At 35.8% G+C, this 72,089-nt stretch overlaps 6 protein-coding genes across 10 annotated transcripts; 3 read left to right on the forward strand and 3 right to left on the reverse strand.

The window, feature by feature from the left end:
• Positions 1-28,413: 28,413 nt before the first annotated feature.
• On the reverse strand, positions 28,414-29,913 carry LOC116187025 (ethylene-responsive transcription factor TINY-like). The gene has a single exon (XM_031515600.1). The coding sequence runs from the start codon at positions 29,572-29,574 to the stop codon at positions 28,858-28,860; it is 717 nt and encodes a 238-aa protein (XP_031371460.1). The 5' UTR covers positions 29,575-29,913; the 3' UTR covers positions 28,414-28,857.
• A 4,787-nt stretch (positions 29,914-34,700) lies between these two features.
• LOC116188477 lies at positions 34,701-37,990 on the reverse strand. The gene is made up of 4 exons (XM_031517861.1): positions 37,615-37,990; positions 35,857-35,973; positions 35,658-35,728; positions 34,701-35,183 (listed from the first exon to the last, which is right to left on the reverse strand). Exons 1-4 carry the CDS (start codon positions 37,756-37,758, stop codon positions 34,934-34,936), a joined length of 582 nt encoding a protein of 193 aa, XP_031373721.1. The 5' UTR covers positions 37,759-37,990; the 3' UTR covers positions 34,701-34,933.
• Positions 37,991-38,441: 451 nt separating this feature from the next.
• Positions 38,442-42,132, reverse strand: LOC116188180 (probable glycosyltransferase At5g03795). Of its 3 annotated transcripts, none has more exons than XM_031517369.1 (5): positions 41,622-42,132; positions 40,338-41,311; positions 40,107-40,237; positions 39,559-39,877; positions 38,442-39,390 (listed from the first exon to the last, which is right to left on the reverse strand). In XM_031517369.1, the coding sequence occupies exons 2-5, from the start codon at positions 41,235-41,237 to the stop codon at positions 38,722-38,724; spliced, it is 2,019 nt and encodes a 672-aa protein (XP_031373229.1). In that variant the 5' UTR covers positions 41,238-41,311; positions 41,622-42,132; the 3' UTR covers positions 38,442-38,721. The 3 variants fall into 3 exon arrangements, with proteins under 3 accessions (XP_031373229.1, XP_031373227.1, XP_031373228.1); XM_031517367.1 differs by having other exon boundaries at positions 39,559-39,907; positions 41,622-42,129; XM_031517368.1 differs by having other exon boundaries at positions 39,559-39,907; positions 40,338-42,130.
• A 2,994-nt stretch (positions 42,133-45,126) lies between these two features.
• LOC116215849 (exosome complex exonuclease RRP46 homolog) lies at positions 45,127-48,026 on the forward strand. 2 transcript variants are annotated; one of them, XM_031551635.1, is made up of 8 exons: positions 45,127-45,360; positions 45,749-45,862; positions 46,058-46,158; positions 46,262-46,282; positions 46,702-46,774; positions 46,876-46,943; positions 47,126-47,258; positions 47,491-48,026. In XM_031551635.1, the coding sequence occupies exons 1-8, from the start codon at positions 45,246-45,248 to the stop codon at positions 47,604-47,606; spliced, it is 741 nt and encodes a 246-aa protein (XP_031407495.1). In that variant the 5' UTR covers positions 45,127-45,245; the 3' UTR covers positions 47,607-48,026. The 2 variants fall into 2 exon arrangements, with proteins under 2 accessions (XP_031407495.1, XP_031407497.1); XM_031551637.1 differs by having other exon boundaries at positions 45,130-45,351.
• Positions 48,027-56,453: 8,427 nt separating this feature from the next.
• On the forward strand, positions 56,454-61,880 carry LOC116187357 (carotenoid 9,10(9',10')-cleavage dioxygenase 1-like). 2 transcript variants are annotated; one of them, XM_031516015.1, is made up of 13 exons: positions 56,454-56,762; positions 56,883-57,002; positions 57,179-57,287; positions 58,340-58,623; positions 58,924-59,103; positions 59,240-59,318; positions 59,555-59,636; positions 59,780-59,842; positions 59,990-60,128; positions 60,336-60,681; positions 60,892-60,971; positions 61,282-61,443; positions 61,569-61,880. In XM_031516015.1, the coding sequence occupies exons 1-13, from the start codon at positions 56,613-56,615 to the stop codon at positions 61,674-61,676; spliced, it is 1,902 nt and encodes a 633-aa protein (XP_031371875.1). In that variant the 5' UTR covers positions 56,454-56,612; the 3' UTR covers positions 61,677-61,880. The 2 variants fall into 2 exon arrangements, with proteins under 2 accessions (XP_031371875.1, XP_031371874.1); XM_031516014.1 differs by having other exon boundaries at positions 56,486-56,762; positions 56,862-57,002.
• A 6,539-nt stretch (positions 61,881-68,419) lies between these two features.
• Positions 68,420-70,010, forward strand: LOC116188955 (E3 ubiquitin-protein ligase ATL42-like). Its single transcript, XM_031518410.1, has one exon. It carries the CDS (start codon positions 68,533-68,535, stop codon positions 69,826-69,828), a length of 1,296 nt encoding a protein of 431 aa, XP_031374270.1. The 5' UTR covers positions 68,420-68,532; the 3' UTR covers positions 69,829-70,010.
• Positions 70,011-72,089: the final 2,079 nt, after the last annotated feature.

Consider the following 72,089-nt stretch of genomic DNA (forward strand, 5'->3'; position numbering starts at 1 on the left):
TCCTCCAGGAAGTATATACGCAGCAAAATTGTACATTTGATTGCTTGATGAGACATCAGTAATTAGAAGAAACCCATCTCGTATATCCCATGCTCCCACCACAGTCTAATTAATCTAATTGATGCTGCTAAAAGATGATTCCTTAGCATGATTAACCTCCCTTTTCGATAATAATTAATAAACAATAGCCGTCCAATGTACAGTGATCGATCGACATATATACAAGCACGTCTTAGGCTATTATCGGTTGAGAATTAAGGATTAAGATATCTCACATATTACAAAATTAACAAAAATGCAATAATTTTAAAAGAATTGTTGGGTTTATTATCCTCTCAACTCAAAGTTTGGAATGGAAATGCGTTCAACCGCTTATAGATAAACTATAAATTTTACAAATATTTATTTATTTTTTGGGCAAATTACTATCTATTATTAAAGCTTAAAATAGTAGAACCATCGACTCTTCTTTTTAATCGGGAAAAAAAATAGTAGAAGCACACCTCCTTGGATAGCTTAATTTGTTAAAACTTAATAGCTTAGATATATCAATGGCCAAAAAAAAGTTGGATATGTCAAGAGATCAAACGCGATAAAGGAAAGGGTGTAAAGATTTCTCATAGCACCATTTTAACTCGAAAATCATTTAATAATGAACTTTAAACAAACTGTAATAATAAAAGGGATATAGCGTAATGACGCATGTTCTCACATAATAATTAAGAAATTTTAAATTTAATACCTAATGGAACTACCCGTGTCCCACTGGGCTCTCTTATAATCGAAAAAAAAAGAAACTATAATAAATTAATACTTAATGTGAACTTTGATTTAATAATACTAATTAAATTCTACTAAGAAATCTCTACATTCCCGTCTCCCTTTTTCTCTATGTTCGGCTTCATATATCAAGTTTATAGTGACTCACTTTTAAATAATTTATATTAATATTAATAACAAGAAACTCCAAAGTAGTTAATGTGGCAAAATATTGATGCCGTTAGGGATGCTAATCTTAAGTGCCGTCACATTCCTGATATATATATATATATATATATATATATATATGGTATATACCATATGATATTGAAATTTCAATAGACCCGACTATACTAATTAGGGATAAAGAATTATTTGACCCACTAAGATAATAAAATAATTGCGTGGCCCCAAAGTCTACACTCTCTACTCCGTCAAAATGCTAATCCTTAATAGTTAATACGCTCTTTACGGACCTCGAACATTTTTTTTTCTTTTTTGATTACAATCGAAATACATGAATCAAATAGAAAATGATTAGAGGAAAGAAAAAAATTATCATAATAATTTCAAATATGAGAATTCTACACGAAAAACCTTAGTTCCGATTGTTGCACTGCCACACTTTTTCGCATCTGACATATTCTTTACCAAGCTAGTTTCAATCGCGTTAGAGAAAACATTCAATGAAAATGCAAGTTGGTCTTTATTTTAATATCATAACCATTGTGATAGCAGAAACCACTAACAAAATGTTAATAAACCACTCGAAAATTCCGATGTCTTATTATAATCATAAATAACCATCACGTAATATTATTTTGCACCAATTTTGGCCAATGAAAAACAAAATCATTCACATCCGAAAGATAATAATTACGTCGGATGTATAGTTGCGCCGCACATTCGTACAGTTACATTGCCAAAAATAAATTGTAAAGATTCTCTGTGGTAGTTTCATAATACATAAATACAACATGTTAAATAATTTTTATCTTGAAAAAGTTATATATATATATATATATATATAATAAATTTTAGCAATGGCAATTATATTTTGCTAAAATTTGTCCGCATTCAAGCACTCCTCAACGTTCAATTTTTATAATGTTTTATCAATGTGTAAGTGCAATTGATGCGTTCTCATCGTTAATAAGTTTAACAAGAGAAGAGGTCGATTCGATTTTTATTCTGCAGGCAACGTATTTAATTATAAACATGTACTTACCAACCGGAATCTGAGCTTTTGCAGCTCAAAAAACGTCGGCAAAACTCCATTTTTCTGGGCGAAATGCATCTAATTAATCAGTTTAAATAATGAAGAATATACAGATTATAATAGTTTCTGTAGTATACAGATTATAAAAGGGATTCCTCTCTAATGTAGTCATTCGCGCAAACTTATAATAATACAAATATGTCCAAATACTAGGATTTTATTTATAAAATGCATTTTCTCTTGTCTAAAAACGGATCCTTTCATTTTCTAATATTAACCGGACTATAAGGGCGACGTGTCAAATTCTGGACCTTTCGTTGCTTCTATAACAAAAAATAAATTGATATAAAAATCTTTTACAGAAAATTATTATTAGAAGTCTGACGTATTACCCAAAGTCTGCCCTAATCTTGTGAGAAATTAATAAAATTAGTCCACAGGCCTGCGCTATGAACAGACTCTTGTAGAAATATGTTTTTGTAAATAAAAGACGATTTAATAATCTTTGATTTTTTCGATTTTTTTCATCTTTGTTAATCAACTTTTATTCATTGAGAGAGCGGTAGAGGAAGAAAAGTTGACATGAAAGAAGAAAATAATTGGATACTTTTCACATATTATTTTTTTCAAATTTCCTTTGAAGTCACTTGTCAAAAAGATTTTCTTTATAATTTTAACACAAAATTATAGAATATAATCCGGAAGATCATATCGAATATATTGCTTGGATCGTACACCTTCGTTCATCATATAGATACTTTAATATATTAATGAGTTGTGATGTGTTATTACAATATTATACAAAGTGTTCTTCATCGATTGATTAGTATATGAATAGTCACTCAATGTAATGCCTCATTTGTCTTACGCGACACGATTTGGTGTTCCGCCTCAGATTTAAATATTTATATAGATATAGATATAGATTGTTCTTCATCCATATGGAGATTCGGATACTGAACTTTTGTAAGGTATAGTAGAAGTTCCAATAATCAACTCTAAACTTGCATGTATTATGCCCTTCATACAAGGGATCACGTTCATAATCTTGATTTGTCGATGCGGCGCAAGAAATGCCCCTGGCTAGGCCAACATGGTCCTCAAAGAGTCAAAATTGTGGTTTCTCGTGCCTTACTGGTTGCGAGGTTGGATGCATGTCATTGATTAGGCTACCACACTAGTGCTGAAATCAAATCAAGGTAATTCTCATAAGGATGAAGCCTGAGTTTACTATCAATTTAACTCCAGAAAATTTCATTCCCGATAATTTGCTCTCTAAAAGAATTTTATCAACAATTTGATCCCTAAATCATATTCCAACTACTAATTTGGTCCAACCGTTAAATGACGCGATGAAAATTTGATATGGACTAACATCTAAAAAGGATTTTAATTTTTTTAATCTGCAATTAATATTTGATAAGTGAACAGAGATAACATTTGATAAGAAAGACATTTTTACATTTACTATTTATTTACATATGATATCATCTTTACGTACCATTTGCACGTCAATTATGTTCTTTCTATTATTTAAGATCAATTTGTGAAGTTTAATCGACGTGGGTTGATTCAAATGGTTCGGCACTTATTTCGTTTAAGTAAGGATTTAGTTTCGAGTCCTTATGAATGTCGGAATCCACGCTGCGAGAGTTTTATTGCTTAGTGGGTAACCCAATTCGACTAAATTAGTTGAGATCCAATTGTACTTTCGAATATTATAGTTTTTATAAAAAAAAAAAGACAATATGAGTCTATAGGGAAGGAAAACAAAAGGAAAGAACTGGAAAAAATAAGAAAATGCAAAAAAGGGCAAAAAAAAAAAAGATAAGAAAAAAGAGTACGTGGCTGAGTCCACGGAAAGAGAAGGGAAACAGGGGAGAGAGAAGAAAGAAATGTGGGAGACAGAGAAAATGGTCGGATAGTTCCTTGTTATGATACTGTCAAATTATTATATTGTCCTTTAATTTAAAGATTAATAATTTTTTAATAAATATCAGGAAGGGCAAATAAAAAGGTGAATGGTAAACAAAGACTTTGTATCTCCCACTTGAAGTAGTATAGATAATAATAATGTCGTTTTAGGCTATTTTAATATTAAAACGTAAAGAAAAAAAAGAGAATTTATTTAAGAAAAGGAATTAAGCTTGAATCGGTTTTGTTTTGTAGGGTGGTGGGGGGGGTACAGCCCCCACCGGTGACTATGACGGTGAGGGACATCACCGCTGGGGAGCCCCTACGCAAACCCCTAAAGTATTGGTAATTAAAATTTAGTCCTTCAAAGAGAGAAGGAAACATAGGGTTCTTCAGCAAACTTACCGGTGGGGGATACCGCTGGTGGGGAAGCCCCCGCCTGAGCTCCCCCACCCGATTCCTGCATTTTTTTTATTTTCTTTTTTATTTTTTAATATAGAAATCGCCTAAAACAATGTCATTTTGATTATTTTATATCATTAGTAATGCATGGTATTAGTTCACATGTGCGTCCATGTCAGATTTTCACCATGCCATTTAACAGTTGGACCAAATTAATTGGTAGACGATATCATGATTTAGGGATTAAATTGATGATAACGTTTATTCAGGGATCAAATTATTGGCTCACCAATCTTTTAAGGAAGAAATTAAGGGTAAACTCCCTTATTTTTCGTGCCGAAAAGGATGGAGGCCTTCAAATCCATATGTGACACTCAATTACATGCATTATAAAGGGTTCGCTTGGAAGTACGGTGGCGGTTGAATAAGTGCTTGTTTTATTGAGTTTTAAACAAAAATAGTATTTGGTGAATTCTTTTAAAATCATGGTTTGATTAATTTTTACAATTGAAAATGTGTTTTATCCGGCAGGTTGATATGTACTTATAAAAACTATTTTTGCTTATTCACTGTTTTAAGCATTAATTTTAATTTCAGCAGTTTTAAATTATTACCTCTCAAACGCTTTTGTTTATTTTAAAATTAGCACTTAGTTTTCAATAATTATACTTCAATGCATTTATTTCAGCAACAACACTCTCAAATTAAGCCTAATGTGCATAGAATTCTCAGTAAGGAATGTCTTGTGCCTTTGTATTTCTCCTATCCGTACTAGAGCCTCCTCTATAATATATATATATATATATACACATAAATACATATATACATACTAGGTAGTTCCCATGCAAGCGCGGGTTACTTTATTAGTTATGTGCATGTCGCCACCTGGTATATTTACATATCGATTTATTTATATTATAATTTTTGGTATATTTAACTTGAAATCTTCAATATTAACAAAAATAAAATACAAAGTCGAATTGAGAATAGCAACAATAAAATTAAGATGGAAGTAAAAAGGAATTTCTCTTAATATGGAAAAAAAAACAATAGACGTAAAAAGTAGTGATTACAATCTCAATTAGTTGAAGAAGATGAGACGAAAATATATTCACAGGAACACAAAACTGGGAAAAAGATGTAGCAGATGAGGCAAAGAAAAATACATATTTCTTGGTTTTTGCTTTTCTATATTTTGGTGAGAAAAGTAATGAAAGGAATCGAGCACAAAAAAGAAGGTAATGAGATCGATTGTTTCATTTTTTTCTGAATTAAATAAAATATTTATATATAATTTTATATCGTCGAATAAAAAAAATACTTAAATGGATGGATTTATTATTGTATTGGTTAGAAGTTAAATAAAATATATAATATAATAAGAAAAAATTATTAAAATAATTTAAAACGAACAACAATGGTGTGAATATGTAATTCATTACCACTCTCCATGAAATCACAAAAAACTACAAGGGCTTATTACATAATTCACGGCGCACTCTCCATGAAATCACAAGAAACTGCAAGGGCTTATTAGTATTTATAGATAGATATGATCGGCGTTATATCAATTATAAATTTTTTTAAATAGTTTTAAATGGTTTGAGACCTTTTCACGTTAAATAAAATTTTGAATTTGAGTCTTGTGATTGAAGAAGATTAATGATTATGCGAGTTTATCTTTCATTGGATCAACTCAGCTCGGATTATGATTAGTCGAGATCCATTTAGTTTCTTAAATATGTGTGTTCGTGGATTTCTATAAATGGGTAACCTTCCACAAATCCTAATGGAGTGTTAAAGGATTTTGTCCGTTACGTTATAGGAATATTTTAGGGATTTTAACCAAAACTCTGTAAAGTGTGGGAACGGTATGGTTAGCCATAAAACCCATCCAAAACACGTTAAGATATGAAATTTCTAAAACACCACTAGTCATTTATTAGATTTACAAAATATCACATTCCAATTCAATTAAGGTTAAGGCTAGCCTCTTATCTTCTTCTGTAGAGACTTAACATTTCTACTAGTACATTCTTTGATTACGTATTAACTGTTTTTATAGATGTTAGTAATAGTGGAATGCATCGGAAGAAGATAACAATGAAGACGTGGAGTTTGTGGATGATTAAGAAGTTTTGGTGTTTGAATCAGTTTAGTTTGCTTGTTTCTAGTGAATTTTCTAACATATTAAGAGTTGTGTTCGATATTATCTTCAGGTTCTTCTTTTTCGAAAACTAAGGAGCATCAAATTCATTTTTTCATAATTGGTGAAACTCGATACGATGAAACTCTTTAGGTAGTTGTGTTAATTTAGTTAGATGGCGTTTGATTTAGTTAAGAAAAGAAGTGTATAAGATGCTGAGATGATTGATAAGGATGAGGAAATGTATTTTGAAGAGTTAAAGATATCAATAAGTGAAAAATGATTTATTCCGTTAATTTTAATTTTTTTAACTTAACTCATTAAGTAGTTTTTGACTTGTGCAAAATAGAAATTGGGAAAAGAAATCGTGTCTTCCAGGAGACACACAACCCTCTTTATATATTATACGGTTAATTACACAAAGCGTATAAACTCAAGACTATTTACATTTAAATCCCTAAACTATTTACATCTATATATTTAACACACCCCCTCAAGTTGGAGCATATATATTGTGTATGCCCAGTTTGTTACAAATATAAGATACTCGAGGACCCCTAAGAGCTTTAGTGAAAATATCTGCCAATTGATCATTTGAGCTAACAAAGGCAGTCACAATATCCTGAGACTGCAACTTTCTCTAACAAAATGACAATCGACCTCGATATGTTTCGTTCTCTCATGAAAAACAGGGTTCGACGCAATGTGTAGTGCAGCCTGATTATCACAAAACAACTTCATAGGACAAGGTTGTTCTACTCCCAACTCTCCAAGCAATTGCTTCACCCACAACAACTCACAAGTGGTTAGAGCCATCGCCCTATATTCAGCTTCGGCACTCGATCGAGCAACAACATTTTGCTTCTTACTTTTCCAGGAAATTACGTTTCCTCCAAACAACACACAGTAACCTGTTGTGGATCTTCTATCTGATTTTGAGTCGGCCCAATCTGCATCAGTATATCCAACTACTTCATTATGACCTCAATCCTGATATAGCAATCCTCTACCAGGAGCACCCTTAAGGTACTTCATAATCTGAATTACAGCGTTCCAGTGAGTTTCAGTTGGTGAATCTAGGAATTGACTGACAACACTCACTGGGAAAGAAATGTCTGGTCTAGTAACTGTGAGGTAGTTCAGCTTACCGACCAGTCTGCGATATCGCCCAACATCGAGAAAGGGTTCTCCGTCTCCTGGTGCCAACTTGACATTAGGATCCATCGGTGTATCAACTGGCTTACACTCGAGTAACTCTGTTTCCTCTAAGATGTCTAACACATACTTCCTTTGCGATATGTAAATACCACGCTCAGACTGAGCAACCTCAATCCCAAGAAAATACTTCAAGGCTCCCAAGTCTTTGGTCTGAAACTGTGAGTGCAAATAAGCCTTCAGTTGAAAGATGCCAACTACATCATCCCCTGTAATTACGATATCATCAACATATACAACCAGGAAAATATGTCTTCCTTCATAGTGTCTGAAGAACACCGAATGATCGAATTGACTTCTCACAAGACCAAACTTCAGAACAGCCGAACTGAAGCGACCAAACCATGCCCGAGGAGACTGTTTCAGTCCATACAAAGACGTGCGGAGTTTACATACCTTGCCAAAGTACTCCCCCTGAGCAACAAACCCAGGTGGTTGCTCCATATAAACTTCATCCTCTAAGTCTCCATGTAGAAAAGCATTCTTGATGTCCAACTGATGTAGCGACCAATGATTAATGGCCACCAATGACAACAGTAGACGCACAGAAGCCACCTTCGCTACAGGAGAAAAGGTGTCACCATAGTCTAGTCCAGGAATTTGTGTATAGCCCTTGGCAACTAGACGAGCCTTTAATCGATCAATACGACCATCTAGGGACATCTTCACTGTATACACCCATCGGCACCCCACAACAGTTTTTCCAGGTGGCAAAGATACAAGGTCCCAAGTGCCATTGGCATGCAAAGCAGACATCTCATCTTCCATTGCTTCCCGCCAACCAGGATGTGACAATGCCTCTCTCATAGATTTAGGAATAGAAACAGAATCCAAAAAAGAAAGAAATGCAGTATAGGAAGGAGACAGACGACTATAACTGAGAAAGTTATATAGAGGATAAGGATTGACAGTGGAACGGGTACCTTTTCTTTGGGCAATAGGCAAATCTGGTTCTGAGGAAGACATCAATGGTGGATCGGAGGTTGGAGGTGTGACAGGAACGGGGGTAGAGTCCTCTAGTCTCTCATGAGAGGTCACCTGTACCCTTTCTACCGGCTGTGATTCAATATGAGGTACCTTTTTCCTGCGCTGATAAGTGATCAACTCACGTGATTCGGTTGGTCGGGAAGTAGAGGGCAGCTCAGGTGTCTCAGACGGAGGAGTGTATGGAATACTAGATGGAGCAATTACATACGGAGAGGGGAAAGGCAATGATTCAGAGAGTAATTCAGACTGATTGGGAGACACTGAGAAAAAAGGAGTGCACTCAAAGAAGGTGACATCGGCAATCACAAAGTATCGACGGTGTTCTGGAGAATAACATCTATATCCTTTATTCTCACGAGGATATCCCAAGAAAACACACTTCAAAGAGTGAGGAGACAGTTTTGATGAACCTGGGAGCAATTGGTGGACAAAACAGAGACATCCAAAAATACGTGGGGGCAATGAATAAATTGCATCACGAGGAAACAAGACTGAGAAAGGGATTTGACCATGGAGAACACTAGATGGCATTCTATTGACCAGATAACATGCAGTGAGAAGTGCATCACCCCAGAACTTGACAGGTACGTTCATATGTATTAAGAGAGTGCGTAGAGTCTTAACAAGATGTCTATTCTTTCGCTCAGCAACTCCATTTTGTTGTGGAGTATAGGCACAAGAGGACTGATGTACCATGCCTCTAGAAGACATATATGATTGAAAGGATGATGAGAAATATTCTCGAGCATTATCACTGCGAAGAGTACGAATTGAAATACCAAATTGTGTTTGGATTTCAGCACAAAAGGACACAAATGTGGAATATAGTTCGGAGCGATTTTTCAATAAGTATACCCATGTCATCCTGGAATAATCGTCAATGAAAGTTACAAAATAACGATAACCTTGATTTGAAGGAACTGGACAAGGACCCCAAATGTCTGAATGGACTAAAACAAAAGGAGCACTAACACGTTTGTTGGCTCTATCTGGAAATTGGGCCCTAGTGTGCTTTCTAAGATGACATGATTGACATTCTAATTGACTGACTTTGGACAAACTCGGAACCATTTGCTTCAGATTAGCTAGAGAAGGATGACCAAGACGACTATGAATCTGCTCTGGAGATGCAGCAGCAGTGCAGGCAATAGGTACCTCAGATGTTGCTGGAGCAGTTAGTCGGTAGAGACCTTGAAACTCACGCCCCATTCCAATCGTTCCTCCTGTCCTCGAATCCTGAATTACCACAGATTCCGAGGTAAATGTTACAATGCAATTGAGGTCTTTGGTTAGTTTGCTAATAGATATTAAATTATAGGGAAACTTAGGAAGATATAGAACGGAAGACAAGGAAATGGAAGCAGTAGGTTGAGCCGTGTCAAAGCCACTCACCGAGGCGACAGAGCCATTAGCTAAAGTGACAGAAGGTAAAGAACTAGAATTATGGAAATGGGATAACAAACTAGAGTTACCAGACATATGATCAGAGGCACCTGAGTCGAGAACCCAGGGGCCTAGAAGAGAGGATTTGGTGAGACATGCCACTGGCTGACCGGATTGTGCGAAAGAGACAATAGGTTGAGATACTTGCTGAACTGCCTGATGCTGGAGGAAACGAGCAAACTGAGCATATTCCTCAGCCGAAATAACAACAGAAGAAGACTGTCCAGTTGTTGTCCCCTTGTATGGTGCAGGGTTACCATCAGTATCAATCGATGCTTGCGTCTGTGCAGCATTAGCAAACTTAGGAGGAAACCCGTGGAGAGAATAGCACTTATCGCGACTGTGACCACGTCGTCCACATTAAGTGCAATTTGGAGGATTCCCTCGGCCCTTTCCACCTTTAGGTACACGATTTCCCTTTTGGGTGTGAGCAACACCGACTGAACTACAGGCTGCAGTAGATGACTTGGACTCGGTGACAAGTGCCGCCTTCTCCTCAGGTGCACTTGAAGTTTGGGAGACATCAGTCACCCGAATTAGACGAGCAATCACATCAGCAAGTGGAGGGATAAACTCTCCACTAAGAATTTGATGTCGAACAGACTCATACTCCGTCCCAAGACTTTGCAAGCAGTTAATTGCTTTCATCTTGTCGCGTTGTTCCTGTTGCTCCTTTAAATCAGCAGTGTAGGGCATGATCTCATCAAACTCGGTAAATAATCATTGAAGTTTGGCCAAGTGTGTGTGCATATCCGTATCTAAAAGCTTCGGCTAAAATAGATTAGAAAGTACATCATACACCCGGGTGATATCGCGGGTATACACCTCCTTCACACGTGTCCACACTGATTTACATGTCCTATAAGGTCGGAACATGGACATTAAAGATGGATCAATGGACTGCCATAGGAGAGTACACAAATATGCATCAGACGCTTTCCAATCAGCAAAATTTTTCCCATTCAACTTGACAGTGGAAATTACAGGGCTCCCATAGATTGGGGAAACACCCATATTACCATGAGAGGTTGACATAACTTTCCATAGCTAACTCAGGAAATAGAGCAACAGAGCAGCAGAAATGCAGATACTCAGCTGTACAGCTGAGCACAGTCACAGATGCAGTAGCAAAACAGCAGAGATGCAGCAGCACAGCGGAGACACAGCAGCACAGCACAACAGAGATGCAAAGCAACACAGCAGAGACTCAGCAGCACAGCACAACACAGTACAACACAGCATAGACACAGTAGCAGAGGAGCATAGATAAACCCGAAGACCAAATTTGACCAAGAAGCAGCAGAGGAGCCCCAAGGCAACAGACTGGATAGAGTGGGCAGCAGCAGCAGCAGCAGGGGAGCAGCGGAATTGGAAGAAGAGCAGCAGCTAGTACCAGACGGAGACGACTGGGCGACGACCACCTGAGACGAATGGGACCTCACGAACTGGCGACCAAAACCAGACGGAGACGACTAAGCAGAACCAGACAAAGACGACTGGGCGACGACCACCTGAGACAAAACGAAACCTCCAGCTCTCTAATCAGAAACAGACGAGACCTCCAGCTCTCCAATCGGAAGATTCAGCTGGGACGATCAATTTTCCCAAGCCCTAGCTCTGATACCATGTGCAAAATAGAAATTGGGAAAAGAAATCGTGTCTTCCAGGAGACACACAACCCTCTTTATATATTATACGGTTAATTACACAAAGCGTATAAACTCAAGACTATTTACATTTAAATCCCTAAACTATTTACATCTATATATTTAACATGACTTAATGATAGTAGTTTACACACTCATCTCTCATCTTTCCCTCCTTCTCCCGTTGATTTTCCCTTTAAAACTAATTTATAATTAACTTTTAAGTACTCATTTGATTAAGTTGAAACAAATACACCATTTATTCTTTGAAAACTTGTGTGATTAAATATTCATTTTGTTGTTGCTGCTATTTTATGGTTATTGGTTAAGAGTCCATTAATATGTAAAAGACGGCTCCCAGTAAAAATCCGTTAATTTAATATGAAGGATTTGAGAATTTTTCTTCTAATATTTTTAGTGTGTAATTTGATATTTGAAAGTCTATTGACCTCGATTAATTCAATTCGAATCAGGTCGGCCAACTAAGGGATAAAGTATGAATTTTCTTCATCTATAAAACTCAAAAACGAGACATTACTTAAAGGGAAAACTCCATTTTTCTCATCCCAATTTCTATCTTAACTATTTCTATTTCTAAATATCAAGTGGTGTATGTCGCTAATATTTCTGAAATAGTTTTAAAATTTTATGGGGTAATTACACTGGTGGTCCAAAAAATTTCACTAATGTATCAAGTTGGTCCAAGAATTTTTTTTTGCTATTTGATGGTACAAAATATTTCAAAAGTGTAACATGATAGTACAAACCGTTATCTCACCATTGACACTGTTAAGCGAAGCTAACGTAGCCGACACGTGGCTCTGATATGTTTTTTGGAGTTGGTGGAACGTTACATGATGGTTCAAACTCTTTTGAAGTTGTCACTTAATGGTCCAAAATGTTTTACAGATGTAACATAATGGTACAAAATCTTTCTTTAATTAACTTAAAGATCCACTCATGTCAATGGCGAGATGACGACGTCAATGACGAGATAACGGTTTGTACTATCATGTTACAACTTTGAAATATTTTGTACCATTAAGTAGTAAAAAAAATTTTTTGAACCAATTTGATACATTAGTGAAATTTTTAGGACTACCAGTGTAATTATCCAAAATTTTATCTATTTTCTGTAGAAAACTCCGATTTTTCAGTTTGCTCGCAAGGCAGTGGTTTCTGCGTTGGCAAGTGGCATGATCTTAGGCTGCCGACAGTCGCTATCAATTGGGAGATTTTGACTAGATGTTCCCCATTAAAAAATTCTGCTGTGACTGTCTTTTTTTTTCTTTTTAATTTTAACTTCTCCCTTTGTGGACAACAGAGACAAAGATAGTGACCCGAGCTCGTTTTCTTAGCCGATTGTGTTGCCAGGGATTGAAATTTGGAAGCAATATATGTCCCCACATATTAATTTGAGAGGTTGTACAGATCAATGGGACAAGTGGCACTGCCAGTTAATCGTAATTTTGCTTTTGAGTTTAATGACTAAACTGTCGTAATCCAAATTACAGTTATCAAATGTAATTCAATTCACTCATTGATTGGTATTGACAACGCGTGCTGACTTTAACGCATGGCCCCATAGCCACACAACTCAGAAGATATATACCCTTCTCCTTACTATTGCCGTTGGGCAAGTCAGGTGCTCCTAATAATTGTCGCGAACAATCCCCTCGAATTATTCAGAGTTTGACGTATGCTATGTCATTTACGGTGGAGAGAAAATGCGTAGAGGTAGAACAAGCATAGCTGTTAACCTCGGATACGAGAGATCAATTTGCTTGGTAAATGCAAATACATATCCAAAGTTAAATGGTTCCGAATGGATCTTCTAGCTACTAGTTATGCAGTTTGAAAGTGGAGTAGCAGACTTTTCAGACGTGAATTATATTTGATTGATTATATTCATTAAAAAAAAAATCATCCAACTAGGTTGATACTATAGCATTACTCAAAAAAGCTAAACTAAAACTAGAGTTGTCTACCTTATTAATTTCTTATTTGGATGTCGATCAAGTATTAAAACTAGGGTAGTGTTTGATAAACCAAAATAAGTATTTAAAATTATTTTTCATCATTTACTTATATTAAACTTATTTTAAAATACAAAATTTTGACTTAATTTATTAGATTAAGTAAAAAAATCTTAAATTAAATAACTCAAAACCTACTTATTTTTTTACTTAATCACTTAGTAAGTTAGTAGTACTCTATTTTTTAAAATTTTCAAGAGTGTCCCTAAAGTATTGGTAATTGTAATTTAGTCCCATTTTGACATTTAAAGTGAAAGGAAAAGAAAGAGAGAGCAGGGAGAAGGGTAGCTAAGGAGGGTGCAGTGGTGGCTCCAGTCTCGACCACCCCCGCCCAAGGCAAGGTCACGGCCTCTTCAGAATCCTTGAACATGTCGCTGACAACCTCCTATATTGCAATGGGATCCCACCTCTCCGATCGCCCCCTCCTCTCTCTCTTTCTTTCTCTTTGATTTAGAAGAGAGAATATGGAAGATTACGAATGGTGGCGGCTCATTGCCGGCTACCACCGCCCCTAACAAGATCGCATGTGGGCTTTGTGCTTACCGGCAGCATCATTTGTGGTGGTCCACCTCCTTCTCCAATTGATGCAACTTCTATTTCATTATTTTTTACCTTTTTATTTGTAAAAATTATAAAAAAATAATACAATATGAAAATGCTGAGTCAAAATAAATAAATAAATGAAAATATAAGTTGTCAAGTAAATAAAACTCCTAAAATTTCACTTTTTTTTCAGCATTTACTCCACCAAATACATTTTAATTAATTTATCAAGCATTTATTATATACACGCTTAATGTTTTTAGCAGTTTAGTATTTAAAATTAAGTCCAAATAAACACATGTTTGGAATTGGTTGTTGGCTTTTATGGAATTGGAGGAATAAGGAAATTTTCCAAGACGATTTTCGACGACCTTCGAATCCAGCGTCATGGTCTCTAGAGGCGAGCCAAAACTTAACTTTGCCTCGGAGAAATTCAGCTGCTTTGGGTGTGGGACGTTCTTGGCAGCTAATTCAATGGCATAGACCACCATATGGCTTTATCAAGTTAAATACCGATGGAGCTTCTCGTGGCAATTTGGGTTTGGCAGGCCGGGAGGTATTCTTCGTGATACAAACGGGAATTGGATCAGCAGGTTCATGCAGAATATTGGTATCGCATCTTCTATGGCGGCAGAACTATGAGGCATCGCTACTGGTCTACATCATGCTTGGAATTCGGGTTGTCGAAAGTTGGTTCTTGAATTGGATTCATTGGTGGCTCAAGATCTAATCCAAGGTCGGACACATTGCAATCCTCTGCTCAAACCACTGGTGAAGGAAATTAGCAGGCTACTGGCTGAAGAATGGGATGTTCAAATTAATCACGTATTCCGCTAAGGGAATTATTGTGCAGACTCGGCGAGCGATCTCGCTCCCACTTGGTGTTCATGTTTTAAATTCAGTTCCTAATGGCTTAGAGTTTTTGTTGTTAGGCGCTATTTCTAGGCTTTCTACGTTCGACCTTTTCTTTAACTTTCTTTGGTCTTTGACCCCATTAACTTACCGAAAAAAAAAGCATGTTAAATAAAATTTTAAACTTTTTTCTTGAGAAATGGTACGAGATGTTGTCTCTTCTTTAGGGATCCGGAAGTGCATATAAGTCAATCAATGGTCATAACAAAATCTATGAATAACTTAGGGTGTGTTTATTTCAACTTAATTTAATAAGTGTTTAAAAGATAATTATAAATTAGTTATAAGGAAAAGTGAATGGGAAAAATAGAGAAAGATGAGATATGACGGTCTAAACTATTTAATCATTAAGTACAAAATCACTTAACGAAATAAGTATAAAATTAATTTTGACTTAACGAAATAAGTCATTTTTCACTTGTTTGTGCTATTCATTTTTCACAAAATTTTTCTCATCCTTATTATTCATTCCCGCCTCCTATACATTTCATCTCTTAACCAATTAAGTGCTCAATTTTAAGCACTTAAATATCAAACACTACCTTAGAAAAAGCTATAAGATGATAACATAATTATCAGTGAAGACGTGGGAAACAACTATAAAGTGCGTTGTGAAGCTGAGATCCATTGCTCAATCATTCTCATATAAGAATCTTTACAATGACAAAAGAGGATATCGACAAATTGCACTGCACACATGATATTTATAATATTAGATTGTTTCTCTTTTGATGGATATTATGGTCCAATCATTTCGTTCAGAAAATGGGCCTTGCATGGGAAAAACTGACCGAGGAATGTGATACAGAAATTCAATAATACCGGTGGAATTTAGAGTCCCATGATATACAGAGACGATTTCATTAGAGGGTTTAACCGTACCGAGCCCAATTTCGCTTTTACGTTTAATTGTTGATGCTGCGTCTCGATTATTATCCTACTCAGGAGTTCTTCAGCTTATCATGTTCTATTCAATGCACGCATATCAACAATTAATCAATGATTGTCCGTCTTGAGAATGAGATGTAAAACATGATCATCAGTTTGACGTGCAAAGGTAGGCCTTGGTTTTGTTCCTCCTGTTCTTTCCTATATGGATTGAAGTTCCGTACGGAAGCTAACTATTGAAATGATAAGGTGTTATGAAATTTCTAATTAATGATCCGGACATGTGTGTATACGGGCTGTGGTCTCAATACAGGTTCATGTATGGACGTACGTTACCAACTCTCGAAGATATATATATATCATAACTGACATCTAGATCACCAAGATACCCTACGGAACAATCCCAAACTCGTGAAACGAACTCCAACGACCTCCAATACGTGTTGGCACCTTGGTAGTTTTCTAGTCTCCGTCGATTTATTAGCTGATTCTAACCAGTTTGCGGGATAGAGAGCAGTCGATCAACAAGTTCCAAACGAGTAAGCCCTCTCATAAGTCATTATCGGTGATGCATAATTCACTGGATGTTTCCTATTCAACAGATGGCGGGGAAGATTGAATTTAAGTGTTTCCTATGCTCGTCCGTACAGCTGTTTTTTGGCATATCGACAAGTGGTCCTCTCTGCACATAATTACATCATAAAGCCTCTTAACTGCATTTACAAATCATCGGGCCCTTTCTTGTGTTCTTGAGGGGCACTAGCCATATAAAGCCTTTAGACGTTATTGCAGGGGACCTACGAATTGATTATATCGTTGGATGCGAGTTTTTGACTCGCAATATATAGTTTCCTTTAGATTGTGTGGTACTCTTGTTTATCTTAATAGTTATTGGAATATTTTTCTTATATATTGCAGTAGTTCCTCATGGATTATATGTTGTCCACGAATATTACTTCCGCGCAAGCATAAAGCACATAGCAGCAATTCATTTTGAGCATAGACTTAAGTAATCTAATCTTATCCTAGTGTAAAAAACATGAATTTTGGGGCCAATTTACGTGGAATGTGTGTGCATATATATAAATATATACACACACACATACAAGGAACTTCATCAATTCAGAGTGCAAAATTATCGAAAGAATGACCATGTAGATGTAACTTACCGGTAAATTAAACTTTCAGTGGACGGATTTTACCTGTAATAAATGAGTTTGAAACTTGCTGAAAGTGTCTTGTGACTAGGTTGAAACCGATATCAAATAAGAATTAGTCTTAATTAACAGGTCAATAATACCTCATGATATTTGTAAAAGAAAAAAGAAAAAAGAAAAAAAAGGGATGATAGTTTCAGTCATCAAATATGAGAAGACCAAAGGCAACTGTGTTAACTACACGAGATACAAAAGAACAACCAAAACACGGAAGGGCAAACTAGAAGGAAATATAATTATTAATTAATTAGTTAATTAATTAATATATGAAAGGTACAGATTATGCACGACAACGAGTATAGCAAGGCACCATATATATGATGCCATGAGACTCAAGCCCGGCTACGAATAATGATATGCGTCAAGTGGGAGCACGTGTTAAACTCTTAATAATGCCGTTATATCGACAGGTTAATGAAATTGACGAAGACAAACATGATATAACAGTGTAGTATTTGCGAACCATGGTCCATGTTTATCTTGATAACTGGGATATGCATCGATCATAATCTTTGGGATTTCCAAGTGTGCTGATTGCTTTCTCTAACTGTTCGCCAACACGACATCTTCGACATGTCGACGACATCGATACTTCGGATGCTTCTTGGTTGGTCCCCTTTGGAGATAATTCAGGGGTCCCTGGATCGCAACCTTCTTACCCACTAAGTCACACGTCTAAAGATGAGCCATATCTCATTAACGTATAAATCTAAAAGTCTCCGTCACTGAGAGTATGTTCGTCTAAATCAGTTTCTTAAATTCGCAATCAGAAAAAAGACCAAATGATCGAGGGGGGGGGGGGGGGGGGGGGGGGGGGTGTTGGGGGGAGATTTTTGGGGCAATATCAATAATAAGTTAAATTGGTGAATTTACATTAAAGAAATTAAAATAAAATCAATAATTAGAGGGTTTTATCTCTTAATAGATGTATCTAACTCAAACTGAACTTAATCTGAATCCGTTTAATTTTCAGACATCAGGATGCGCACGAAGTAATTCAGAAGATAATGATTTTAACTTAAAATGGAAGCCCATTTTAGCTTGGCTTTTCTTTCTTTTTGGATTTACGAATTATTGAATTAATCTTATTTATGTATATAGATATGTAATATATATATATAAATCTTCATTCCTCTCTTGAACCGACTGACTATATATAAATAATTAAAATTTTGAATTTTTTAATGTATCTTTTATTTTTATTTTACATAATTGTGAAATACATTATATGCCACTTGACCCCTTGATTGATTATATGGTCAATTGTGAATGCAGCTTCTTCTTGCCTTAAAGGTATCCCTCTAGAAAAGGCAATATGCCGACTTCTTAATTAATTGGAAATTATGAAGCACCGATTTTTTAAAATTATTTTTCCAATCCTAGTCTCCCAATGCAATCAATCATTAAAACTAAACAAACCCTACCAATGACTATACTTTATACAACTGTTTGCAAATTGCAAAAGTTGACATGCAGAGTTCGTATGAGTGACTGGTTTAGATATAATAATTTGCAAATTGCCAAGTCGGATGGGAATATCCTAAAGGTAGCCAATTAGAGCACATTTCCATGCATTAAGATAATGCATGTGTTAATATCAGCATTTCTCAATTAAATCCTACATGGCAACTTTAATCCTTATCAATTAAATTTAGTATGTCACTAAAAAAACGCTTTCTTCAAGCAGAGGATATTGTACTTTAGTGATAAATCTCTATCATGATAATTTTGTTCTAGGGTTGTGCTACAAACTGCGATTCGGTAGAGCGACTCTCTCGTAGAAGCACTTTCTGTAACAATAACAAAAAGGAGGGGCGTAATTTTACAGCAAAACTGGTTAGGGCTGATTTAACATTGATCTCCTAATTATCTTACGTTATTTGCATACATACTTAAAAATCTGACATGATTAAATATGTTTTGTACCCATTGTTGCATTTTCCCAGTGACAAACCTGCTTCTAATCAGTCGAGCTACATACATATTAAGTATATTTTCCCTAAAATTAATTATAGATATTTTTAAACTATTTGGTGTAAGAAATTGAACCATATATAGAATTTTCTGTCTCTTGTATGCAGTAGAGACAATTAATTAATAATTGCAGCTGCGAATCTGTAGATTCGGCAACCAGCCTAAGATGATATAATTGTCGGGAAGAACGATTAGTTGGTGATTTGACTTCTAAACAGGACAAATAGAGGGTATTTTCCCCCATTTTTTTTTGTTAAGAATAATTGAGAAGGTTACTCATGATTAGTCTAACGCAACCTGTCATTTTACATATTCACCATGCAAATAATTGACGTAACTCCAAATATGATCTTAGTTTTAGTTAAGCACGTGACTAACGACTTTTCTCCTAAATAAATGTCTATTGAGATAGTAATTGTGCTAATTAAGGATCGAAAATATGAAAAAAAAAATTGCTTTTTTATGCTCTCAGTTTAAATTCGACAATTTTTTTTTCCACTAAACTGGACAATTGATTTTTTTTTTCGACTTACTAGATAACCTTTCTATTTTTTTTTCTTTGAGGAACTTCTAATCTTGTATTTTGATCTCCAACATTGCCAATCCTAAACGTTTGAAAATCAAGAACTTTCTGTGTTTTCTATCCCATACGAGGGCATCAACATTTCCTATCCTAAATATTTGCTTTCCTTCGTCGCAGCCGGTAGAAGGCAGCTGAGAAACCACCTCCTTTCCTTCGTCGCCCGGTAAATATCACATCCTTTCCTTCGTCGAAAAGTCCGGTAGAAGGCAGCTGAGAAATGTTGCAATCCTGGTCTCAGCTCTATCAAAGAAAAGGCCCAATCAAAGAAAGGAGACCTCCATCAACGTCGTCCCATCTGAAAAAATGAGCCCTCTATTATTTATGTGCACATATATATATATATATATATATATATGTAAATTTTCGATATTTAGCACCAAAATATATCTGAGTTTCTCCAGTTGCTTAAAATGTCGAGGTTTTCTGAGCGAAGAGTTGCATTTTCGCAAATGTCATTTTTTTTAAAAAAGGGACACGATCGATATGCAAATTTTCTTAATGAACAAAGTGGCTTTTCAATTTGTCTGAAAGGCATGAAGTAGAAAAAGGTTATGATATCATTAAAATGAGGAAGGGAGACAAGAAAATACACTATTGATTTATTATGATATTAGCAATAAAGTAACTCCAATAAAATTGGCTTTTCTTGCCTATAAGATCTGTATCTGCGCTACTTTCGATCTCACATGGATATTTTTTGTTTAGATGTAAATGGTTTTTTAGAGAAAATATTAGTCGAAATTAAAAAGAGTTTTTGTCTTTAATTAGTAATTAGACATCTTTTTTTATTAAGAATATTCGTCATTAAGAAATGAAATTAAATAGAGAGATAATAATGTGAACGTGAATGGATATAAAGTGAGTACAAAGATGAAGAGAGGAAATAGTACAGTGGTGCATATCTCACCTGATAATTAAAGTCTCAGGTTCGATACTTAGTGAGATTATCCGTACCCTTTATTAGATATTTAGGATTTCTATTTTAATATACTAGGCTCGTGAGCCTCCCTCTCTTGTAATCCAAAAAAAATGTGAGTGCAAAGACTACTGAGAGGGAGAGAGAAACTTGAGGATAGAGAGAAAAGAGGGAGAAAGAGAAAATAAAAGAAGTAATGCGAAGGTGGTGGTTGGAAAAAGAGATCGAAATTATCAATTATTCTCATCTAACGGATACTAACTTTTCATGTATTTCTGCGGTGGGCATTTTTGGAAGAGGAAAGTTGCACCACTACCACTTCTTTAGTATATGATATATATATATATATATATATATACACACACACATACATAGTAGTAATAGATGAACTATTTTTCTTTTGTAATTATTTTCATAAGAAGTACTATTTAGGAAAAAAAATATAATATCATGAAGAAACTGCCCCTTGTCATTCAAATAGTGTTGTAAAAGGACAATTTGGAACCTAAAGCTGGGGTCGCTAACCTGCTACGTGCCATTGTCTATTACAAGGCCACGTTTGTAGTGAGTTTTGCCTTAAATTTCGATCAGTCTATTGTCAACTATATATGTTTATCGCTTTCAATTTTTGGCTTTTTGTTTTCCTTAATTCTAGTTGATTTTCCATAGATAGTACGTTTCAACAGGTGTTATTGTTTTCGATAATTGAAATTGGTTAAATTTATCAGATGAATGGAAAAGAAAAAAGAATCTTCGGTAGACAAAATATCGATTGAAGAGGTTAAAGAATTATAAACTATTCTACTCATTTCACTTTTGACAAAGAGGGGACCATAATGATGAAATCCGAGGCATTGATTTACTAAGAAAGGGACACTTTAGCAACCAAATTAAGGATCGTTTCAATGTTCCGTTACATCACCTCCTACGCATGCAGCCTCTCTATATTAAGTTCATATCAAGTCTTTTCGACGTTTCCATGATACCATTAATGTGCTCATTAGATAGCTATCAAAGAAGCAAATTTCTAACAATATATAACTGCAGCAATATATGAATATCGAATGTGAATTTATTTCAAATTGCATGTAGCTTATAACATATGATTATTGATCGTTTAGTACAATCACAAAATAAAAGAGAGTGTACTGTTTGGTATGTTTAATCAAATTATTCATTAACATATACGATTAATGTTTTACAGCAAGAATTGTTTTCGGCGACCCTTTCTTGTCAATGACAAATATACATAATTGCAATCATAGCGATTCTTAACTAGTTCCTTTACTTGTATCCCCTGAACGATATAAGAACTAGATATAGAACTACGTGCTGTGCCGATATGTACAAAAATTTCACTTTTTGAGAATTGCTCAAATTTTCAAGTATATTTTTGCATTTTCAAAAAAAAATGAATTGTGAATTGATTTGTTTTTGAAAAAGCTTAATCTTTATTTACAATTTTTAATATAATGCTTAACTATCATAATTTAATTAAGATTAAGATATTAAAAAGGGAAAAACAAATCAAGAGTACTTAGGTAGTTTGGGACTATCATAATGAAATTTTCACATTTTGTACTTTATTTGTTCTTATATTTGAAGTAATTGATTACAATCTATGAGTTGATTACTTCTAGAGAATATATAGTACTTTTCGAAAAAAAAAATTGAATGTCTATTTGTGAAATGAGAAAACTTTTATTTTTTAGAAAATTTTTAAAGTTAATTTTGGATAATGTACAATAAATTGATTGGTTGATTATTTCTAAAAAATATTTATATTTTTAAAAAAAACTATGACCAGCTATTCATGAATTAAAAAAACTTTTATTTATTAAAAATTTTTAAAGTTTATTTGGGATAATTTATACCAAGTACTTAATATATAAAAAAAAAAACAAATTGATACGACTTTTCATAGTTATCTTTATAACCTGCACTTATAGTACTAGATGAAACGCATAAACTATATTAACTACTTGGCAATGCATCAAAATCATTAGAGGAGATGAGGATTCACCATATAAAGTGATTGTGGTCCTAATTGCCCTCTTCAATTTTGATATATTTATATGGATTGATTAATTTATAACTAGTTCTTTTAATTTTGTATTCTAAAAAAGGACTACTTACATATGCATGAATCTTTTCTTTCTCGCAATACTAAGATTTTCTGGAGGCCTAGACGATCCATCATTGATGTTGTGACAAGATGCTCAAAACACGGGATGAGATGACGGAAAAAATAAATCGAACATCAAATATACACGGTCAAACTCTTAATAGAAAAACATTCACAGACAGAGCAGGAGAATCAACTAGACAAATAAATTGGAGATTATAGTCATTAGAGATGTCTCTCAATCTCAGCCCCCATTACAAATCCAATCTCGAGAAGAGTCTAACCCGACATCTCAATTCTCTCTTCCTCTCACTTTAAATCGAAACTCCAAGAAGATAACCTAGAGAATTTTCGAGAAAATCACACCTCACCGACCCCATGATTCTAGACTCTCTCTCATTGACCCCCAAGGGCCCATGATTTCGTGGCACCGAGGCGCCTTCTACAACTCATACAAGACCTTATATATAGAATTATGATAGTATGTATTGTCATATCTCCAAAGATATCATAATATTTCTTCTAGAATATTTCCTATTATGAGGTTACAAGAAATTTCGAAAATATAAGAAACAATACTTTCTTTCGATTTTTTCCTCACTTCGGGTCTTCAAGTTACTGCGATCCGGGCTTCATGCAAGTACCGCAATATTCTCCAACAAATCTTCTCATTGGCTTGCATTCAGCCAAGCACCGCAATAGTCAGTCTCCATTCACCTACTCTGTCACAACCCTTACCGGGCTTTACCTCATTCAACACAATCGCTTCGCTCCAGTTCAAACCACCCTTAGACTTCTTCGAGGTGTCGGCCTTCCTCAGCTTTCGTGTGGCGCATCCTCCAAAGTTGAACCTTTTCTTCAAAGTCAAATTCCCGACTTTAGCAGTACATGAGACCACTAACCCTGGAAGCCTGAAACATCTCTGTGATCTCATCTATTCCCTCTACATGGCTTCTGCACATGCGCAATTCCGTAGAGATTTGGTCTCCATTCAGATCCTCTAGTTTGAATATCCTCTACGCCAGGTGAGTATCCGGAGTTTTCACCAAGCTCCACCTTTTCCGCCGCTGCCTAGGTCAAGGCTGCCAGGGCTTCTCCTTCTAACACTCCCTTCAACTCGATCTGCCACCATCCGTTGCCGCTTGATCCATCGAACCTCCTCAACCTCAAATCTCGTAGCTGACATCTTCAAGATCCGATCCAACTCCTAGCTTCGATATCAATTTGTCATGGCAAGATGCTCAAAACACGGGATGAGATGATAGGAAAAATAAATCGAACATCGTATATATTTGGTAAAATCCTCAATTGGGAAACATCCACAAATAGAGTAGGAGAATCCACTAAACAAATAAATTGGACATTACAGACCTCTGAGATGTTTCTCAATCCTAGTCCCCATTATAAACCCAATCCCGAGAACAATCTAACTCGACCTCTCAACTCTCTCCATCTTCTCACTCTAAACTGAGACTCCAAAAAGATAGTCCAGAGAATTTCCCTTGAAGATCACATTATCACCAATCTCGTGATTCCAGACTCTTTCTCACCAACCCCTAAAGGCTCGGGGTTTCACGGCACCGATGCGCCTTTTACAACTCGTACAAGACCTTATATATAGATTTACAAGAGTATATATCATAATATCTACATAGACATCATAATATCTCTTCTAGAATATTTCCTATGACATTTCCTCTTATGAGGTTACAAGAAATCCCGAAAATATATAAAATAATATTTTCACTTGATTTCTTCCTCACTTCGGGTCTTCGAGTTTCTGCAATTCGGGGTTAATGCAAGACATTCTCCAACAATTGAAAACTAAATTCTTTTGTTTTTAATATTTTGAATATATTAGACATGGTAGGATTACTATATTTGTATTTTATTTTGTAAAATTCTAACATCTTATATTCTTTCTCCTTATCAGGGGACAATGAGAAAGCAAAAACCGTCACCAAGAACAAGACAGCATCATAAATTAATGTTAATTATAAATAAGATAATATTTTATTTAGTAATGCATCCACAAAGGCAACAGCACATTGACAGACATAAATAGTAACTAACCACTTGCATTACATAATCATAAACCTTTATAAGAGTGGATTTATCTTTATTTTATTTATACCGTTATAAATAGCCAAAACTTTTCATTTTGGTGTCATTTTTGTTTCTCAAATTGCCCATAATACATCTCTTTAATTAATTACAACTATTATATTTTGGACAATTTAATAATTTTATCGAATAAGTTCTAAGTTCACTCACCCACTTTACTCTCCACTTCCACTTTTCTCTCTATTTTTCTCACCCGTCCCTTCTTATTTTCCTTTTTTTTTCCCTAATCATTTCTCTCTCCCTTTTTTTTTTGCCCCGTGCATAGGGCGGGTGCAATGTCTAGTTAAAATATATATATATATATATATATATAGAGAAAGTACTTTTTATCACTTTATTGCCTGTTTAGCAATTTTACATATTGCTTTAGTAAAATTAAATCAAAAGTTAAATCCCAAAAATAGAAGTGCACGAATTTATTTAATATGATAACAATATAAATCTACTAGCCTTACATCAATCAATTGGCCTGCTGACATCTAGTAATCAACGCGTAACTCAGTTAGACACCCTATATAGGGTTTTCTCCGGCCTTCCTTTTTTTTTTTCTCTCTCTTTTTGTAAAACCAAAATATGAATGACAATATTAATTTACATTATAATATTATGCTTAGGTCTAGCCAAAAGGAAGGAAAAAAAAAAGAAAAGAAAAGGAGCCAATGATTACAGCATAAGAAATATATAATATTACAGAGAAATGAGGCGTAGTATAGTAGCGCTAAAGATTTTAGATTTGATTATGAGCAGTACTACATCCTCCAATTCGCACATTCCAAAAGAAGAGAGGAGTGGCACAACTATAATTTTCAACAAAATCAGGGGCTTCTACTATAACAGAGAAATTCGCAAGTTCGACAAATTTCAGAGGAAAATTATTTTTTCCTTTTATTATTATCAAATGAAACTATATTTGCTCTTTATTTAATTTTTATTTTTATTTCCTTCCATTAGGCTCATGGTAGACTTCTTTTATAATAATACATATATCTATATATATATATATATATTATATACGTATGCTTGTACTTTTTTTCACACAAAAAAGACGAACATGCTATGGTGACTACCATACACGAAACTACTCAGCTTTTTTTTTTGGGTGAATAACTACACAACTGATTTTCCTATTAATTATATGAGGTATTTATTTAATTATGCTTAATTATATGAAGACGTATTGTTGTCCTTTCTCAAGCCATACATTTGTTGACTAATAAATTTGCTTGTGTCACCTGATGAAGAAAGCTATGGTTTAAGAATCTCAAGGATTCGTAAGTGTGGGCACAAATCTTTTGAAATTTTTTTAGGTTATATAAGGGGTCATGTTGTTGGAATGAACCAAAAAACACCTATTTGGTTCCATGCAAGGTATGTATCACTATATTATGCTCTTTCTCAAATGTTGCTGTATAATTAATAATTGATACCGCACATGTTGCTGCTAAACCTTACAATTAGCAAGACATTACTAATTTAGACTAAGTTACCATTTAATGATAGATAATTAATTTATATGGCATTTGTATAAATATTAATCAAAAGATCATGCGTATAACTATAATTTAAAAAACCAAAACCCTCTTCTATTATTTTGGTGAGGAAAAACCAATAATAACATTGCTAAAATTTATAATATTTAAGGTAATTGATCGCATAATTAACTCATTTACATATTATTTCTATATAACTGGTGTTTCATCAAGTCACATGTTGAGAGAGGACCACTAAAGAATCTTTAAGTTAATCCACCTAGGAGCACATAATACATATATATTTATCTTATATCATTATTTATGGAAAAAATTTCTCTTTTTTTTCAGTAGATGGAAATTTTCTTTTTTTAACCACCAATATTTTTTTAAACTTCAACTTCATTACGTACATATCATAAATGTTAAAATCTTTCCTATTTTCAATTATTAAAAATACTGAAAAAAAAAATTCACTACTCTACCATTCAAAAATCAAAACAATTTTCTAAAATAAGGTTCCTTAACCTTAAATTTGCACTAAAACGTGAGAGCAATCTCGTACGCGTGAAGCGAAAGGGCTACACCACTGACCTATTAGTCTTTTCTTCGGGCTAATGAATAATAGTAAGTACACACGTAATGGAATTATATATCTTAATTATTGATCACTCTATGATAATCAATATGCCACTAAAGCTAAATATCTAGATGATATAAACAATCTAATTATATTTTCTATTGGCCCTAATGAAGCCAAATATATATATATATATATATATATATATTTCAATATACCGATGTCAAACCAATTATAAAGTACTTCAAGTTCATTTCTATCATATAAAGTACTTGATTTCAAACCAATTATGGGTAGCCCAAATTCGGTTTTTTAACAAATGCTCTTGTTGAAGCGAGAGACGCCTTGTTTGGTTTGTGAGTATAATTTTAAAATTATAATTTTAACCTAATTCTACCTACAACAAAATAAAATAAATCATACAAAGTCAAAAAGTGGGCTCTATTTATACCACTTTTTTCTACAACAAAATAACATAATTCATACAAAGTCAAAGTGCGAGTTCCATTTATACCACTTTTTTTCAAAATCAAAATCTGATTTTAAAATTTTACTATGAAACCAAACGCAGCATTCAAGTTCGTTTTTCACTAGATGGAATACCTATGCTATATTGTATAGATTTTATTTTTCTAATGTTAAATCCACGAATTTCTTTCGTCATTAAAACCATTTCGTCTCCATGCATATTGAATAATTGCAATATAATACATATATATTTATATGCATATATATATATATATATATATATCGGGGCTTTCCCTTTCGAAATGATTTGCATCTTGTCGTTATATTTCTTTTATATATCTGAAATGGGGGGCTAAATTCCAAGTAAATAATAAAAATATACATCCATGGAAGTAGATCACCCAATACACAAAAGACAGGACAAAGACTATTGACGTGGTCCTTCCCCGAAAAGGTAAAATACAGTCATTTTCATACTGTTCCACAGCTCACCATCTCTCCTCTGTTCCCCATTGTTTTGTCATACCTTTTTTTCCTCCTGATAATTATTTTTGTCATATATTGAGATAATATGCGACAAAAAGTATATAAAATAATCCATTCGCTCAATTTCTCATATCCAGAATTGATCTGATTGAATTGCATCGATCAATTCATCAACGAACTCGCACACAAAAGGAAAACATCCATTATATCGATCTATCGATGTAATAAGTCTTCATGCATTCAGTGGTTTTTGCTAATAAATATTAAGTATATATAGTCAGCCATACATGCTTGAATAGGACTTGAAAACTAACAAGAAAATGGTATTAACTATTAAGAAGATAAGGTGGAGTCCAGTCAATTTACACTAAACAGCAATCCGATACATTTATTGGAAACTGTACAGTGGACTACATTTGAACATGATACAAGGAAAATTGGACATAGTGATCAAATTGGTCCCCAACAGAAAAACTATAAGGACCAACTTCCGAACATTTCAAAATTATTGGGTACTTCAGTGCACCATAATAAAGATCTCCCTTTCTCGTAATAGTGAGATGCCTACGCGCTACGTACAGACGTATGTACGTGCACCGGAGTTACCTAATAATTTTAGACCCAAAAAAGAAAAGTCGTCAAACCCCAAAAAAAAAAGAAAAAAAAAAGAACAGTTTACCCATCTTGGACCGTCGGTGTAGTTCCGATGCAGTCCTGTACACACAATCGGACGGTCCAGGATGCGCCTGTCCAGAAAAGGGAGAAAATGAAATGCACACCAAAATTCACAGCTGCCCCCGACTTTCTAGTAATTCCACAGAAGCCCCTCGAATCCATTCTGTATGCAACTGAGCCCATCACAAATGTACCCGCACTGATGATCATCGAAGCCACAAACCTCTTCCCCCCACGGCGAGTCAATAATATCGCCACGATATCCCCACGCATCCACCGAGTCGATCAGAACAAACTCAGGCAACTCACCATAAGATGCCTCAAGGCTCGGTAGCTCGATGATCTCCCCGAGCTCGTCTGAGGTGGCGATAGATACAGACGTGGACGAGGTTGATGACTTCGCTAATGGGCCTGCTGATGGGTTCAGGTGGCCCATTCGTGCTGCCTCGGCTGCGGCGGCCTGGATATCCCTAGGGGCGAGTGAGGCCGGCCGGGGCAGGGATCCTGCCAGCTCGGGGAAGTTGAGGATAGCGGAGCCACCCTTAATGCTAAGTGCCGCCACGTCATGGGCCCTGGCGGCCATCTCCGGGGTCGGGAAAGTCCCTAGCCATATCCGGGACTTCTTCTTGGGCTCCCGGATCTCCGAGACCCACTTGCCCCAGTTCCTCATCCGCACGCCACGGTACACCAGGTGCTTGCTTGAGTCCCGGAGGCGCTTGGCCTTCTTCAGGTCACCCGGCTGGTTCCGGGTCTCTAGGGAGGCTCGGTTCGGGGAAGACAACAGAGGGGACGAGGACGAGGAGTTGGAGCTAGTTTCGGGGTCAAAACCGGAAGTTGGATCAATCATTATTCACTAGTGGTTGGTCACCCCAATGCAATCACTCTTAACACCACAAACTGGCCCAAAACTGAGGTTCGCCCGACCAGGTCACTTTCTTGCCCACCCGCACGCTTGAGAGATGATCCCAACGTCGAACTCGACCGGTCGACTCATGCAAACCTTCAACAGAAGCCGGACGAGGGTTTGATGTCGACTATATGCTAGCTTATTGTGAGGGTTTGCTTAGTTATGTTAGAAAAGATATGGAGCTGTTTGGACAAATTGAGGAAGAATAAAAGAGGGGAGTGAACCACTAATTTAAGCTTGCAAATGCAGTGAGTTTTTCTTCCATCATTTCCCAATGAATATTTTCTCCCTTTATAAGGGCAAGTTTGAGAAAAAAGGAGAAGGGGACCCCACAGGTGAGATGGGTCACCCGACACCCTCTCTTATGGTCCTTGGGGACAAAGCAGGGAGGGTCCCCATTCCTCCATATAGTACCACGCAAACCTCCCCTCCCAATTATTTGTATAATAATATATACGTACATTACATTTTTTTTTACATATATTCTTGTTGTATAAGCCTTGTTCAGTGCAAGCAACTGGTCATCCCTTTATATGTCATATTCATATGTCAACCTATCTATATATCAACATCTATATCTATATGTCTATATGTCTATTAAACGTGATCACCACCTCTCTCCTTTTTCCTTGCAACATATTGTTAGATTATACATATATATGTATTATTCCATATGCAAAATGAAATCGCAACATCCAAGCATAGAGAGTGAAGTCAATCGTGACTAATGTGAGTAATGAACCCTAAGGGATTTGGCCTAATGGTTAAGGTGCACCTAAATTTGCATCCGATCCCGGGTTCGAATTTCCTTGAAGCCATCGGAGCATTTTTGATGTAATTATCCGCTCCGTGCACCGCCTGGGGTTCACGGAGCCCCGGGAATTAGTAGGGCGAAGGTTGGATATCCCGAATTAGCAAAAAAAAAAAAGGAGTAGGTTTTGGAGGGTCGAATTTGAGAATACGTAGGAGCGATGTAAGAACTGGAGTTAGATTTGAAAAATGCATTTGCATATTTATTTTTGTAGATGCAACCTCAACTTATTAGCGTTGTGAAAATAATATATTTGTGTGAACGTGTAGAATACAAAGTTCGTAGTCAAAACAATATGAGTTTATTCAAATAGTTTGATACTTGTTTCAAATAAGGTCTTAGGTTCAAGATCTTTGAATGGAGAAAATTCACAATTATTGAAAGAGATTTATCCTTTAAGTGGGTCGATTGGTCATGAACCAAATTAGCCATGACTCATGGGGTTTTTCAGAGATTAGGTGGTGCATGTTAGGAAGGTGTATGCATACGTATAGGTTTATATGCCCGAAGAAATATTCATAACAAATGAAATATAAGACGTATATTATGTTCCCTATATATTGATCAATCTACGATTATATTCTTGCAGAGTATAATATTCATTTTTTTTAGCAATTTATTACTCCTTGATGTGATCCTACAACATATATAGACTGTTCTGGATATAACCAGAAAAGCCCAAAAAAGATTAATATTAATAATAGAGAAATAAAGGAAGCAAAAAATATGAAAATACTATACGATGCATCTTGAAAATGTATATGTTTGGTAGGGAGAGGGCTTTCAATACATGACTTGAATGAACGTGCGCAACTTGAGGCCCATACGCATTCGGTCCCAACTCAGAAGTGGGATTTTTCCATCACGGGCCCAATAACCAATACAAAAAATTAAATGCTCTTCAATCTCATATGCTCTCTCTCTCTCTCTCTCTCTCCCCCCTGTCCTATTGATGATCATCATCTCTTTGAATTAACAATCCATCAAGGTCTGCCATACGTCTTAGCTTTTTTTTTTTTTTTTCCTTTTCGGTTCCTTAAGTTTTTGGTCCTGGCTTGCTATCGATCGGTCTCTTTCGATGTTCTTGGGACATGTAAGTACGACGGGAAACGGGGAAAACGAAATATTACTTGCCACGTATATATCCTGTTTCTTAGGGTTTACATAGGAAGTAATCGATGGAATTATTCCAAATGATTTTGAACTAATCCGAGTGATGGAAACTCGAACATCAGGATCTCTAGGGATGTAAGTCTGGTTGGTCATCATAGGCTCTTTGATTGAAAATCCCGCTTCTATTATATATACACTCGAAGAGTGACTGCCGTACAAACTGCACGAGATGACGATATGTGAAATGATTATAAGTTGTGACTCTTGACAAAGGGAGCCCCTGGCCCTCCTAATCAGAAGTACTCAATCAGATGATAAGGGAGTTTACTCCTCTACTTAAGATATTGAGTTCAAATTTTGTTTAATATGTTACGACGGGAAGTAAAGTGATTCCTCAGGGATTGGGTTGGAAGAGAGAGAGAGAGAGAAAAAAAAAACTGACACAACTACTTACTTAAGAAATAAGAATACATATATTGAGTTTTGGTAGCAGTTGCATTGAATCTCTGTTCTTTTAGCCACCGAAAAATATTTGGTCACAACTACATGGATATATCACAAACTAACAAAAACATAAGAACACAGATCATATAATTAGCAGTATATATCTTCGATCAAATCTTATCGACATACATATCCTCACTTAAACTCCAGGAGTTAGTCTACACACATTGGGACGAAAAGCGAACGCATAGTGCACTCAAGAAAAATACTTGTACTTTTTAAAGTGAATTACTTGACTTTAATATATTTTTTATTTTTTGCATAATGAGCGGTTATTACAACAGATAGTGAGTAACAATACCTTGTATATTCTTTCTCTGGTCAGGTATATTATCGATCATGGAAGGCTCGTCAATATGTATTGGTCTACGGTCTTGATCTTTCAACTGGGGTGAATTAATTGTTACCAACGAAATGCTCGGCTATAGACTTGCCACGATCATGAAGCGTGAGGCTCAGTAATTTACTGTTTACCTAACTTGTGTCAAATCCTTCAAATTCTTCAAACGCGCGCAGGTGGATGAAATGAAATAAATATGACTGTCATCAGAATAGCCTAAGCTGCAGCCATTTAGAAATGTGTCAAACCTGCATAAAAATCCTGCAACGCTCTTCCCTATCCATTATGTGTATTCATCTTTGACTGACACATAAGTCTCTCTCTTTGTATGTAAATTTCCCCCGAATCAATGCAATTCTCAGGTTTTATGCACGTTCATACATAGCCATGCCCCAGCCGCTTTAAATACATCTGAATTGACCCACATGAAGAAATATTGTTGTTGGTGACTCACATCCAACGTTTGCAACTGTCTCTGTCTCCCTTGCCTCTAATATCTCGTGGTTTAATGCACCTCTTGCCGACTTAGAACGGAGAAGTCTCAACACATACCCCTTTATTTCACTCTCTCCCTATTCTTATACCAGGCAATGGACCTCCCTTATAATCAGTCTATCTCATTCTCTCATTGTTAAGATTGCTGTGTAAATTCTTGCTAGCTAATGTCATCTACTAGTTCTAGCTGTCCCGCCCGCTTTGATGTTTTTGGTGAACTTCGACACTAGAGAAACTCTTATGATATCCAATCACGGGCCTGTCACTGTTTTATCTTCTTCCAAATTTGATTTAACCTATATTAACACCGGGATGAAAGCACCACCTTTCCGATTCACGGTCACTATGAGAATCAATTAAAACCTTAGGTACTTAAAAGTTTCACGCTATAAGGAAATGACATCCGATGGAAGCAAGTTCTGCAGATGGTTCGAACCAATTCTGATATATTGACTTAAGCATCAGGAGATAGGTAGTTTCTTCGATTTCGAACTTAGGAGTCATTTCATGAAACCAAGCAAATCCTAGTTGGCCTCATTAAACTGTGGTTTCTGATCATATACATACCACATGGCTGTTGTTAGGATCTCGGTTTTCGGACGATCACAAGTCTCGAGTGACCTGCAAATGGTAGAAGAACGGGAGGAAATCCCAATTTATCTCTCCGATGCTTAAATGAGAATGTATCGAACAAAGGTAGAAGAATTGAACCTAGGTTTACAGGTACCTGGAGAGATATTTATAGAAATTGTAGGAAATCTCCATTAGTATATTGTAATCTGTATCATATAGATGACCGCATATAACAAGTAAATATACTAGCCTAATATAGGATTAGAGAGGGGAAATATCTCGTTTAAGATATAAGATATATATTAGCAGCATATTCAAGGGATAATATGAGAGATATTAGGAAACATAGGTAAGGAAATATACTTAATAAGATTTAGTTACCCAATTTGGAGAATCAATGTGAGCCTAAGACGGCGGGCTAAACGAGTCGGGCCAATTTTCTGGTCCTTAATAGTTGTCCATACATAGAGGATGAATCTATGCTTCCAACATATAGTCTAAACCACTATTCAATGAATTTTTGTGGTTTCTTCTGTGTGTTCATCCATTTAACTAATGTCATGTGGCACCATCCCCTGCAATGTTATTGATATTTCTCGTCAGCAAACATTAATCTTCCTAATGTTTATTTATTTATTTATTTTGATTTTTGAGGATTCATAATGCTGTCTCAGAGAAGAGGATATCATGGACTGATGGAATGATATAATATGTTTCTTCCCCCCCTCTTTGAATGCAATTTTGCCACATAAGATGCCATCAGTAATGAACTGACGCCAATGCTATGGTAGTATGGTGTTATGTCCATGTGATGACATTTGCCAGAGGTGGACATGATGTGGGGACTCCCTCATTGAATGGCTCATGGGCGAAACTCGACCAGCACGTCCAGTCTCATGCTCGGACTGTGACTTCAGAACTGTGACATCGGGGGCCTGACTCATCAGAAGTGTTGGCAGGAGATGCTCAGAGAGAGAACTGAAAAGCCATTCGGAAGTTCTCTCGCATTCTCGGATTGTGCGCGACTGATCTAGCCAAACGAACGCCACAAGTTCACCCTTGTTTTCTTAGCTAGAGATTGCGGTATTTTCAGACTTTTGCATTAGAATCTTCGCAAGGACCGAGCTAGCCAAGCCCTCTCATCGAGGAGCAGCTATCAGACAACAGATGCCCGAATATACGATTCATGGAGGGCCCATGTATTATTCCATAACAGCAGAACAAGGCATGTTAATCATCCTATAAGCAAGGCAAAGGTTTCTTATGTCTCTTTATTGCTCTCAATTTGATGAAGAAAAACAATGTCTTTCCTCTGTCACCTTCTCGAAGAGTTTCAGGAGACTTGCTTTCTTTCTCGGTCGAATGTCATTTCTATAAGAACCGATTCCTGCAATTACATCATCTTATGTATCATATTTTTTCATTATTACCCTTTTTTCTTTCCGGTAGCTTGTGTTAATACCTTAAACTTTCCGTTTCTTGGAACTTAGGATGAAGTCGTCGTCATCACTCTCATTGATGATTCTCTTCTTTGCCTTTATATCACCATTCTTCGAAGACTGTTGCTGTAATCGCTGCGAAGAACTCTCGGGTTTTATTGATGAAGTTGAGGACTTAATGGGAGTCCCCAACCTCATTTGCTTTTGCTTCCTCAGTTTCTTCTCATAAGCCTTTTTCGCTCGTTCCGAGGACAATAAACCATGTTCCATCATCCTGTATCGACAAAACAACATAAAAAAAATTTCATCTCTATTCATTTAGGCAATATCTAAACAATCAATTAGGAAGCTTTGGATTTATAAGTTCAAAGAGAGCGATAAAATCTCGGATCTCTCCATCCATTCACAAGATTCTGGAACAGCACGCTCAGAGAGCCAAAATACAACTAAAAGTGATCGCATTGACATACAAAAGATAAGGCAAAAAAATTGCCAGAAACGCTGAAACTGGTTTCCCATTTCCTATTCTTGAAAAATGCAAAAGTAGTTTCCATTTTCCTCATCTGGAAACACACAAAAGATAATACAGTAATTGTTGGATCGTGCTTCAATGTTTTTAATTCGTTAAAGCATGAAAATTTCTCCTTGTTTTCTGAAAGAACTGGCGAAAAGAATTTAAATTCGTTTTTTCACTTTAAAGAAAGAAAACTGCTTCAGGTTCCTACAATACAAGATCGAAGATGCTCACCAGAATTCTGCCATTTCACTTGTAGGAATTTGTTTTGAAAGCGACTCGTAGAATATCCTCAAGGGTTCCCTCTGAAAGTACAAAACAATTAAATGAATCGCCATCTCACTAACATATAAGCATCTTCATAAGCAGAGAAGAGAAGACTTGATAGTTCCCCAAAGAGAGAGGAAAAAAACAAAGGATGAAGAAGAAAAACCTCTTCAGGGGGATCGTATTTCTGGCCGGCCAAACTGAACACCTTCTTCTCTCTCACTTTTGTAGTTACGGTCTTTGTTGTACTCTTGGATGAACTTGCTGTTGCCTTTGATTTAGTCTTCAAATTTTATCATCAAATGTTATGGATGTCATGGAAAAAAAATAACACACGAAGTAGACCTTGTGCATATGTACCACTATGCCCTTTCTGCATAGCACGTGTGCGGAAGCCCCGAGTTTGGTCAACCCACCAGAATAGGTTCATGATGCAGTTACATTGACGGATGGTGCTCTGATATAATGTGATTGTAGTAGTGGAAGGGCTCGCCAATAATTTCTCAATATTGGGGAGGTAGCATGAATTGCAAATGGCCAATGACCACAGCTCATGATAACGGTTAAAGACAGCACAACATCTCCTGTCTATTAAGGGAAAAACTAATACAAACAAGTTTCATCTATCTAAACTGAAGCCTCTTCAAATGCAGAATGACGTTCAGATATCCAATCAGCAGAGTTCAATTCCATCTTATGAGCAAATAGAAACATGGACACATCTCTATTGCATAACTTCATTTATTTCTTTTGAAGCTAATTCGGAGACACCAAATTACCATGTTCAAGAATTTTACTCATCAAGAGCGACCGCAAAATCCAAGCATTAAAATGCATACATTTTAGAATGGTTCTTGTTCTGTTTTAGAATAAAAATTTTACTCTACATAACTCAACTTTAATCTTTCACAAATTCAATATTACAATCATTACTGTTTTATCTTTTTCTTTCTTTTAATAACAATATCTTACTCATATTTTTTTAACTATTTTTATAATCAACTTTTTAATAATAAATTCTCTATCTACTTTACATCTATATATACATACATATATATATTCTCACATATCCATATATTTTTCAACATTTGTAATAATTATTTTTTGTCTTTCTTATTCTCCAAAATTGAGTTGAGTTGAGTTAAATTCTCAACTCAAAAACCAAACACACATTTATGTGAGACACCATGCACAAAGTTTATGTGAACTCAGATGCAAATAACCATGTTTGAAGGTCAGTTACTTGAAATCTCCAATCGATTTCAAGAAGATCGTAATCCAAATAACGTAATCCAAGAAGATCGTATTGGTATAAAGACAGAGCTGAGGTTCTGGGCAGTTAGCAAAAATGTATTTTAATCTATCTGCAATGATTCACCCGTCGCTTTTGAAACAGTAGCCCCCAGCTTCATCGGATGAGCAAGTGAACATAACCCAGAAAGTTCAATTCTTTCAAGAATTTCACCAGGGCTGACACAGAATTCTTAAGCTAACTCAGAAGCGAAACAGCAATATTTCAGATTCCGAACAACTTCAATTTTCCCGATAAGCAATTAAACACGAGATGGCTAATCTAACTTGACTATTGACAGAGACTTGAGCTCAAATCAGTTCAGAACATTGCCAGCACCAAACCAGCAGCAACCTTGTCCTATGATTCAAAGGACAGATAATTGCTCCAATCTAAGTTTCAAAAAGAAAAAAGATCATCAATTTCGCAAATGGGCAGCTCAGATTGTCTTAGAACACACGCAGAGTTATGCTCATTCGCCAATTCATCACCAAGCACACCCAACTGGGGCAATCAGAATCGAAAAATCAGCGCAAATTCCCAAAATGGACTGCTCAAGCGAACCAAATCAAAACAGCAGTCACATCACCTCAAAATCTGCGACAATTTGCAATGAATAACACAAAATGGTACCTCGGATTTTACGACAGCGGTGACAGTTTGCTTTGCTGAGCCATCAGTCTTCTTCTTCACCACCAAATTGACCTTCGACGGCAGCCCGTCTTGAGTACTCGGCTTCACCTTCACAGCACTGACTCTGCTCTCCGCAGCCGCCATCAGCTGTCTGTCGGCTGCAGCCGGATCTGTCAATCAATAGCCTCCGGTGACTTAAGTTATTGAGATCTCTGGAGGAAAGGAGCTACCTCCCTGTTCCAATCTGCCGCCGGCGGAAAAAACGAGAAAGGCCGGAGCTCAGCCGGAAAAATTGGATAAAAGGATGAGGAATCGAATCGGGATGTAATGGGCAATAGAGGTTTTTAACCTTTTTTTCTTTTTTTTTTAAATTTTTGTGGAGAATAAATATTTTGCGGAAATTGATGTTTTTTCATATTTACATCGGACGAGTTGATGTCGTTAAATTGGTTGTTTCCCGGTTGCTTCAGCACGTGAAGAAGCTGTCGGAATCGGCAGTGGTGAAAAAGTGAGCTGCCGGTTACTGTTTGTTGGCGGCGTAAATTGCAAGTTACCCCTCCTAGTTTACGTCATGTTTCAAATTGCCCCCTTGTCACGTGCTTTCAGTGACAGCGTCTCTTGCTTTCTTGATTGGATCGGGGATGAGTGTCCCGAGTGCATCGAGTAATTCATAGTCGACAAACGGGGATCATTCAAAGTGAATGGATGGAAGATTGGTCTCAAGAGGCATTCGAAAAATGTGAGGAGTTCCTGAAGAAATTCTATATTAAGAAGAAGTCGTCGTTAGACAATTCGAACCTGAACTTCGTCAAGACCGAATTTTGAAATGTCGAAGCAGCTATGAACCTCACCCTTTATTATTCTGTGAATGTATTCTATGGACACAATCAAATGCCAAAGAGAAGAAAAAAGAAAGAAAAAATCAAATTTGTGTACATTCCTCAACTTATGTACAACAAAAGAACCTCCTAAGTTACTGAATCAAACTTTCAACTCTTCCCCAAACATTTGCAAGCTTTACATAAACCTCTCTCCCCGCACAAATTCAATTTCCTTCGATGCCATCTCCCGAAATGCGAGCTCTAGAAATATTCTTCGTCGGTATGACTACCTAGGATTTATGTGAAGCACTCTATTGTACCAAACAGAGTGGAGGATCATATGAAATATGTCGTACTTCACGGGCCTCGGGTGCCAAAGAAAATGCTGCTGCACCTTCTTTACCCTCATATGCATCTCGCGGTACCTCTTCTCGGGGATGGAGAGCAGTATCTTCTTCAGGTTCGGGATATCCTTCTCCAGCACAAAAACTGCGAAGGACTCCCAGTTGAGCATCTCAAAGAACGGAGGTATGAAGTTGTCAGAAATAATCACGGGGATGCATTCATAGAAGATAGCCTCCACAACCCGAGGGCTGTTAACTTCGTAACCCTTTGCACAGATACAGTACTTGCTGCTTTTCATATGCTGGGCATAGTTCATTGTTCCTTTAACTTTGGGCAATTGGCCGAAAATTCTCATGTTGGGGTCTCTGTTATTGCCCCAGTGTTGTAGCAGAAGGGGCCTAAGGTATCCGTGCATGTTACCCGCGAAGAAGGTGAGGATGGATCTCTTGGAAGGAGGCTTGCCTCCAAGTTCACGGAGAGGTCTCTGAGGATTGCGGATGAATGTTTCAGGGAGAGAGACATCTTTGCCGAAGACGAAACCTTCTTTGACATCGGAGTTGCAGAGGGCCCTTATGCACCGCGCCATTATTCGCCTTGTCTCTGCTGGGGCCTGAGGAAGCAAAATTATGACGAGTGAACTTAATCTAGTTAATGTCCGGTTTAGGTTCTACAAAATATGAGCATCAAAAGGAACAGATTGAGCAGGAATCCAATTTCTGAAAGGTAAATGAATTGTCTAGATGGTAGATATAACAGATAGCAGAATAAAAGTGGGTACCCAATCATGGCAAGCGACTAGAAAATGATCCGCCCCCCCAGTCCGGTTCCAGAAAGGGTATTTTGCCCCAATCAGATCCAAGTAGTTCTTGAGGAATTGTATGAGATTCCTATGGTTGTGGGATCCAGGGACATAAAGTGCTTCTTCGAGCATCCGAGAGCTGAAGGGTAAGTAAAAGAGGTGGGCTTTCCTGGCATCTTTGGTGACGAATCTTTTGCTTGCTTTCATCTGCTTCATGAACCATCCCTCGGAAGCATATATACCTTTAAGAACTGGCTGATGAAGAACGGGCTTTTCTCCTTCTTTGTAAACGTATACCCTGAGCATTTTTTCCATTAGCTCATAGCTCCTGAAGTTTTGACAACTTGCCACACTCAGTAAAAAAATAAATGAAGGAATTCCGAATTACCAGTACTTATTTGACGGATAGAGGACAACGTCACAAAAAGACATATACATGCATATGTAAGACCATTGTTTTATATACTAGAGCTATCTTCACCGGGAAAAAGTAGGCAGAGAGCGAAACCTCAAGGTCATAACTTTACCTTTTGAATATGGAAACATTCCGATAAAGAGGGGCATATAGGGCTGGATCATCCGTTACAATCGGAGCACTCAAAATCTTCAGTTTTGCCCTCACTAATTCTTGGTCAGCTGCCGAAGACCACCGCGGTTTCTGGCAAAATAATACAAAAGAGAAGTATGGTAAGCAAAATGCCCTTCATATTCATAACCATATAGCAAGGGTACCAGAATATTTGAAGCTCTACACCTACCATTGAGCGATAAGCCCAACGGCTCTCATCTAATAACCGGTTCATCTCTGATATTGTAATAACAGCTGGTGTTGGTGTCTGAGGCCTCTCTTCCCTGCGTGTGGCACCTGAGCCAGAGCGTTCAGCAGAATGAGACAGATCTCCTCGTAGGTTCTCATCTTTCAGTGAATCTGATGCTGGTTCCTTCCCCACGGTAGATGTGTTAAAAACCGGAGATACAAGATGACTCGCTGTATTGCTGTCAACAGTCGTTAATGAAGTTAAATTTTGTGGTGAACTAGTCGGCGTTAATCTATGCACGATGGAAGGGGAGTCGTTTGTTTTGCTATCCCTGTGTTCCGATGGCAAATGACTGTTCTCCTTGCTCGATGAGGAATTACTATCAAAAGTATCAATACTCTGCGAAGGATTGAGCATTGCATCAGGTACCTCATCTTCCTCTGTTGCATATGCACCACTAGACTGATTGACTTTATCAACCGTTACAATTTCATGTGCCAATGTAAAATTCTCTATGCTGTAGTCGTCCGCTTCAGAAGACAAGTCGGAGCCCGTACCACTTTCCGATAATGTTTCATTACTCATGACTGAGCCGTTTCCTTCAAAGTAATGCCTATCGACGGACATTTCCTCAACGGAGGGAACACTAGTGGAGTTCAGGTCACTAGTAAGGGTTGCATTATCTAGCACCCCAGCTGCGGATGTCAACGACTCTCCTATGTTCAAAGCAACCCTATCTCCCCCGAACGGAGCCCTGCTCGCAGAAAACAAGAGAGACAGGACATTCCCGTGAGGGAGTTCGATAAACTGAACCAACAGAACCACGGCAAGAGACATCGCCAGGAGCCATAGCAGCTTCCTCGTCTCCACCTTAAATATCGATTGATATTTATGATCCATCGAAGAGATCAGTCATAGGACCGCTCTCCGAATCTTCCAAACGTAGAGATCGTCACCGACCACCCTGCATGTTTCTAAAGTCCCAAAGGCAATAAATTTGAAATCAGAAATCACATGCTATCATAATATAAAGTTATGAACCACTAATTTCATTTCTAACGAACTTCTCAGTTCTCATCAGGGCATTCGTTTCTCGTACTTGCCGACACAGACTCGGACCGAAACACCGAAAACGAAATTCAGGCTAAGATAAAGCAGAATTAGAGATGCTCTGCTGCTAAAAGATGATGACCCAGTAACGCATAATCATCAAATTGCAAGTGCTTCTAGTCAAGCACCCATGTCGAGGTTTCGGAAGAAATTAGAAGAAGCAGCTGTTCATACCGAATGAAAGTTCTTCGGACGGAGCAGGGGATTAGTCAAGTGAAACACGCAAAGGCGAGACGAAAACCAGTCGAGGAGGAAGAATCTGACGCCACTGGGGAAGGGGGAAAGAAGAAAGGGAGGGAAAAGTCAAATCTGCCAGCTGTGAGACGAGATTCGATTCCTTTGCTCAAAGCGGCGGTGTTATGCTACATAAGGCATGTGATTGGTGCGACATTCCTTTCGCTCCCGTCGCTATCTCGGCCACCGAACGCTCCCATTCTTCACGTTTTCTGATCGAGGACAGTGGCCAGGACGGGGGAAGAAGAAGGAGGAGGAGGAAGAAGACGACGATCGACGAGCTTCATTTCTGCTCATTGCAGTTTCTTCTCCTCTTCTTACTGTTCTGTACTTACTACAGAGGGAGAGAGTGGGGGGTGAATTTTGAGAATCTAAGGTACGCCCGGTGCATATGAGCCCAGCCTATGGGTGTGGAGCCCACCCTCCGCTAGCTGAATCTATTGGGGACATGGACCGGATTTATAATGCGTTACGGCGTTGTGGTGGCAGTCGGCTCGGTGGCATGGCAATAAATAAATTCGTAGGCGCTGAAAGGCGCGCTGGAGAAAATGGGCTAGGTTTTGGGGGATATTACGGCATTGCCACCCCCTTGATTTCCGGTTTCATTACGCTGTCCGCTTCGTTCACGGCGGCCCCCGCGCGTGGAGAGTGAGCTCGACGAAATTTTTGTCCAAAATTGTTTTTTTGTGTAGTTTATGTATTTGCATCAACTTAATTATCTGTGTTATATATTTATTGAGTGGGCCATCATTTAGCAGAATTAATTAATTGTCTTATAATGGAAACAATGTCTCTCTATGATCAGTCTTATTATGAAAGAAGTTACATATACTCCTCCTGAAAAATCGGCTAATTAATTAAATTGGTTAAAAAGGGATACAATAAACAAGTGCTTGATCTGGCCCATAAAAAAGGAACAAACCACTTATTATATGTTCTAGAAAAATGAATATATTTCAATATACAGTCTTGTGTCCGAAAGTCCGATGGATCCGACTAATCAAGTTCGAACATGGTTGGCTGACTAATGATAATGTCAATCTCCCCACCATTTTGCCTCTTCCTACCCTGCCCAATCTTTGACTCATCCAAATCAATTAGGAAAGAGGAAAATAAATTATGATGATAGAATACTTAGGTACAGTTAATTGTTTAATTATTGCCATATTACTTATTGGCAGAACTGCCAATTGCATATTACACCTCACGAAAATTAATATAATTTCAAAATAGTTGGAAGTACTAGTGAGTTCCTCCTGAGGTGCAATCTTTGAAAGTAACTACACACGAGTGTAATCAGTCTGATTGACGGTGGACCGTTGATGGTTCTCATAAAATAATATAAAGATAAAGATAAGCTCATTGAAAATAAAATAAAAATAGTGTGCCTCTTTTTCCTTCTCTTTTTTGGAAAGAAAGGAGACATAATCATCGTATGGTGCATGGTGGCATAGTATCAACAAGGAGGAAAGGGACAAAGCCTGCCCAATCTCTCGTCGAAGGATGTCAGCACCTAATTGTACTTGAAGTGTGCCATTTTACGAGTCAATTCATGCAATGTATCCGTGAGAAAATCACTTGCATACAATACCTCAATTTAAAAGGACAATAATAGAATATGATCGATGACATCAAATTCTCCTTTTTTTTAAAGCATAAATGTCGTACAAAAGAAAAAGTGAACAATAATTTTTTTCTTTCTTTTCGAAAAGTTAAAAATGAAAGTAAAGGAAAAAAAAAAAAAGCAATATGATTATGACTTGATTTTCAACATTTGAAACCAGAAAATTGGACTCAGTTTTCGAGACAAACCAGAGACGTATATAAACTTCGGGTTGAACATCAAGGAAAATAACTTATGAAAAAATAAAAATTCAAGGGAATAAAAAAAAGGTTGTTGCGAGTTGATGCACGCGCTGGACGAGCGTGGGACAGGATCTTGACTCGAAAATATGAACGAAGGACTCGAAAATCGTCGACTCATGGGTAATTGTATTGGATATAGCACAATTAAAACGCAAACTCCAAATGTCGTTTCCCCTTTGGTCGCTGAAACGGTGACGTCTGTTTTCGGACGAAATAAATTCAACCAATTTAATTCAATTTCCTAATAACAAATTATTATTGTATGTATCTCATTGTTGCGAAACAGGTAATTCTTTCAAAAAAATAAATAAAAGAAAGCCTTGTCATTATTTGCTAATAATTAATGACTTTTCACTTTCAGACGTCAATGGCCGTTGCATGAGCCCCATATGTCATGATTCCACACGAACTGCAATTTGTTCATCATTGCATGTGACGGTCCACGGGCATGGCATCCTCCTCTCAATGTAATAATACGTACATATGAGAAAACAAATTCATATGTTGCCTTCCATATTGCATATAGGGCCTCACCTTTTTCAATCAATATGTATATATATTCACCATCATTCAGGGCACATTAGTCTTTGACTTTGTCCTAGTATTAATAATTATGTGATCAATACTTTATAATGGTGCTCTATGTTACTACGGTTCGGTAGTGCTTCGATCGTGAAGGCATTAAAATAAAATTGCCAAAAAATAATTCTACTTTTACGGAAAAAAATTGAGGATTTCCGCATTAATTTAGAAGGATCGGAGCTGAATAAAAATAACTTATTAATAATTGTTGTGTAGTAATATGTAGAAGCATTTTTTGCTATCAACTTTATAAAGATACTAGCGAGGAAAAAATGCTTATAATTATTACTAAATTTGATTCGAGTTAAGTATTTAAATTGTTCACATACTGTGCTTCTACTTAGAAAAATAGTGGAAAAATGCTTTATGGAAATTCTGAACCAATTCAGATTTACTAGAAGTCTACTTCACAAGTGATCTACCATCTGCTGCAATTTTATTGCTTGTGGTTGCGCTAGAAGATCCCTCTGATATTTTATATTTTCGTAATTTTTTCTCTTGTACATTTTATTTTGTAGTTGAATTTTAAATAATGATAAAATTCTCTTTGTTTCCTTGAGAAAAAAGTAAATTTGTGGCATTATTGGGTAAATTCGAGGAAACGGGAGATGCAATTCGGTTATAACAAAGCCTAGAGGGGCAAAAGCTGAGGCCATTCGCAAAAAGTTCAAACTTTGATTCAAGAAACTCGAATTCGATTTGATCTTATCAAGCTGAGGCGATCTTGAGTCTAGCTTGCTAATATTTGGCTCGAAAGGCTCTTGAACTTAATCGAGTTGAATACTATTTACGTAACAAACTTATCACCCCGCGATCTAATATAAAAGTTTAGTTTTTCTTTTGCCGAAAATTTTTTAGTTGATATTAGATAAGAACTTCATAAATTGAAAATGCTTGCCTAAAAATTTAATATCAATTCGGTTCGAACCGGACAGGAGACGACCATGTACGGCCCAAATTCGGCTCGCCGGGTCCAACCGGCTAAAACCCTGACGATCCCCTTCGTCTAAACCCTAATTTATCAAATCGCGCCTTCAATTTCCCTCCTCCTCTGAACTCAATCGATCAACGATTGCTCGCGCTTCCCGTTTCTGCTGACGATTGCTGCTAAGAAGGATGGAAATTGATAGGATTGATGGCCGCAGCCCCAACCAGTTGAGGCCTCTTGCCTGCTCCAGGGGCATTCTTAATCGAGCTCACGGTTCTGCTAGCTGGTCTCAAGGTTTTCCTCGTTAGTCTTGTTTTCGTGCTTCCGGACACCTTACAACTGTTCTGTTGAACTTTCTCGTGTAATTCACGTCAAAAAAGATTGACATTTCTCTTTTTGCTACATCTCTGTGTTTTGGGTGATTAAAGTCTGGTAATTTTGCAGCGAATTTATGTAATTTTGCAGCAAATTTATGTAACTTTGCGGCAAATTTATGTAACTATGCTTGCTTAGTCTGCTTGAGTGTAGAAGGTAGCTCCGACTCTGGCACTGATTAGGGTGTGGCATGGTTGAACTGAGTTGGAGGAGTTGCTGTAATCTTTTTATGTTATTTTGTGAAATTCTGAAGCACTATTTATGGGGTTCACGTTCTGGATGAATTTACTTTGTGGACAATTTTCTGCATTAATAGGAGATACGAAAGTTCTGGCTGCAGTTTATGGACCAAAGGCTGGGACGAAGAAAAATGAAAATCCCGAGAGAGCTTGCATTGAGGTTATCTGGAAGCCCAAAACTGGACAAAGTGGTAAGAATCCGTCTTTTTATCATGCCAGAATCTGATTATTCATCTTCCTTTTAGGTTTCCTGACTATGTCAACGAGTTTATCCATTGATTACTATATGAAGGAGCAGAGCTCCAAATTGAACTGGACATGCAACCTGCTGGGGCAGTTTATAGAGGGTTTCCTTCATATTTCCTAAGTAATGACATTGCTTTCAGGAAAGCAGGAGAAGGAATATGAGATGATACTGAAAAGGACTTTGCAGAGCATTTGCATTTTGACCATAAATCCTAACACTACAACTTCGATCATCATTCAGGTATATATTTCTGTCCACTATGTCCAAGCCTCTGTTTTTTTGGGGATTGAGAAAGCTACTGGTGCAGATTTTTATGTGACAAAAAGTCATACTCTCCATGCAGGTAGTCCAAGATGATGGTTCTGTATCCTTTGCGGCTACATTTTGCATATTTGACGCATTAAATGGTCTCCACTTGCTGTCCCACAACACTTTGCTTAACTCTTTCACTCATATGTTCATTAGCTTGGTTTGTTTCATTGATATTTGGATTGATGCTAGAACTTTTAAGGAAAAGCTAAAACCAGGAATTTAATTTTTGTAAGTTCTTGGAATAACTTTGGTGAACTCAGATCCTTGCAGCTCTGTGAGCCAGTTTTAGTGTGTGTTTTTCACAGAGGTTCTTTCAGGCACTTTAATAGGAGAAGATTCAACCTGCAAAGAAAATTGAATAATGTCAAAGAATTTAAAAACTAGGATAGAAACTTCAGCCGTTTATTACGCAATACGGTCATGCTTTGGAACAAAATCGGACAAGTTATCGTTAACTCCTTCCTGTTAAAGCTTCTCCCATGTGCCATAAATGCAGCATGCGCTGCTCTCGTTGATGCTGGGATTCCTCTGAAGCATCTGGCTGGTAATCACTTGCCAATATATCATTACCATGCTGAATGTGAAACAATATATCGTTCCATGCTGAATGTGAAACTCAGATATCTGTTCTGCTGATCCTTGCAGTCTCTATATGCTGTTGTCTGGCATCAAGCGGATATGTTATACTGGACCCGACTAAGCAAGAAGAAGAGGTTTCAGTTTTTCTCTAAAGCTTGCTTTTTCCTTGTTTTCCCATCCGGGAAACGCATTAATCTGAACCTACAGTGAATGCAGTCTCCTCTAGACCATGTGTTAATATAATAAAAAATCAATGATAGCTTTCGTGTTAGTGTAACTAATGATTTGGCATTTCATCGTGTCTATGTGACTCTAGGGAATGAAGGCATTTGCTTACCTTGTCTTCCCGAACTCAATAAAGTTGATCCTTCCAGAAGGATCGTCACACGCACAAGGTGAACGAATGGAAGATGGGATTGTCACGTCCGTGACCCACGGTGCCATGTCAGGTATTTCTCGCTCAATTTCACCCTCTAATTCTGTTTGGGGAAGATATTTTGTGTTTTCTGGACAAGATGAGACTGGAAGAAAAATTGTATACAAATTGGTCTAGTTTTATGTAACGATTCCTCCAAACTTTTTCCTTTCCTATCTGTCAAACATAGCAGACTTTCTCATATATTTGTTTTTTACATTGCATGCAGTTTCATCATTTGTTCCTTTTTCTTTTCGTTATTGTAGTGGAAGACTATTTTCACTGTCTAGACCGAGGCCGAGCTGCAACAGCCAAACTGTCTGATTTTCTGCGAAGGAACTTACAGCCGCAGGTCCTTGCCGATGGATCTAAAGCAGGATAATTGTGGGCAACTATCTGTTTTAGCAATGAAACCTTAGTTTCTTCAAAGCTCCTGACCCTGTTGTCAATGTCATGCCTAAGACATAGCTGGCGTAACAATGCTGGAAGGGAATACTTCACTCCATTGTTGACAGCATCGACCATTGTTCTAAGGTTATGGAAAAGATTCCCTCTATCTGCTTGTATAACTTTGATGGTACTATTATTCATGTTATACGTCCAGCCGGGAAGATACTTTCCGCTTGTCCATCTGAAGTCCATCTCTTCACGATGATGATTTTCATCAGTCTGTAATATTAGTTTCACGTTCGTGCTTTCGATCCCGGATTTACATGTTTCATTTTTCTTCTATCTTTAGTGATTGTTAATATTTTGTAAAAGTGCGGTTAGTATTATTTTATATTAGAAAATAATTCTGGAATTTAGTGAAAAAAGGTTGAGGCATTATCAAAAGAGGGTTTAGTGCACGATCTCCCCTGTTGACCTAGAGGTCGTAGGTTTGATACCTAGTTGGATTTCCTGTACTCTTTTATTAATTATTTAGGATTTATTTTTCATTGTACTAGATATTGGGCCTTCTTTGTTACAGAAAAAAAAAAAGGTCGAGGCAGTAGATATAAATTGCGTGATGCCCGGTTCCTAAAGATTCTTTGCGTCAATGATAATGTTATTATATGTATTTGTGTATACAATGATGATATATATATATAAATTAAATAATAAGTCCATGGAAGGAATAATAATATACTAGGTTGTGATGGCCTCGCGTTGCCATTGGTCAAAAATTATATTCACCAATCTATATATATATATATATAAAGTTGTATCCACCCTATTAAATAGCGGTACAATAGTAAATGTTTCTATTAAATAGGGGTAAAATATTACATGTTTTAATAAATTAGTATGTTATATAGAAGTTGAATAATATTACTTATTATTGTAATTGTAATTAAAGAAAATATATTCAAAAGAAACATTAAAGAAGAATTACTAATCACTTATTGTTATTCTATAAGCAATTGTTATTTTATTATTAAATAAATATACATAACTTCAAAGAAATTAAGAATTATTAAACTTTACTTAATTAACTTTCATAATCATTTTTAGTCTTATAAAAGTTAAATTAAATTATCTCTTATCGATGTGATGAGTAATTTTATCTAAAATTTTTCAAATTTACAAAACTTAATATATTAAATATGAGTGAGGAAAAGAAAATATCAAACACTTCATGTATACTTAATGTTAAAATTTTATATCCCCTATAATTATTAATATTTCTTTCATCAACTAAAGTTAGGAAGTCGTATTTTTTGGATTTTATAATTATTTTCTTATAAATTGAATTGATAAAGGAGATCATGTCTATAAAATATTTTACATGGATTATTCGCTTATGAGCTCTTAATATATACATTTTGTAATAAATTTTTCTTTACAAAATCCATGTAACGCATGGATTCAATAGTCTAGCGAATCTAATAAGGAGAAATGAAAATTTAAATAAATGCCTTATCCAAAAAAAATCTAAATAAACGGACAATGGTATGAAAGTGAGAGAATCAAACAAGGAATCCCTTGATTTTTAAAGAAGAACGCGTATTACTATATTATGCCATATTTTTTTACTAATATTTAACATCTTAATAAATGCTCGCTTGAAACTAGTTTGCGATTGCATCATGCTCCGAATTACATTTGTTGGTAATGCATATATATATATATATATATATACATTAGTTCTTTTTCCCGTGCATTGTATGGAAATTTTTACTAGAAATATAACTATATTTATCTAATCTACACATAATTGTTTTTAAGTAAATTTGAAAATTTTCATAGAAAATTTCTATTTTTTGTATAGTGTATATTATCTAAGTAATAATTATATCCAAATATCTTAAAGAATTACAATGAATTCAATATTACTACCATATTGGAAAAGGAAAGTACTTTTATAACTTTTTCAATATCATAATTTTCTCCGCTTCGATAAAAAATTAGTGGTCATTTGATTTAAGGGTAATTTTCTAATTATATCTCTCCATATTTCTTTTGCTCTGTCTTTTCATCTCGCACCTTCTCCGCACTCTTCTTTCTCTTCCTCTCTCGTACATCCACTCCCCCCCCCCCTCCCTTTTTTTTTTATCTATTTCAATTATATTTTCATTTTTTACAATTTTCATTTCAAAATTAGATTTTGTAAATTAACGTAGATAACTAACAATGAGTTTCGCGCATAACTGTTGGTGTATGAATAAAATTATAATTTATAATTTATAATTTATAATTTATTTGATTATTTGGCATTATAACTCTATTTTCTTTTAATTATTATTTGTTAACAAAAAAATTATTCTGAAAGACTAAACAAAATACTTAATTTATTTTAGATTGTTCACTATTTTCACTTTTATATAGTATTCATAAATTATTTACTTTCTATGTATGTGAAAGTGTTTTTGTTATTAAAGATGTACCATATAAATACTCTTAAATCCTATGACGACTATATGAATTATATTATAAGAAGAAAAATAATTAACTCTATAAAGTGAATCTTCTTTTCCAGATTTACTTTTTTATTAATTATAATTACAACAATTGTGTAGAATTATATAAAGTGAAAAATATTGCATTACAATTCCCTAATATCAAAAATTAACTAAACTAATAAACGTAAAGTTTTTTTTATATATCTAAATAAATATACGATCACTTGTCTATCTATAATTACTAAAAACAAATATCAAAGTAGATTTTCATATATATAGATGTGTATATATTTTCAGAACATATAATTTATGTTTTTATTTTGTTAATGTGAATTACCATATACATTTACTTTTAAATTGTAAACAAAGTAGTTAATTTATTTAAGATTCTTCACAATGTTCACTTTTACATAGTATTCATAAGTTATATTTGCTTTCTACGTATATGAAGATGTTTATGTTATTAAATATATGCCATATAAATTCTTTAATCCTATGATAATTATATTAATTATATTTTAAGAAGAACAAATAGTTAACTCTATAAAGTGAACCTTTTCTTTTTCCTGATTTTATTAATTTTTTATTATAATTAAGTAAATATGTAGTATTATATTGCATTGCATTTCTGTAATATTAAAAATTAACTAAACTAACTGACCTTGAATTTTTTATACATCTAAATGAATATGCAATCACTTGTCTACCAATAATTATTAGGGTAAATTACAAAAAAAAAGTCTAAGTTTTACAAAAATTGTCAAAGTAGATTTTAATATATATATATACATGTATATATTTTTTGAGCATACATATTTATTTATTTTATTTTGTTAATGTGAATTAATATATATATTTATTTTATTTATGAATATATTTCCACACATGTATATTTATTTAATAAATATTTTGTAAATGTGGATTAACTGTATATATATATTTACAATTACGATGCTATTTAATGCACTTGTATTCAAGTTTGTATATGTATCTATTAACATATATTTTATATATGTATATACTGTCAGCACATTTATATTTATTTAATTATTTAGTTGATAAATATTTTATTAATGTGAATTAATTATATATATATTTACAATTACATCACTTTTTAATGCCCTTGCACTCAACTATATATATATAGACATAGATATATAATTTATTTGTTTGTTCATTTGATAATATTTTATTAATATGAATTAATTGAATATATATGTACAATTACGTTACTGTTTAAGGAACTTGTATTCAATTATATATATATATATATATATATATATGTACACTAGTTGGTCTAAAAATGCAAAGTCAAAACAATTAAATTTTGATTTTTATCTCTTAAAAAAAGATTGATTTTGAGTTGCTTAATCGTCTAATTAAAAAAGTTAATTTTATTAGATATGACGTTATTTAATTATTTATTATTCAATGCTCACACTTCTGTAGTTGGATTAGTTTTGGACGCCCTTCACTTGGAAATAATTAAATGGGGGCCAAACATGAATGTGTAATAACATGCGCTCTTATACCATATAAGATTTTGAGATATAATAACTATCTAATCTAAAAGATTAACCTTATTAAATATATTTTGGTTTAATTATTTATTATTTAACAAAGATAAAAATAAAATTAACTTAAAAAACATATATGGTAGGTGTATTTTAATATTACTTCAATATTGCATACAATTAATTTTCTTTCTTATAAGAAAATTGCATCTCGTTTTAATGATTTGAAGAGATGTTTGATAGATGATATATTATCTCAACATAAATGGGTACGTTGGCAAGATGGAATTAAAAAAAAAAAAGGACTTTCAACTATGGTGTAATATATATATAATATATAGTACATTAAAGCAATTATTATTGAGTTTTTTCACAATATAAATAGCACATGCTCGGTTTCAAAATTAATTGTTAGGGAGATTAGTTTGGAAATGGTGCAGAAAAACTTATGATGATTGTATTTAAACATATTGGAATGGATTAGAATGATAAAATTGAAAGATTATATAAGTTGGTAGAAGTTTTTAGAGGGATAAAATTGAAAGATTTCATATTGGAATGGATTGGAAAGATAAAATCGAAAGATTGTATAAATTGATAGGAGTTTTTAGAGGGATAAAATTGAAAGATTACTTAAGTTTGTAGGAGTTTTTGATTTGAAGATATAAAAAGTTTGAGAAAAATAAAACAACAGTTTGAGTATATTAGTATGATAAAAAAAAGTTATGGATACTAAATTATTAGTAAACTCTTGTAAATTTTATAAAACAACATATTAAGTAATACAAGCTCAAAAACGAAAATTTATTCTGAAATATCAAATTCAATTTCCATAATTTTTTCTTAGAAAGTCATGTCCTCCCAAATGCGAACATTTGTCCTTCATAGAGTTAAATAGAGTTTTATTGCGGTATAGGAGATTTTGGTTTAGATAATTTTGTGTATTTTAATCTACAATAATGATTGCTCCACTCATTTGAAGAAACAAGTAGATACAATAATCTACTTGGAGTTAGATTTAAATTCTCAGTTCAGTTGCATGTTAGATCGTTTTTATCATTTTTGCACATAGTAATGACTCCATGTAAAAAAAAAAATTAAGAATACATAAAGCGGAATTATTGTGTGGGCAATTATCTAATTAGCAATGAAATGAAGTTTCTTCGAAACTCCTCACTGTGTTGTCGTGCCTAAAACGTAGCAATGTAACGATGCTGGTAGGGGCGGCCCAAAAGAAATGGTGACCTAAAGCGAAAAATTATCTAAAACCTTTAAAAACCTATTCATTTCAGTATAAAAAGTTAATAAAATTAACATAAAATTTTTATTTTAATTGACATATAAATTAATAATTGAAATTTTTATAATAAATTTCCCCTTTATTTTATTTCAATCATTCTCAATAACTTTTTTCTTTCTTGAATCAAGAATAAAGTAAAAATTATTAGAAAAATCACCAAAAGATGAAAGTCAAGTGGAGAAATGAAGAGAAAATTTGACAAGTTACTCGATAGAAAAAAATGGATGACTCGAAGAACAAAATTAGCTTAATTGAACATTACAAAAGGATAAACAAATTCAGACAGAGCAAAGAAAATGAGAAATTGCACTACTAAATAATCTTAAAATTCTTTCAATTTAAAAATCACACTTACAATATTATGATCTGTCATTTACACAATGTCAAAGAGCTATTAAATACCCATAAGTGTTGGGAGAATTAATAGGCACAATCTTTAAGATGATTTAGCATTTTCGTTGATTGATGGATAGAAGAATTAGGAATTTTGGAAAAAGTAAGCAATCAGTTGATGTTTTATAGCGAGAAAATTAAAATTTATGAAATTAACTATTTTAAATATGGGCTACTATATGAAATTAATTATGTTAGAGTAGGCTAATTAATACAAATAAGGAAAAAGAGATTTATTAGGAATTAGTTTGGCAATTAAATTAATTGTAGATTAAGTTAGGCAATCCAATGTTAGAGCACCCGCAATAGGCAAAGACTCAAATCCCATTTCGAGGACCCCACGGGCTATTACATAAGCGTCACGTTGGATAAATTGGCATTGACTGAAAAATGGCATTCTCTCCCACAATGGTGACTCCCATTTAATTATGACTTATGGGATTCATTTCTTAAAAAAAAAAAAAGGAAATCAACAGCTCTTTGAACCTCATAAAAATGATAAAATAGGAGAGATGCACCGACACTCTTTCCCCCACAATGAAAGGAAGAAAATCGTCTTGGCCTAGTGGCCAAGTGGAGACAACTGGAAAAATCGGGCATTGGAGATGCTATTATGGCCCTTATGAAATTAATTATGTTAGAGTAGAATCATTAATACAAATAAAGAAAATGAGATTTATTAGAAATTGGTTTGACAAGGAAATTTATAATAATTAGGCAATTTAATGTTAGAGACCTTGATTTATTGTGGAAACAAGTAAATCAATCATAAATTAAATAAGGTAAATTAATTTTAAGGGCCTTAATCTATAATAGATATATCGTTTGAAATTGTAGGCCTAAAGCAATTGCTTAATTTGCCAAGCCATATGGCCGATCCTGTATGCTGGAAGTGAACACTCCATTGTCAACATTATTGTCGTAAGGTTATGGAAAAGATTCCCTCTTTCTTGTTATTGTTGTTGTTGTTTTCAATGTTGAGAAGTCAACAAGATATGAATTTTATTGGGCAATAAAAGTCAGCTGGGAGTAAAATGATAATCTTTCACCGAGCTTATTACGACACCTTATTAGTGTACTCAAATATCGATTTAAATCATTGCAATTAAATTAGTGTGAAAGAGACATGCCTAAAGTAAATTATAGGCTTGGAGAATTGGGATGCAATGTAGACGTAATATTTTTCTCTGGAATCAATAGATTTTAGTCCTGCTTTCTGTCAATAGATTTTCTTTGAGCATCGAAAAATTAGGAGAGCGACTACCCGATCATCCCCTCCATTATATATATATATATATATATATATATATATGGGCTCGATTAATCAATTTAGTGGTCATAATATATATACATACGACCTCTGCTTAGTCCAAGCAGCCATCTGAAGGAATATATTCTAGCAACCAACAAGAGATTCCCTTCTAATTAATTTAGGAAAACATGCATACTTCATATAGGTTTAGGTGCACAATAAAAGATTAATGCAGGTGGTGCGTGTCCAACTTATCGTTCTCTATCGTTTATCAAAATAATTGTGGATATCGATGCGAGGACGGAATCATTTTGTAATGCCGACGAATTCCTGTATTTAAAGCAGTAGCAACCGACCGATGGCTCGTATTTTCACATAGGTGATGTGTGAAGGTTTGTCGTTACTTTATTAAATTTGCTCTTCACCCCAACTACGTAACATAAAATGTCACAAGCACATGATTCAGAATCAGGAGGTTGCTAATATATTATAAGCATTTAAAGTTGGCTCCTCGAATCTGTGCCATGAGTAGCCTCTGTTTGTGTAATGTAAGTCTGTCACGTAGAAATTTTTAGCAATTCATCAACTTTAGTTGACTGTCTTTCCATTAATCTTCTTTAATTTAACAACTATTGGAAGTAATTAATAAAAAAATTAAGGAAAGTGGGAGATGAACATAAGTTTATTAGTATTGTAATAATAGAAACAAGGTTAGTTATGTCAATTGTCTTGTATTTGAAACTTTTCATCCAACTTTTTCATATTTATTTTTGAAAAAGAGACATTTTTTAATGTGGACTTGACACTGATAATTTTGCCTACTTGGTAATTTATCAGTGCTTTGCAAATTAAAATTATTTAAAAGGTAAAAGAAAAATGAGAAATTAAAATAAAATAAATTAATTAAACCTTAAAAAAATAATGCCGATGGGTTGGATAACTGCCGAGAGGGGGATCGGATCAGGGGCTCTCCCTTCTGGGTCCCTGCAAAGTGACACATATATCATATGTCCAATATGTTATATGGATATGAAATTTTTAAGATAAGAGTTACAAATATGTAATAATTCACAGGTATTTAATAGCTCTTTTACATTGTGTAAATGACAATTCATATCATTGTCAGTGTGATTTTTAAAGTAGGAGAATTTTAAGATTGTTTATTAGTGGGATTTCTCATTCTCTTTATTCTATGAGAATCTGTTTATCCTTTGTGATGGTTAATTAAACTAATTTTGTTCTTCTAGTCATCCATTTTTTATCGAGTAACTTGTCAAATTTTCGCTTCATTTCTCTTCATGACTTTCATTTTTTTGGTATTTTTCTGATAATTTTTGCTCTTATCTTGATGTAAGAAAAGAAAAAATTTTGATAAAAATGGTTCAAATAAAGTATAAGGAGAAATTTATTATAAAAATTTTAATTACTATTTACATGTCAATTAAAATAAAAAAAATTATATGTTAATTTTATTAACTTTTTATATTGAAATAAATAGGTTTTTAAAGGCCTTATATAAAATTTTCACTTTAGGTTACTATTTCACATAGGCCATCCATGCGCCCCATTTTGGACCCTTGGGGCGAGTGGGGCCTTTTCCTCCTGGCCTCTCCCTTTTTTTATTTTCTTTTTTTTTAAATTATTCTCCATTTTCTCGTGCTTTTAAATCCGACCACAATAAGTTATTTGGTAATTCGATCCACCCGTTAGATCTTTTACTTTTTATATTTTTTAATTTCTCCATTTTTCCATGCTTTTAAATCCGTCTATAAAAGAAATGATTTGGAGTTCCATTTTGGACCCTTGGGCGAGTGGGGCCGTGGGCAGTGATATAATATATATATGTAAAATAAAAGAATAAAAGAATAAAAAAATGTAATCACCTTTACAATGACACAAGTACACAATAGGCATCGTCAGGTATCATACCTTCATGTAACAGTAACAGTTTGATCTGCCATATATATATGGGATACTATCAAAGTAAACAGATTAGCCATATAAGACTTGGCTGCTAGGAAGTAGCAAGAAGAGGAGGGACAGGGAGATGGCAATGGCATCATCTTCATCTTCTTGCTGTTCTTCTTATCCCTCTCACATGGCATTTCTACAAGCTAAGTGCTGTGTTCAGAGACGACCTACTTCTTTTTCACAAGACTTCGACAATTTTAAGGTTGCCCTGTCCTCTGCTTTTAAGGTTCTCTCTCTCTCTCTCTCTCTGTGGCGAGTCAGCCCTTTTGACTTCGACATATTGATGGAGCTGACTTTTATGGTATTGGGACTTTCATGAGAAAAGCCATTGATGAAAGAGTTGCAGAGACGACATCCTCTCAGGATCGAGGTCCCAGCTCCGGTAAAGGAGACCTACCGCAAGATTTTGGATACGTTTGTCAATTCGGTGTTCGAGTTTGTTGATCAGCCTTTGCTCCCATCCCAGGCATGTATATCATCATTAAGGATTTATAATTCGTGCTCAACAACATTCTTGAATATACATATTCAATCTGATTGAGATTACATATATGGTGATGACACGAGGTTCACATTGGCGTACCATCAGGTCAAGAAGATACATATATCTTGTTGTGATCTAATTTTCTCTCGGTGGTTCAGAGCAATTTCTTGCCGGTTGAGGAACTGGGTAAGCCTGTTCTCATCAGCTCCATTGATATCGAGGGGAAAATTCCAGATGATTTTCCAGAGGGAGTTTACATCAGAAATGGTAATCAATAATTAAGCATTTACTACATTGTAAATCAATTTATTATATTTATTCTTCAATATATTATTGCAGTTTTCTATATAGTTGTTGAGCATGTTGAGCCAAAGTAACAACAAGAGAGAGAAGCATAATTAGAACAAAAACCATTAGGACTATCATTTTTTTGTATAATCACTTTTTGAATCGTTGGATTACAATTATTGATGAATAAATAAATAATTTTTTGATAATCTAATGGTCAAAAAGTTGATTGCACCACCAGGTTCTTATCCATGATTTGTACTGGAGTTTATATCAGAGATGTTTGATTTTAAGCCTGAAGCAAGGAACTAGAGACATCTATTAGGACAAGAAGCTCACCTTTTGCTTTGTGATAGCATAGGAATTATGAGACAACTTTAACTCCTTATAATGATATCTATCCAAGCGACGTAAATCCAAGTACGATTGCTTATCGGTTACGATACTTCCATTGTTAATGGCTATATCAGACGTGTTTTTCCTCTTGGATATTGCTTCAATCAGAAAGGACATGCTCGCATATTTATATAACATGGAATAATCTCAACCACACAATTATCAATAACAAACCCATCGTTTTAAATTTATAAAAATCATTTTGGCATATCATGTCTCGAGTACCGGTGGACGATTATCGTACATGTTGATAGAAAAATCAACATAAATGAATTAGATTATCACCGTTGATAACAAGGTACAAGCCTATTCACAGTTTCCTAAATTATCACCGTTGATAACAAGACATTTCCTAACTGTATAATCTTAGCCATTGCAAGTCGATCGACTAAGCGATAGTAGCGTCCGTATCTCAGGCCTTTGTTATGTCATGCACTTATCGAACATATGAGCTATATCCAACCTGCCTCATATGCTCTCGAGATCATCACACCTTGCATGCATCTGTCCTATATGGTTGGTCCCATTTGATCAGATACATATATAATCCAAAGCAAGAGACGCAACAACGAACATGATTTGTTTGAGGATATCAAATGCTATGAATTGTTATTTTAATTAATTTGTCTTTGCAGGCCCAAATCCGTTGTTTGGAGGGCTGAAGTCAACGAGGTCAGTTTTTGGGAGGTCAAGCCATGCATGGATTGAAGGGGAAGGAATGCTGCACGCTCTTTACTTCAACAAACAACCCAAACAAGGGTATGGTGACGGAATGGGATTCGATTGGAGTGTCCAATACAATAACAGACATGTCGAGACGGGGACGTTCAACCTCGAAAGGAAGAGGACCAAGCCGTCTTTCCTCCCCGCCATCGAAGGCGATTCGCTGGCTGTCTTGTCCGCTTATCTTCTCAATTCGGTAGGCAGCAGCTGGCTGATCACTTGTCCATTGATTCCATTAATTAATTTGCATTGGTTCATGCCACGCATTCTTTGGTGTTGTCTGGCATGCACTCTATTTTTCGCGAATGAACATGGAACACAAATATATATGCACTCGATTCTATAGTCATACCAGTGTGCATCAAATACGTCTCGTTTTCCAACTCATTCAGCTCTGTCAGGCCGTTTTTGCTGCATTTCGGTTAAGTTGACAAGGCATCTGGGGTATTTGTTAGAACTGGTTGCTCAATCCTGATCATTTTAGAATTTTTTCCAGCTGAGATTTGGCAAGGTCAACAAGTACATAAGCAACACCAATGTTTTTGAGCACGCCGGGAAGTACTATTCAGTGGCAGAGAATCACATCCCTCAGGAGATCGATATATCCACCCTAGGAACCCTTGGCGACTGGGACATGAACGGAGCTTGGAATCGACCATTCACGAGCCATCCAAAGGTTGCTAGCTATATAAAGTACCTCCCTCATTTTGATCACCGGTTAAATCTGATGGTATAGTTGATGCCCTATAGAGAGAGATATATGCACATGTTCCGAGAGCATTCAGTCGATGTAACTCCTCATTTATGGACAGAGGGCACCGGGCACGGGCGAGCTCGTTATTATAGGGATCGATGCGATCAAGCCCTTCATGGAGCTAGGCATTGTCTCTGGTACCTACACTCCTAACTAGCTTTGTTTTTAGATATAACACAGCACAATAAACCTATACAAAAGTTATAATCGACAATCTAGTCAATCTTATGGTTTTATGGACGAAACTACTTAATACTTATAACGTCGACTCAACAATTAGCATAACAGCCGAAATGTTTAAACTTGATCTACGTACCTAGTAGTTTGGATCATCCTTTATGGCAAGCTTACATATTTTCTGTCTCCAACTCAGCCGATGGAAGGAGATTACTACATAAAGTGGATATCAAACTCAACCGTTGTAGCCTCTGCCATGAAATTGGGGTTACCCAAAGGTAATATTAGCATATATACATATATGTATTTAAGCATCTTAATGTATCCTTGTATCAAATTATTCTTTTTTTCCCTATTTAAATCAATGTTATTATCACTTCTTAAGTTTGCCTGCAACTGAGTGAAAGTATCTTCTTTCCAGGTACAATGTGATAATGGATTTTCCGGTAACAATAGACATATACCGGCTTTTACTAGGAGGGCCGTAAGTTGCCCTTCTATGCCTTATCGATTGGTGTAACATAAATTATTGATCGGACCCGAGTGCTCTCATTTGGAAACTGATAATCTTCAGTTTCAGTAACATCTAATTTGGAAACTGATCATTTCAAATAGGCATTGTCATTTACAGATTGATTAAATTTAACAAGGAAAGCTACGCAAGGATTGGAGTGATGCCTCGTTATGGTGACTCTGATTCTATCCAATGGTTCAATGTAGAGCTGAGTTGTGCATTCCACATCTTCAATTGTTTCGAGGATGCCGACGAGGTAAATTCTAATATGATAAAAATAATCATTTAAATCTCAAGTAATGAAATTGAAGATATATATATATATATATATATATCGACTTTCTAATTATTTCTCATGGACGAGACATGGAAACCTTGATGACGAGGATTGAATTCAGAACCTTAATAGAAAGTAGAGTTTTCCTTTATTAACTTTCTTAACTTCAATAATGAACACGAACAGGTTGTGGTGAGGGGTTGCAGGGCTCAAGAGTCGATAATCCCGGGTCCCGACGTTGGTCTAAACAACTCCAAGCGGTTCAGTAGGAGACCCAAACCTCTCAGAGTGTCCGACCGAGAAAACGTTAACAGTAATTCCATTGCAGAGGAAGAAGAAAAAGAAGCTGGCTTCTTGTTTTCTCGTACGTATGAGTGGAGATTGAACATGAAGACTGGGGACGTTAAGGAAAGGAATGTCACAGGCAAAGAATTCTCCGTGGATTTCCCTATCATAAATGGGAACTTTACGGGTCTTCGGAACAAGTTCGGGTACGCCCAAGTTGTCGATTCTTCCGCAAGCTCCAAAGCTGGTAATCACAGAGACTGACATCAATTTTTGTGTAAATCCTCGCCTATCGATATGGCATTCCTAAAGCAATAGATACTACCGGAATGAAATGAACATCACAACGCTTATTGGAGAAGAAAAAGAAGGAAGAATTGGAAAAAGATAAGAAAAGACAACGAAATTATATTTTTCCTAGTTTTCCTCGAATTGCAAATCTTATCACTGAATGCAGGGCCAGTCAAGATCAAGTACGGATGTCTATCCAAGCTGTACTTCGACGAACCCAACGATAATGGCGACAAATTCTCTCCGGTAATTCTTAATCTCTCGCTGGAGAATCACATCTCTGTCCTCATTTTCTTTTCAATTCGAGTCTGGATTCGGACCATCGTCTTATGTGTTGATATTGTAAGTCTCAATCCTAATACAATCGGTGTCGATTGTACATGTCTTGTTCATTCACTGGGACCCATATATTGTGACTGCAAACGTAGAAAGGGGTTGGGGGCAAAGGATTTGTGTCCTTCGGATCCAATTTACTCTCCTGTTCTGCTTCGGTTTTAGTCCAGTTGATCACAACGATGCTCAACTTCTTATAATTTATAACGATTTTGGATAATAGGGAAGTGGCAGATGTGAAGATGCAATCAAGGTGGAGTACCACGATTTTGGGGGCAACATCTTTTGCTCGGGTGCTACATTTGTCCCTAGGCAAGGTGGTCTCGAAGAGGATGACGGGTGGTTGATCACTTTTGTACATAATGAACGGACCGATATTTCACAAGTATGTCAAATATTACCCAGAACCAAGGCTATGGCAATGCAATTGTCAATACATAACATGCTTCTACGTGAATAGCGTGGTCCTTTTCTCCAATTTGCTTTATACATACTTAATATATCGTGCAGGTGCATATCATCGACTGTAAGAATGTATCAGGAGAGCCAGTTGCAAAAATCACGCTGCCTTCACGAGTTCCTTACGGTTTCCACGGGACCTACATTCCCCGAATTTGATGGGGAGGTGATATATCTTGGTTTCGATCAAGTACTTTATTATTATTAGTCTCTTTTTTTTTTTTGCCTAAATCGAGCTAGCTAAGAGTTGTAAGCTGTAACATATGTATGGGTATGGCGTAAATAAACTCCTTAATAAAATATTCCACGGGATCTCTTTAGTAATTTGGATCAGCAAAATAAAATATTCGCTGCAATTCATTAGCCGCTTGTCTTGACTTGACATGCACGACTTCGAATCACAATCCGTCGGGTTATGTTATTAGTCGATGAGCTTGGGTTATGTTATTAGGCGACGAGCTCATATTATAAAACCTCTTATGCGCCTGCACAATGAGTGGCCAAGCATGATGATATGGTTTGGTAGTTACATAATGGCAAGTCTCGGAGTTGAGGCCAAGAGCTACAGTCCATATATATGTATTTTTTTTCGGTTACAGAGGAAATTTATGAATATAAAGTCTAATGAAATAGAAACTCTAATAATTAATAAAGAAGACGGGTAGTTCCATAAATATCGAACCTAAATTTTTTATTATTATCCCGGGAGGGCGTACGTTACTGCACTACTATACTCTATTTAGTTAAAATCCATATTCTTTCACAATGGAGGAAACTGGCGCGGGATGCTCTCCCTTGGAAGAATTTGTTTAGGGATGGTATATCCTTGGAGAATAAAATCTTATCCATGTGGAAAATTATAGTTTGCAAATTCATTGGATTTTATTAATAGATCACTTAGTGTGATTCATAAGTACTTGGACGAATTCGGGTTACGAAGAGAAGGTTCATTTATTTAATGGATACATTTGAGTGCAAGACAAGTAATGTATATGGAAGTGACCATTCATGGGTGATGTTTCATCTAAGAGTTAAGTCCAATACGAAGGATTATGACTCTTCGATAGTGTCCATTGAGTGCATATAAATAGAGAGGCTATAGTGCTCAAATGATAAAAATCACAAATTCCAAAAATTAAAGTGAGAGTTAGGAAATTTCTCGATTTTGCTAATTGAAGGAATTTATAAGGCTTCGTTGTATCCCGGGAGGACCTTTGCCTTAACCCTCTAGCAACTAAAGTGTGGGGGCAAATAGTTCTCTTTGGAAAGCGTCATTCGTGCCTCGAATCCTTTCGTGTTAACCTAACATTGCCTCCGGATCGATCGTCTCCACACATATAACCAACAATCAAAGAGAACTATTTGAGATGGCGACGGAGGCTACCACCGTGTTCAAAGTGATGAACCAAGAGTTCGTGAAACTCGATCGATTGACGACACAAACTTCAACCGCTGGAAGGACAAAATGTTGTTCCTCCTTACCGTCTTAAATGTGGCGTACGTTCTGGACCAGAACCTGCAACCTTTGGAGGATCCCGCCCCCGATGCAACCCCCGAGGAAATCGCAAAGGTGGCCGAACTCAAGAAGAAGCGCGAGGAAGACAAATTCACATGTCGTGGACACATCCTCAACACTTTGTCGATCGACTGTACGATCTCTATATGTCGATGCAGTCCCCGATGGAGATATGGAAAGCTCTTGAGGAGAAATACAATACCGAGCGGCAAGGTACCGATGAATTTTTAATGATGAAGTATTTCGAATTCAAAATGGTCGATAGTGTCCCTATCATGGATCAAGTCCATGAACTACAAATCCTTGTAAGCAGGCTTCGTGACCTGAAAGTTATTATTCCGGAATCGCTACAAGTCGGGGCTATCATCTCTAAGTTACCCTCGTCTTAGAATGATTACCGGAAGAAACTCCTGCATATGGCAGAGGATTTCACTATGGAGAAAATACTTAGGCATTTGCGTATTGAAGAGGAAACTCGAAACCGCGATGCGGTGTATCTTCCCCAAGGTTCTAAGGTGAACCATGTGAGTGAGTACAAGAACTCTCGGGAAGGCAAACGAAAGGCTACGTTCAAAACCGTGGACACGCAAGACAAGAAGAGAAAGTCTCGCAATTGCTATCATTGCAATAAGAAATGACCCTACATTAAGGATTGTAAACTTCTCCAAAAGGAGAAAGATGCCATAATCTCCAAAGCCAATATCGTTGAGGACATGGACTTAGTGGCCATGATTACGGGAGGAATCGAGAGCTTTGAGATTGGTATGATTACCGAACTCAACATAGCCATGACCGATAAGTCCTATAATTGGTGGCTCGACTCCGAAGCTACTGTCCACGTGTGTAACGACTGGCAACAATTCAAGAGCAATGAACAAGTGGCAAACCGTGATGTACTTATGGGCAACCATCAATCGGTCAAGGTGTTCGGTCAAGGGACAGTGGAACTCAACTTTACATCCGGGAAGAAATTGACCTTAATCAATGTGTTGCATGTTCCCGAAGTAAGAAAGAATTTACTATCCGCGAGTCTTTTGTGCAACAAGGGGTTCAAGGTTATATTGGAATCCGATACGTTAGTCTTGCTTAAGGGTAATATGTATTTGGGAAAGGGATATTGTTGCGAGGGCATGTTCAAGTTGAGCATTGATATGAATAAAGCTAACTCTTCTGCTTATATTGTTGAATCTTATCCTTTGTGGCATGCGCGTTTAGCACATTTTAATTTTAAAACTTTACAATATATGCAAAAGAATGGTTACATCAATCTAAGTGATTATAAACTTGTGGATAAATGTGAAATTTGGGTTCAATCAAAAATTACCAAGAAACCGTTTCTTAAAAAATGTGAAAGAAATTCACAAATGTTAGATTTGATCCATTCGGATGTTTGTGAATTAAATGGAATTCTAACAAGAGGTGGAAAATAATATTTTATCACTTTTATTGATGACTTCTCAATATTTACTTATGTGTATCTCATGAGGAGTAAAGACGAGACTTTTGGTATGTTTATACGTTTTAAGAATGAGGTTGAGAATTTGTTTAACAAGAAAATCAAAGTGTTTCGTAGTGATAGATGTGGTGAATACTTTTCCAATATATTTGATATATTTTGTGAGGAACAACGTGTAGAACATGAGTGTTCCGCGCCGTATACTCCGCAACAAAATGGTTTGGTGGAAAGAAAGAACCGTACCTTAGTGGATATGGTTAACTCGATATTATTAAATGCTAAACTTCCATATAACCTATGGGGTGAAGTATTATTGACTGCGTGTCATATCCTTAATAGGATACTATTGAGAAAATTCAAGGTATCTCCATATGAGTTATGGAAGGGTCGGAAGTCAATCTTAGATTATTTCAAAGTGTGGGGGTGTTTGGCTTACTATAGAGTTCCCGATCAACAGAAATAAAATTAAGACCAAGAGCCATTAAGGGTGTATTCATTGGATATGCCCAACATTCTAAAGCTTATCGTGTTCTTGACTTAGTGTCAAATATTATAATTGAAACAAGAGATGTTGTATTCATTAAAATTAAGTTTTCCGATGATTTAATGGATTCGGAACAAGAATATGAACCAATGATCTCAAGTGATCAAAACAAGAGACGTCTTTGTGACAATAAGGATACGGAGCCGAGGAAAAGTCAAAGAGTGAGAAAAGAAAAAGACTTTAGTCCTGATTTCATTTCCTCGCAATCTCTAGTTTATCTCGTTGAGGGAGATAGAGAATCCGTAATTAGGAAGATCCCCGTAATGCTTAATGTGGAAGGTGATCCACGAACCTATGGTGAAGCCATGGCTTCTAAGGATGTGGTATTTTGGAAAGAGGCAATCAATGATGAAATGGATTCAATATTGTTCAACAATACTTGGGTTCTAGTTGATCTTCCTCAAGGATTGAAGCCTATCGGGTGTAAATGGGTGTTTAAAAGGAAGAATAACCCAATCGGGGGTTCTCCGACTTTTAAGGCTAGATTGGTGGCAAAAGGATTTAGGCAAAATAAAGGCCTATATTATTTTGACACCTATGCACCGGTAGCTAGGATGACTTCCATTCGAGTCCTTATGGCACTTGCATCGATCCATAAGTTACATGTGCATCAAATGGATGTTAAGACGACCTTTTTGAATGGTGATCTCGAAGAGGAAGTCTACATGGAGCAACCGGAAGGCTTTGTGCTTCTCGGGAATGAACATAAGGTGTGTAAATTGATCAAGTCATTATATGGCTTGAAACAAGCGCTTAAACAATGGCACGAGAAATTTGACTAGGTTATTTTGTCATATGGTTTTTCGCATAATTGTGCGGATAAGTGTATTTACACTAAATTCACTGATAGGTACGGTGTAATTATTTGTCTCTATGTGGACGATTTGTTGATCTTTGGGACGAATTTGGAAGGTGTTCGTGAGACCAAAGAGTATCTAGCCTCGAATTTTAAGATGAACGATCTCAACGAGGTAGATACAATCCTAGGTATAAATGTGCAAAAGCATGAAAGGGGCTTTACACTAAGCCAAACTCACTACATCGAGAAAGTATTGGAGAAGTTCAAACACTTGAATATCAAGGATTCAAACACCCCATTCGATCTGAACTTCAAGTTAAGTGAGAATAATGGCAGGGCTATAGCGCAATTAGAGTACGCTAGCGCAATTGGAAGTCTAATGTATGCAATGCATTGCACTAGACCCGATATCGCATTTGTTGTGTACAAATCAGCGAGATTTACAAGTTGTCCTAGTACCGATCATTGGAAAGGAATTTGTAGGATTCTTGGTTATCTTAGGAAGACCAAAAATTTGGGATTATTCTATGGTGATTATCCCGCGGTACTAGAAGATTACTCAGATGCAAGTTGGATTACGAGTCTAAGTGACAATAAGTCCACATCGGGATGAATTTTTACGATTGGAGGTGGAGCCATTAGTTGGGCCTCCAAGAAACAAACTTGTATCTCACATTCAACCATGGAGGCTGAATTTATAGCATTGGCGGCTGCCGGCAAGGAAGCGGAATGGCTAAGAGATCTCTTGCTAGATATAAAGTTGTGGCCACAACGTAGGTTCGCCATTTCCGTATATTATGATAGTGAATCCACCATGTTTCGAGCATACAATAAGGTGTATAAGGGAAAGTCTAGACATATAAATTTGAGACATGAGTATGTGAGACAATTGATTAGGGACGGTGTGATAACTGTTACCTATGTTAGGTAAATTGACAATTTAGCGGACCCATTGACGAAATGTTTGTCAAGGGATTTGGTTAAGATTACCACCGCTAAGATGGGTTTAAAACCATTCTAATCGCGTCATTGATAATGGGAACCCTACTCCATTCTAGCCAAAAGTTAGTTTTGAGGTTCAAAGGGTAATAACAAGTTATCAAATGACACCGTGCACTAAGAATTAGGATTTAGTGCTTGAGTTTTAGGAGGATGAGTTTTACTCTTAATGGATGGACATTAGTTGTCATGAAATCCACTTATATGAACATGAAGTGGTGCCACTTCAACGAGAATTTTCTTTATGGTTTCTCTCGTATATGTTCATAAAACGGGATGAGCACATGGCCATAACGGTGCTAAAGCAAATAAAACTCTTACTCGAATACTTTACGATTATGTGTGCGATTTTTCCGGTATTGACTTTAAAAGTGATGGTTCAAGCAACTAGCCACCAATCACTTTGAGAGTTTGCACTAAGGGAGGGTTCAATTTGCGGACACCACTTCTTTATACATGATCGTTGTGTACTAGTGTTCTAGAATTAGCAATCTAGTGGGGGATTGTTGGAAATTTTAGTTTGCAAATTCATTGGATTTTATTAATGGGTCACTTAGTGTAATTCATAAGTACTTGGACGAATTCGGGTTACGAAGAGAAGGTTCATTTATTTAATGGATATATTTGAGTGCAAAACAAGTAATTTATATGGAAGTAACTATTCATGGGTGATGTTTCATCTAAGAGTTACGTCCAATACGAAGGGTTCTGACTCTTCGATAGTGTCCATTGAGTGCATATAAATAGAGAGGCTATAGTGCTCAAATGATAAAAATCACAAATTCCAGAAATTAGAGTGAGAGTTAGGAAATTCCTCAATTTTGCTAATTGAATGAATTTTTAAGGTTTTGTTGTATCCCGGGAGGACTTTTGCCTTAACCCTCTAACAACTAAAGTGTGGGGGCAAATAGTTCTCTTTGGAAAGCGTCATTCGTGCCTCGAATCCTATCGTGTTAACCCCACATCGCCTCCGGATCGATCGTCTCCACACATATAACCAACAATCCATTGGTAGTTCATATGTTCAATCAATACTTCTATATATGATTTTGACATATGTTTAATTATTTGGATCTGTTTGTATTATTTATTTCCGAAATTTGTTGTATAACTTATTTTATATGACAATAGCTTATTAAGAGATGTTATACCTTGCAGAACTTTACCTGTAAGATTATCAAAAAAGAAATGTTGTACTCTCAACACGAGATATGATATAGTTATCACATTGCTTCAGTTGGATGGATGTTACCCACAATTGGGGATACGAAATTCGCAGAGACATCTCGTCATTAAGGTCAAATCCCAAGCGAAAATTAATTTGGATTAATAAATTAAGGATTTTTCATAATTTTATTGGGAAAAAGTCTGTTCCCCTAGGACATATATTATATATTAAGCCATAGATCCATCTATAATTGACTGGTGGGACACATGACATTGAAGGAGAGCAAGTGATTCCACTTGGGACAAATTGTTCATTTTCATGGACTTTGTTTAATGCCTAAATGCATCGATAAAGAATAAGACACCCAAGAACCAGACAATTCCTATAGGACAACAAAACAGAGTCAAACATTAAAACATAGTCTAATCCCACAGTCATATGATTAAGTGTTTCATCCTTTCCTTTGGACATAAGTTCTTAACCCAACAAACAGTCCCCAGTAAACCTTTACAATCAAATCTCAAAAACTTGCCATGAAGAAATTTGAAGTTCTCGCCATCATCAACGCCATCATCCTCTCAATTTTTCTCTTGTTGGTCAATAATGTTAGGGCCCAAGAGAGTCCGGGCCCTCCAAAAGAAGTCCTCCACCCTATCCGCCCAAGCCTCACGGTCATCATCGGGATGCTATCAGTCATGTTCTTCCTGACGTTCCTCGTCCTCGCCTATGCAAAGTTCTGCCATAGAACCCCGGCTTTCAATATAAATCAGAATCTTATCAACAGCTTCCGATCGAATTCTCGGTTATCTGGGGTCGACAGGAAAGTTGTTGAGTCCCTCCCTTTCTTCCAGTTCTCTTCTCTCAGGGGGTCTAAAGAAGGGCTCGAGTGTGTGGTTTGCTTGTCCAAGTTTGAGGATGCGGAGATCCTCAGGCTTCTGCCTAATTGCAACCATGCGTTTCACGCGAATTGCATTGATCGGTGGTTCGAGAGACACTCAAGTTGCCCTCTTTGTAGGCACAAGCTGGACGCGAGGGAAATACCAAATTTTTCTTATTCAATGAGCTTGAGGTTCTCCCAGAACCCTTCTAACTTGTCTACCGAAGATCTCAATAGTAATCTCGAGCTCTATATACAAAGGGAGGAGGAACGACTGGATTCATCACAATGCGCCACTGGAAGCAGTTTTCAATATGCTGAAGATGGGAAGAAAGACAAAGAACTATTAGTTGGAGATTCAATCGAAAGTTGCAGAGAGGGTGACCTACGAACAGTATTGCACAAGTTCAAGCACAAGATCATTGTGTCCGATGCAGTGATCAAGAACCGGTGGAGTGATGTAAATTCCTCAGACTTGATGTTTCTAAACTCGGAGATGCTAGGCGACTTATCAAGCAAGAGATTCTCGGAACTGAGGAGTGGAAGTTTTAATGACGATGGAAAAAAAATTTTGGCTGACAAGCAAATGTCGAGGATTAAAGAGGACATAGAGAGGAAGCGACTGCACGAGACCATGATTACTAAGCTCAGTACGAGCCAATCTTTTGTTACCAGCTCAAGCTATGATTATTCTTCGAGTTTCGAAGAAAGTCAGCCAAGGATAATGAATTCAGCAGAGAAGCGATCGATTTCAGAAATTACAAATTTCTCAAGATTTGCTTCTTCTATGAAGACTACAAGTAACAAAGAATCTCCATTTATTAACGGAAAGGAGGAGAGAATAAGAAGGCTCTGGTTGCCAATAGCTCGAGGAACCGTTCAATGGTTGGCCGGCCGTGAAAGAAGTTCCGATGACACCATGGAGGATGAATTTCGCAGATTGAACGTATGACCTTACAACTAGGAAGAATATTGAAATGTTGAAAAAGTTCGATTTTTTGGTATCGCGGTAGAAGTGTTAATTAGGCCAAAGAAATTACACAGTTAATTTCATGTCTAGTTTTTCAGAGATGTAGAATATATGCGTGTTTTATATGTCATTCAGTACATTTATAGAGGCTTTGTATTTTGTTATGGAACCAATTTTATTCTTGAAACCTCTTCAATTTAATTACTTTTATTAACAAGTAGAAAAAAAAAGCAATAATAAATCGGCATATATAAGTCCCTGGCCATTGACCAAGTCAATGCTTCCAACAAAGATTCCAATTTGTCCAGCATTATGGCCAATTAATGCTTATCGTAATTAAAGAACTCCAAATTGTTAGATTGAAAAGAGCAGCATAGCTATAGAATTTTCGCCAAATTAAAATCAAGTACTTATAGCTAATAAATGATTAAGTAGCTTAATAGAAGGATCATAAAGAAAAGAGATATGGTGCAGTAAGATACTCTCATAATAGGAAATTAAGATATTACATGTTCGATTTTTGCTAGCGAATAAGGCTTACGACATCCCTTTATTTAGCTTTTTTTTTTTTTGGTTTATCGTTACTTAGGTCCATGGACCTCGTTTTGTAAATAAATAAATAAATGAATTATATTATTTTATTATTACTTCAATAGTGGAAGATCACTTTTGGTTTTTTACCTCTATTTTGTTATGCGGTTTCATCCTAATCAGTTTCTCTCCCGGCGGCCTTGGGGGGACGGGCAGTTGGAACGAGTGGGTGAGGAATGGGTGAGAGGGGAGATATTAGGAAAGAAATTGTATCCATGTCCGAAACTTTAAAGAGTTCTTCCATATCTATCTATCCATTCATCCTATTTTTATATACATAACTACTAACATAATATCTAAGAACTCAACGAGTCCTTATTAAATTCAGTTCAAGTCGGATCGGCTCACTAAAAAGTTAAATCTCTTCAGACATAACCATTCAAATCAAAGGCACGTAGAAATACTAAATACATGGAATCATCGGTTCATGCATAGTTTCTCGATTAACAATTGGCCAACTAATATTAATATGCAGTCATGAATATTTGTATATATATCATCACATATATCAGACAAAATATCATTTATTATCTGTAAAGATTCGCCCATCCTCCGCAACCAACAAAATTGATAGCAAATTCAGACGACCAATCATAATACGATAAATTTATATAATAATTATCTAATAAGAAAAGCAAATTGACGAGAAAATATTATATCAATTGCAATATTAATTGTTTAGTTGTTGGCCAAATCTCTGCCTCCAAGTTTCTCCCTCGAGAAGCCTAAAAATTTCCGAATTAAATACAGTAATGATAATAATTCCTAATATAATTTGTTGGATTTTAGTAACTGACTAGTGAAATTTGAAATTACTAATGGCCAATAAAAAGATAATAAAAAGACCCACCGAAAAAAAAAGATTGGGATATAATACCCACTACAGTGACAATCACTCTTGATCTATAATTAGAAAGATCTAGACCCGATTTACTCTGAGAAAAGTTTGGAAATTTTTCATAAAAAAAATGAAAAACTGTAAAACATGTGTTTGCCTATTTAAAATGAAGTAGAGTTTCTTAAGAAATAGATTTTTCTTTGTTTTTTGGTAATTAAGAAAAGAAAATTTTCTAATTCTTCAAATTCAAAGTACTTTGGAGAAGTACATTTAATAATTTTTTTCGATGTGCAAGTAATTTTAATAATTTTTCATTTCTCTTGTCTTTAATTAATTGAAAAGCCTTTTTATCAATTTTTTTCTTTTTTAATTACTTCAATCCTCCTCTCTTTAATTGAAAATTTTCCAATCATTGTTAGATATTGAAAGTACGTTTGAAAATTCTTAATTTTGAGTATGTAAATATAATTTCTTAATTTTATTTAGAGAAATAAATTTTAAAAAGTAAAAGAAAAGTGAAAAGGAAAAATAAAGAATAGTTTTCTAAAAGTAAACAAGTTCTTAAGTTTGATTTTCATCGTAGGACTTCTCCTACCAGCCAGTGCTAGTGTTCATCTATCGAGTAAGGTCTTGCGGTCCTAAAATGTTCATCAGATTATGATTTGGCTGAAATTGGTAGATGTATCTATTCAATTCTAATAAACTTCGACTGAGTTGTCGTCCCAATGAAACTCCAACGGCCTTAACTATTGCGTCACATACATTTATATACTGGTGATATAGCGGTCCATGCAGACCCAACACCCAACTCTCC

Source organism: Punica granatum, chromosome 8 (assembly GCF_007655135.1).
Source record: "Punica granatum isolate Tunisia-2019 chromosome 8, ASM765513v2, whole genome shotgun sequence".
In the NCBI taxonomy this organism is placed as follows: Eukaryota; Viridiplantae; Streptophyta; class Magnoliopsida; order Myrtales; family Lythraceae; genus Punica; species Punica granatum.

Bases quoted from the DNA above. Each gene is read 5' to 3' on its own strand.
- LOC116188477 (XM_031517861.1), bottom strand. From the start codon at position 37,758: ATGGCGGCTGCGGAGAGCAGAGTCAGTGCTGTGAAGGTGAAGCCGAGT. The intron at 35,974-37,614 runs GTACCATTTTGT...TAAAATTTGAAG, and splicing joins CCGCTGTCGTAAAATCCGAG to ACTAAATCAAAGGCAACAGC. The intron at 35,184-35,657 runs GTGAGCATCTTC...TTGTCGATACAG, and splicing joins AGTGAAATGGCAGAATTCTG to GATGATGGAACATGGTTTAT.
- LOC116215849 (XM_031551635.1), top strand. From the start codon at position 45,246: ATGGAAATTGATAGGATTGATGGCCGCAGCCCCAACCAGTTGAGGCCT. The intron at 45,863-46,057 runs GTAAGAATCCGT...CATTGCTTTCAG, and splicing joins GCCCAAAACTGGACAAAGTG to GAAAGCAGGAGAAGGAATAT. The intron at 47,259-47,490 runs GTATTTCTCGCT...TCGTTATTGTAG, and splicing joins GACCCACGGTGCCATGTCAG to TGGAAGACTATTTTCACTGT.
- LOC116187357 (XM_031516014.1), top strand. From the start codon at position 56,613: ATGGCAATGGCATCATCTTCATCTTCTTGCTGTTCTTCTTATCCCTCT. The intron at 56,763-56,861 runs GTTCTCTCTCTC...TCATGAGAAAAG, and splicing joins CCCTGTCCTCTGCTTTTAAG to CCATTGATGAAAGAGTTGCA. The intron at 59,637-59,779 runs GTAATATTAGCA...TCTTCTTTCCAG, and splicing joins GAAATTGGGGTTACCCAAAG to GTACAATGTGATAATGGATT.
- LOC116187025 (XM_031515600.1), bottom strand. From the start codon at position 29,574: ATGATTGATCCAACTTCCGGTTTTGACCCCGAAACTAGCTCCAACTCC.
- LOC116188180 (XM_031517368.1), bottom strand. From the start codon at position 41,237: ATGGATCATAAATATCAATCGATATTTAAGGTGGAGACGAGGAAGCTG. The intron at 40,238-40,337 runs GTAGGTGTAGAG...TTATTTTGCCAG, and splicing joins GTTGGGCTTATCGCTCAATG to AAACCGCGGTGGTCTTCGGC. The intron at 39,908-40,106 runs GTAAAGTTATGA...TCAAAACTTCAG, and splicing joins AATGTTTCCATATTCAAAAG to GAGCTATGAGCTAATGGAAA.
- LOC116188955 (XM_031518410.1), top strand. From the start codon at position 68,533: ATGAAGAAATTTGAAGTTCTCGCCATCATCAACGCCATCATCCTCTCA.